Source organism: Nicotiana tomentosiformis, chromosome 11 (genome assembly GCF_000390325.3).
Source record: "Nicotiana tomentosiformis chromosome 11, ASM39032v3, whole genome shotgun sequence".
Lineage (NCBI taxonomy): Eukaryota > Viridiplantae > Streptophyta > Magnoliopsida > Solanales > Solanaceae > Nicotiana > Nicotiana tomentosiformis.
The window spans coordinates 28500453-28572541 of NC_090822.1; the positions used below are offsets into that span (position 1 = coordinate 28500453).

A 72089-nucleotide genomic window follows, 5' to 3' on the forward strand; every position below is an offset into this window, starting at 1 on the left:
TTTTGGAGAGAAACTATTTTTTTCTGTTTCTCTAAAATTGCTTCTACCACTCATGTTTTTGAAAGGGTCAAAATTATGGAGTAAAATAATGTTCTCCCTGAATACCAATAAAAAGTTTAACGATTTCTTCTAATAATATATTTGGTCAAGTTTCTAAAATATGCTTATGTGATGACCCAAATTGTCATTTTTAAATTTAATAAGTAATTTTGTATTCTAAGACCTCGAAAAGCACCATTTATCATTCCTCAACTTGCGTGCGCAATCCGTAAAATTTTTCGAAAAGTTTTCATGTGAAAAAATGGATTAAAATGTGAAATAGAGCTTTAAAACTCAACTGAGTTGACTTTGGTCAACATTTTTAGCAAACGGACCCGGATCAGTATTTTGACAGTTTCGGTAGCTCTGTATCGTGATTTGGGACTTGGGCGTATGCCCGAAATTTAATTTGGAGGTCCCTAATTTAAATTATGACCATTTAACAGAACTAGCAATTTAAGGCTAAAGATTCCAAGTTTGACCACGGGGTTGACTTTATGATATAGGAGGCAGAATCCGATTCTGGAAATTTGAACAGCTCCGTTATGTCATTTATGACTTGTGTTCCAAATTTGAAGTCATTCCGGATTCATTTAATATGTTTTGGCACGAGATTTGCAAATTGAAAGTTTAAAACTCAAAGTTCGAATCGGGGTGTGAATTGTAATTTTAGTGTTGTTTGACGTGATTTTAGACCCCGAGTCAGTTCGTATTATGTTACGGGACTTGTTGGTATATTCGAGCGGGGTCCCGAGTACCCCAAGAATGAAACGGATCGAAATCGGAACAAGAATTGGACTTAAGCAAAATCTAAAATTTTGAGTTCTTGTGTAATCGCACCTGCGGAATTTGGACCGCAGGTGCGAGCTCGCAGAAGCGAGACTTCCAACGCAGATGCGGTCTTCGCAGGTGCGGCCCTTTTGCGCAGAAGCGGACGTCGCAGGTGCGACATTTTTGTCCGCGGATGCGGAACCTCGCCTGGGAGGCCCACTTCGCAAATGCGAGCTTTGTCTCGCAAATGCGAGACCGCAGGTGCGAAAATATAGCCCGCAAATGCGAAAATACTGGGCAGAATACATAAAATCGGGTCTTAGCCATTTTTACTCATTTTTAAGTTTTAAGTCTCAGATTTGAGCGATTTCAAGGGGGATTTTCATGACTTTGAATTGGATTTGAAGCTTTCGGAGGCAAATTTAAAAGGAAAAGCTATGGTTGAATAATTGATTGAAATTTGCAAAGCGAGGTAAGTGTCGTGGTTAACCTTGACTTGAGGGGATAGAACCCTAAAATTATTTGTTATGTGAATTGCATGTGAACGACGTATAGGTGAGGTGACGAATGTCTATACGTCGTCAAATTAATTGTTTGCATGTTTACTTGAAAATCATAAATTATTTTTAATCATAAATTAATTATTATAATGATTGTTTCTCTCTTATTCTTTGTCAAAATATTAATTTTTGAATTCCTGCATTAATTGCTACATGTTATTTGATTTATGTGTTTTAATTGTTATTTGACATTTAACATATTAAATATTAAACTGCCTATTTTCTCCCTGATTTTTATAATAAATTGCTAATTATCATTGTTTGTTTCATAATTAAATTATAATTGTTGTATGCTTGTTGTCTTACGATTTTATATTAATTGTTGCGTTTATTGGAGAATTTCTTCTATAAGAATTGATTGGTAAATGAATATGTTGGAGGAGCGGGTTGCACGCCGCAACAGACTTGATTAAAATGAATACATTGTGAGAGCGGGTTGCACGCTACAACAGAATTGAATGTGAATATATTGTGAGAGCGGGTTGCACGCTGCAACTGAATTAATGGAATTGATAATTGGTTATGACTGCTGAGTTGGCTTCAATTATTATAAATGAGTTACTTGATTTAGTTCTATTATTGTTGTTGTATCTAATATTGCGTACAGGTAATGTAAGTGACCCGCCTTAATCTCGTCACTACTTCGTCGAGGTTAGGCTCAGCACTTACTAGTACATGGGGTCGATTGTACTGATACTACACTCTGCACTTCTTGTGCAGATTTTGGAGTTGGTCTCAGCGGCGTGCCATAGTTTTACTCGGATTGCAGCTACTCGGAGGATACTTGAGGTATAACTGCATGGCATCCGCAGTTCTGAAGTCCCCGTCTATTTCACTTTAGCTGTGTGTTTATTTCCAGACAGCTTTACTTTATTCAGACTTTTATTTGTATTTATTCTAGAAGCTCGTGCACTTGTGACACCAATTCTAGGATAGTATTTAGACACCATTGTTTGATGGATTATTTCACTATATTTCAAACTTTGCTTCCGCATTTGTTTCCTTGTTATTAATACATTTAAAAATTGTTTTAAAATGGATAATATTATTCTAACGTTGGCTTGCATAGCAAGTGATGCTAGGCGCCATCACGGTCCGAATGTGAGAATTTCGGGTCGTGAAAATTGGTATGAGAGCACTAGGTTACATAGGTCTCACGAGTCACAAGCAAGCTTAGTAGAGTTTGAAGGATCGGTACGGAGACGTCTGTACTTATCTCTCAGAGGCTATGAAGTTTAGGAACAATATCATTTCTTTCTTATTCTGTTGTGCGGTTTTATTCTATCATCGATGATTGAACCATTCTACTCTTATTCTCTCACAGATGGTGAGAACATGTAATACCTCTACCAATGGATAGGGAGCAGAACCCCCGGTGGCAACTATGGCCAGGGGTAGAAGTCGAGGTCGAGGTCGTGCTAGAGGCCGAGGTAGAGCTCAGTCCAGAGCTCGAGCAGCTGCACCTGTTGTAGAACCTCAGGTGTATCTTCAGGAGGAGGTTCCAGTTCAGAATGTACCAGTTGGACCAGTTTCGGTCCCGGAAGGATTCATAGCCACTCCAGTACTTCAGGACGCTCTAGTCCGTTTGGTAAGTCTCATGGAGGGCGTGGCCCAGAATGGTACATTTCCAGTGGCACCAGCCATCTCACAGGCTGGGGGAGGAGAACAAACTCCCACTACTCCCGCTCCGGAGCAGATGGCTCCCCAGAATCAAGCTCCAGCAGCCCTGCCAGTTGGGGTAGTTCATCCAGTTGTTGCGGCACGACCGGTGATAGGCCCACCATGTCTTTTGAGACCTTATTGAGACTCGATAAGTTTACCACGCTCTTTCCAATTCACTTCAGTGGTACACCTTCTGAGGACCCACGGGATTATCTTGAACGCTGCCATGAGGTGCTGCAAAACACGGGTATAGTTGAGACCAATGGGGTTGATTTTGCTGTATTTCAGATGACGGGTTCCGCCAAGCGGTGGTGGAGAGATTATACATTGACCCGACCAGTCGGATCGCCTGCACTTACATGGGAGCAGTTCTCTCAGCTATTTCTGGAAAAATTCCTTCCTATCACACTGAGAGAGGAATTCCGCAAGCAATTTGAGCGTCTACAGCAGGGCAGTATAACGGTTACTCAGTATGAGTCCCGTTTTGTGGATTTGGCTGTCATGCTCTCCTTTTACTACCTACGGAGGGAGAGAGAGTGAGGAGGTTCATTGAGGGACTCACTCACCCTATCAGACTTCAGATGGCCAAGGAGACCGGAAGTGAGATTTCTTTTCAGGCGGTTGCTAATGTCACAAGGAGGATCGAGATGGTTCTTCCACAGAAAAGAGGGCAGAGGTCCGATAAGAGGCCTCGTCAGTTCGGTGGTTACAGTGGTGCCTCGTCTGGAGGAAGGGCTAATTTTGGTAGGGGTCATCCTCCCATACCGTTTCATTCAGCACTTCATGTATCTCCTGGTGCTTCAGGGAGTCACAGTCCTATTATGCCTTACTCTGGGCAGCTAGTATTCAGTGCACATTCAGCTCCTATCAGTGCACCACCACTCCAGAGTTACTACAGTGGTTATCCGGCCCATCTGGGTCAGCTTCAACTTCAGCAGCCACGGCATTAGGATGGGTGTTATGAGTGTGGGAGCATTGGTCACATCAGGTGGTATTGCCCTAGATTGGCGAGTAACAGATCTCGGCAGGATTCTCGTGCCATCATACCGGCACCGGTTGCTTCACTGCCTGCTCAACCAGCTAGAGGCAGGGGTCAAGCAGCTAGAGGTGGAGGTCATTCCATTAGAGGTGGAGGTCAGACTGTTAGAGGAGGAGGCCAGCCAGTCGGAGGCCGTCCTAGGGACGCAGTTCAGAGTGGTGGGGCCCAGCCCTGATTTTATGCTTTTCCAGCTAGGCCTGAGTCCGAGTCATCTGATGTTGTGATCACAGGTATTATTCCAGTTTTCCATAGAGATGCTTCAGTTCTATTTGATCCAGGATCTATTTATTCCTATGTGTCCTCCTATTTTGCTTCATATTTGGTTGTGCCTTGTGATTCTCTGAGTGCTTCTATGTGTGTATCTACATCGGTGGGAGACTCTATTGTTGTAGATCATGTCTATCGTTCGTGTGTGGTTACTATTGGTAATCTTGAGACTAGTGTGGATCTTCTACTTCTTGATATGGTAGATTTTGATGTCATCTTGGGTATGGATTGACTGTCTCCTTATCATGCTATATTGGACTGTCATGCCAAGACAGTGATCCTAGCTATGCCGGGGTTACCTCGGTTAGAGTGGAAAGGAACTCCTGGCCATTCTGCCAGCAGGGTTATTTCTTATATGAAAGCTCGGCGTATGGTAGATAAAGGGTGTCTAGCCTATTTGGCTTATATTCGCGATCCCGGTGCGGATGTCCTTTTATGGACTCGGTACCAGTTGTTCGTGAATTTTCAGAAGTATTTCCTACAGATCTGCCGGGTATGCCACCCGACAGAGATATTGACTTTTGTATTGATTTGGCTCCGGACACTCAGCCCATTTCTATTCCATCATACCGTATGGCCCCGCCAGAGTTGAAAGAATTGAAAGAGCAGTTACAAGACTTGCTTGATCAGGGATTCATTAGACCCAGTGTCTCGCCCTGGGGTGCACCAGTATTATTTGTAAGGAAGAAAGATGGCTCGATGCGGATGTGTATAGACTATCGGCAGTTGAACAAGGCCACTATCAAAAACCAATATCCGCTGCCAAGAATTGATGACTTATTTGTTCAGCTTCAGGGTGCCAAGGTATTTTCAAAGATTGATTTGAGATCTGGTTATCATCAGTTGAAGATTAGGGCGTCTGATGTCCCTAAGACATCTTTTCGAACTCGGTATGGGCATTACGAGTTCCTAGTAATGTTATTTGGGTTGACAAATGCTCCAGCAGCATTTATGGATTTGATGAATCGAGTGTTCAAGCCTTATTTGGATTCTTTTGTGGTTGTATTCGTTGATGATATCTTGATTTACTCCAGCAGTCGAGAGGAGCATGAGTAGCATCTTCGAAGTGTGCTTCACACCTTGAATAATAATCAGTTATATGCCAAATTTTCAAAATGCGAGTTTTGGTTAGACTCAGTTGCATTTTTGGGGCATGTTGTATCGGCAGAAGGCATAAAGGTGGATCCTAAGAAGATTGAGGTTGTTCAGAATTGGCCTAGACCTACTTCGGTTACAGAGATCCGGAGTTTCCTGGGTTTAGCTGGTTATTATCGTCGGTTCGTGGAAGAGTTTTCATCTATAGCAAGCCCATTGACCAGAATAACCAATAAGGGTGTCCCATTCAGATGGTCAGATGAGTGTGAGTTGAGCTTTCAGAAGCTCAAGACTGCTTTGACTACGGTGCCAGTATTGGTATTACCCACAGGTTCAGGATCGTATACGGTATATTGTGACACATCTCACATTGGGCTTGGTGCATTATTAATGCAATATGGCAAGGTAATTGCATATACGTCGCGTCAGTTAAAAGTTCACGAGAAGAATTATCCTGTTCATGACTTAGAATTGGCAGCCATTGTTCATGCACTGAAGATTTGGAGGCATTACCTCTACGGTGTCTCGTGTGAGGTATTTACTGATCATCGTAGCCTCCAGTATCTGTTCAAACAAAAGGATCTTAATTTGAGGCAAAAAAGATGGATGGAGTTGTTGAAAGACTATGATATCACCATTTTGTATCACCCCGGAAAGGCCAATGTGGTGGCCGATGCTTTGAGTAGAAAGGCTGTGAGTATTGGCAGTCTTGCGTATATTCCGGTTGGTGAGAGGCCATTAGTTGCAGATGTTCAGACTTTGGCTAATCAGTTTGTGAGGTTAGATATTTCAGAACCTAGTCAGGTTCTAGCTTGCATAGCCGCTCGGTCTTCTTTATATGAGTGCATCAGAGAGAGGCAGTATGATGATCCTTACTTACTTGTCCTTAAGGACACGGTGCAGCATGGTGATACCAAACATGTTTCTATGGGGGAAGATGAGGTTCTGCTAATGCAGGGTCGTATTTGTGTGCCTAATGTGGATGGAATTCGTGAATTAATTCTTGAAGAAGCACACAGTTCCAGGTATTCTATTCATCCAGGTACCGCCAAAATGTATCAAGATTTGCGGCAAAATTATTGGTGGAGGAGAATGAAAAAGGATATAGTTGCATATGTAGCTCGGTGTCTGAATTGTCAGCAAGTTAAGTACGAGCATCAAAGACCTAATGGTTTGCTTCAGAAGTTAGAAATTCCTAAGTGGAAGTGGGAGCGTTTGTTGTTGGACTCCCACGGACTCAGAGAAAATTTGATGCAGTTTGGGTCATTGTGGACAGGTTGACCAAGTCAGCACATTTCATTCCAGTGGCAGTTGCCTATTCTTCAGAGAGGTTAGCTGAAATTTACATTCGTGAGATTGCCCGCCTTCACGGTGTGCCCGTGTCTATTATTTCAGATAAAGGGTACGCAGCTTACCTCACATTTCTGGAGGGCTATACAGCGTGAGTTAGGCACGTGGGTGGAGTTGAGTACAACATTTCATCCACAGACAGACGGACAGTCAAAGCGCATTATTCAGATATTGGAAGATATGCTCTGGGCTTGTGTTATAGACTTTGGAGGTTCTTGGGATCATTCCTTGCCACTTGTGGAGTTTGCTTATAATAATAGCTACCAGTCGAGCATTGAGATGGCTCCATATAAGGCATTATAGGGAAGGCGATGTCGATCGCCAGTTGGTTGGTTTGAACCGGGAGAGGCTCGGTTTTTGGGTACCAATTTGGTACAGGATGCCTTGGATAAGGTCAAGATTATTCAGGATCGACTTCGCATAGCTCAGTCTAGGCAAAAGAGTTATGCCGACCGTAAAGTTCGTGATATTGCATTCATGGTTGGAGAACGAATATTGCTCCGAGTTTCACCTATGAAAGGTGTAATGAGGTTCGGAAAGAAGGGCAAGTTGAGCCTTAGGTATATCGGACCCTTTGAAATTCTTGAAAGGGTGGGTGAAGTAGCCTACAGGCTTGCATTACCACCTAGTTTATCAGCGGTTCATCCGGTGTTCCATGTGTCTATACTCCGAAAATATCATGGTGATTCGTCCTATGTGTTAGATTTCAGCTCAGTCCAATTGGACAAAGATTTGACTTACGAGGAGGAGTCGGTGGCTATTCTAGCCCGACAGGTCCGACAGTTGAGGTCTAAGAGTTATCCTTCAGTTCGGGTGCAATGGAGAGGTCAACCGGTAGAGGCATCTACCTGGGAGTCCGAGTCAGAGATGCGGAGTAAATATCCACACTTATTCAAAAGCTCAGGTACTTCTTTCTAACTCCGTTCGAGGAAGAACGTTTATTTTAGAGGTGGAGGATGTGATGACCCAAATTATCATCTTTAAATTTAATAAGTAATTATGTGTTCTAAGACCTCGAAAAGCACCATTTATCATTCCTCAACTTGCGTGTGCAGTCCGTAAAATTTTTCGGAAAATTTTCATGTGAAAAAATAGATTCAAATGTGAAATAGAGCTTTAAAACTCAACTGAGTTGACTTTGGTCAATATTTTTAGCAAACAAACCTGGATCAGTGTTTTGACAGTTCCAGTAGCTCCGTATCGTGATTTGGGACTTGGGAGTATGCCCGAAATTTAATTTGGAGGTCCCTAACTTAAATTATGACCATTTAACGGAACCAACAATTTAAAGCTAAAGATTCCAAGTTTGACCACGGAGTTGACTTTTTGATATAGGAGCCAGAATCCGATTCTGAAAATTTGAACAGCTTCGTTATGTCATCTATGACTTGTGTGCCAAATTTGAAGTCATTTCGGATTCATTTAATATGTTTTGGCACGAGATTTGCAAATTGAAAGTTTAAAACTCAAAGTTCGAATCGGGGTGTGAGTTGTAATTTCAGTGTTGTTTGACGTAATTTTAGACCCCGAGTCAGTTTGCATTATATTACGGGACTTGTTGGTATTTTCGAGCGGGGTCCCGAGTACCCCGAGAGTGAAACGGATCAAAATCGGAACAAGAATTGGACTTAAGCAAAATCTAAAATTTTGAGTTCTTGTGTAATCGCACCTGCGGAATTTTGACCGCAGAAGCAAGACTTCCATCACAGATGCGGTCAAAATTCCGCAGGTGCGACCCTTTTGCGCAGAAGCGGACGTCGCAGGTGCGACATTTTTGTCCGTGAATGCGGAACCTCGCCTGGCAGGCCCACTTCGCAAATGCAAGCTTTGTCTCGCAAATACGAGATCGCAGGTGCGAAAATATAGCCCGCAAATACGAAAATGCTGGGCAGAATACATAAAATCGGGTCTTAGTCATTTTTACTCATTTTTGAGTTTTAAGTCTCGGATTTGGGCGATTTCAAGGGGAATTTTCACGGCTTTGAATTGGATTTGAAGCTTTCGGAGGCAAATTTAAAAGGAAAAGTTGTGGTTGAATAATTGATTGGAATTTGCAAAGCGAGGTAAGTGTCGTGGTTAACCTTGACTTGAGGGGATAGAACCCTAAAATTATTTGTTATGTGAATTGCATGTGAACGACGTATAGGCGAGGTGACGAATGTCTATACGTCGTCAAATTAATTGTTTGCATGTTTACTTGAAAATCATAAATTATTTTTAATCATAAATTAATTATTATAATGATTGTTTTTCTCTTATTCTTTGTCAAAATATTAATTTTTGAATTCCTGCATTAATTGTTACATGCTATTTGAATTATGTGTTTTAATTGTTATTTGACATTTAGCATATTAAATATTAAACTGGCTATTTTTTCCCTGATTTCTATAATAAATTGCTAATTGTCATTGTTTGTTTCATAATTAAATTATAATTATTGTATGTTTGTTGTCTTACGATTTTATATTAATTGTTGCGTTTATTGGAAAATTTCTTCTATAAGAATTGATTGGTAAATGAATATGTTGGAGGTGCGAGTTGCACGTCGCAACAAGATTGATTATAATGAATATATTGGAGGATCGGGTTGCATGCCGCAACAGACTTATTAAAAGTCCATATTGGAGGATCGGGTTACACGCCGCAACTGACGTATTAAAAGTCAATATTGGAGGATCGAGTTGCACGCCGCAACAGACTTATTAAAAGTCCATATTAGAGGATCAGGTTGCACGCCGCAACAGACTTGATTACAATGAATATATTGTGAGAGCGGGTTGCACGCTGCAACAGAATTGAATGTGAATATATTGTGAGAGCGGGTTGCACGCTGCAACAGAATTGAATGTAAATATATTGTGAGAGCGGGTTGCACGCTGCAACTGAATTGATGGAAATGATAATTGGTTATGACTGCTGAGTTGGTTTCAATTATTATAAATGAGTTACTTGATTTATTTCTATTATTGTTGTTGTATCTAATATTGCGTACAGGTAATGTAAGTGACCCGCCTTAATCTCGTCACTACTTCGTCGAGGTTAGGCTCAGCACTTACCAGTACATGGGGTCGGTTGTTCTAATACTACACTCTGCACTTCTTGTGCAGATTTTGGAGTTGGTTCCAGCGGCGTGCCATAGTTTTGCTCGGATTTCAGCTACTCGGAGGAGACTTGAGGTATAACTACATGGCGTCCGCAGTTCTGAAGTCCCCGTCTATTTCACTTTAGTTGTGTGTTTATTTCCAGACAGTTTTACTTTATTCAGACCTTTATTTGTATTTATTCTAGAAGCTCGTGCACTTGTGACACCAATTCTGGGATGGTATTTAGACACCGTTGTTTGATGGATTATTTCACTATATTTCAAACATTGCTTCCGCATTTATTTCCTTGTTATTAATACATTTAAAAATTGTTTTAAAATGGATAATATTATTCTAACGTTGACTTGCCTAGCAAGTGAAATGTTAGGCGCCATCACGGTCCGAAGGTGGGAATTTCGGGTCGTGACAGCTTATTTTGAAAAACGTTTTTTCCAAAAGTACTTTTGATAAGTAGTTTAGGTTTGACTCATTAATTTGAAAAGCACTTTTGAGCAACAATTAGTGTTTGGCCAAACTTTTAAAAAAGTGTTTTTAAGTGTATTTTTCTCAAAAATATTTTTCAAAAAAGTATTTTTTGAGAGAAACTATTTTTTCTGTTTCTCTAAAACTGCTTATGCCTCTACTCAAAAACACTTTCTTTACTTCATAAAACTTGGCCAAGCACCTTAATTTTGATAAAAAAAAATAATTTTGACTAAAAAGAATACTTTTGGCCACAAAAGAAACTTGGCCAAACTTGCTATATAAGTGTGGTTGAACAACACCAGATGAATTGCGCCTTGGGTAGTTTTAATTTTGACAAGCTCCCGAGTCCGGATGAATCAAAATTCCAGGTCATATTCTAATATACTTTTTCTTGTCCCATTTTATGAGCTATACATTTAAGTTTTAGCAAGTCCAAAAAGAATATTATACTTCTTTATCTAACCTTATTAAGATGATTTATCATCACACAAATGACTGGCTTATTTTAAATCACAAGGTTAAAGATCTTCCTTTCTTTCTTAAATTTCGTTCCGAGACAAATACTTTCACATAAATTAGGACGGAGGGAATAACATATAGAGTCTGTCTAATGAGATGGTTGGATTGTTTAAATTTTAAAATATAAAAAGGAAAGGAAAAGGAAAAAGAGCTGATTAGTAGAAAGGGAAGTTTTCACAAGTACACCAATGGGAAGCATAAATTGCAAACAGAAAACATGAAAATAACAAAAATGTACCATATGTTGGGCATTAGTAGGAGTAGATCAATCGAAGAAGGTTATAAAGCATAACTGGGACAGTCAAAATGTAAAATACACCGCCAGCATAATAACTGCAAGCTAATTCATGGGAACTCCTAGGCATGAAATATAGACATACAGCATACTGAAAACAGAAAGCAGCATTATCCTTCTTTTCCCTTTAACTTTTTAGGGGATTCATATAACAGGATCTCCAAAATGGATTACGAAACTATAACAAACGCAAGTAAAGATCTTGCACTTGATAACTACTACATTACTTGCTCCATCCTTTCGATCTCTACAGCTAAATACTGTTACGTGCAATTTACTGTGACAAGCCGACAATCTCATCTGCTGCTGGATCAATCAACCATAGGCACATTAGTAGTGTTGTGGGCGTTTCATTTTGAGGAGATGAGAAATACCAGCCACAACATGCAGTCGGCTGCTGGGAACACCCGTCTTAGCAAGTGCCCTCCCGTATTTGTCCAGTAGAACAAAGCAAGGGACATACTTTATGTCATAATGGAGAAGCTGAATTTGCAAACAGAAAGAAGTCAATCAAGCTGGGAAGTTAATCATTTCCAGCATGAAGTATATTGATTACTCCAAAGGCAATACGCAAACTGACTGGACCAATCAAATAGCAGAAACAATTCTTCTTTGATTTAATTACTTCATCTAGACTTCCCCTCCTTTTTAAACTTTTTAAAAGTGTAGTTTAACTTAGCTATCACCAGAGAGTGTACTTTTAATTATATAAGTCAACTTAGCAGTCGCCACAGAGTAACCAATCTCAACACAATAGAAGGTGCTAAGGATTCTGCAATGCTTTTAGGCTCCACTGAGAATGAAAGCTATGAGTTGTTACACTGAAAAAACTTCAAAAGACACAGATCTACCAAATTTAAAGTATAAACAAAGTAAGCTAATCTGTAAAAAGACTTTCCGTCTATTACCTAGCAAATTGAAGGATGAGAATTTAACTTCAATCCTTTGCTGATAATATATTGCAGTTTTACATCACAATACTGAAAGATATGTTGTCTAAACAATTTATTAGACCAATGCTATGCCCAGAATGCAGTCTCCGTCTATCCCAATCAACTGATTCATGAATGTAACTTAACATAGTTATGATATTTTGATACATGGTAGAAGAATCCAATACTCAGTACCGAGTGCATTCAACACATGTCTAGTTTTGAATTAACAATTTTCAAGATTATCAAGTATCAGTACAAAAATAATCTTCAATAAAGAAAGAAGAAAAGAACCATATCAACAACCAAACAACAAAGGATGAGGCCCCTCTCAATTCTTGGAGTATGCAAAATCTAATACACATCCATCCAACAACTAAATATTACTAAACAGCCTTGCGAAAAATGTGAGAATATACAATGTATAGAGTATTAAGAGTACCTCAGGCAACCATTGATCATTCTCTGCATCAGCCATAACAATGTTGAGCCACTCAGAGTTCCTATTCTCAACCTCGTTAACGAAATTAAACAAAGAATTGCAGAGCCGGCACTTGGGGGAGTAAAATTCAATTACAGTACCCTCCTTTCCACTGGCCAAGGCAGACGCTAATGCACTCTGCTCGGCCTCTGCTTGGTCTGCAGGAGTCAATTTCTTCATCAACTTCAAGGTAGTGTTTTGGCCGACTCCACCATTCGACTGGAAATGTAATTCGGGTGATAAAGGTTGGGGTTTTGATATATTTTGGATGAAATTAAACACTCCAGAGCCAATATTCTTGAATGGTTTGAATAGCCAGGGTGTTTCAAACGTACATGGCAGAGGGGTTTTAGGGTTTTGGTTATGGACATCCCATGGCCATTTTAAGCAAAAGGGAGAGTACTTGGATGTAGAATCCATATATTCCAAGAATTACACGTATTCACATCACAATAACAAGCTAACTTTCTTCATTTGCAAGGCATTGCAGCAGGAACAAGCACCTACTTTGTGCTGCAACAACAGGATAAGCAGCATGAACACACATAATCTGAAAAAATAATAAGACAGGTTATACCTACTAACTTGACAAATGACATATTAGTCGTTATACCGTTTGTTGTAGCAAGATAATTTAAAGGTCAAAATTATGAAATTTGACCTCAAAATGACCTACTTAGGGGCCATTTCGCTGATGGTTTGGAATAAGTAATCCTAGCATAAAATCCCACATACGATAATGTCGTGTAAGAAAAAAATCATCACCACATAACTAATACAGCGTTTTGTTTGGCGGTATTAGATAATACATACATTAAGTTATGCGGAAATCTATGTCCTATTTTATGCTTGATAGAACGTGGAATATGAATTCATGTATTAGTAAAGCGGTGATTAAACAATTTAAAGATAAAAATGACCTTTTAAAGTAATTAATTCATGTATAACAATCTCCTTGTTATTAATCACTGCATAATAGTTCTTTCATTACTAATCCAACAAAAAGACTATGCATTATAATCACTGTATAACGAGTATGTGAACCAACTCTGATGTGACTATGCTTTTCTTGAGCCAAGGGCCTACCGGAAACAGTCTTTCTACCTTCACAAAGTAGGGGTAAGGTCTGCATACACACTACCCTCCCCAGACAACAATTGTGGGATTACACTGGGTTTGTTGTTGTTGTATAATGAGTATGTGAACCAGACGACCCCTAATTCAATGTCTTTGCTACAAAGCTTAATCCAATGTCGGCTCAAGGGTAAGGCATCCCAAGCAATTGTTTTAGGCCCCCAAAGTTTAGGGGCCCTATTTTTTACTAGTAGTACATTTTAAGAATTATTATCTTTTTAAAAAATTAAATATTTTAAAGTAAAAAATAATTTTTTAATAGAAAAAAAAGAAGAAGAAAACTTTGATTTGTTACTGATGTCGACCATAGAGATTTGAATAATCTGAAGCGTGAAAAGTATCTATAATTTTTGTTTAGTGGAAAATTTTGAAATCACTAGGTGATAAGAATCTGAGAAAAGTCACTCTGATGGATAGTTTAGACTTATTTTTCGAATTAAAGCATTAAAGGAAATACTATAAGAAGAAAATAATACTCTAATCGATATAATCAATCAGCTAACAAGACTTGAAAAAGTAAGACTTGATTCTTTTTCAAATACCTATATTCCTTATCGAATAATGCTCCTATAACAGTTGCATTTGTGGGAAGAAGTTTATTAAATTTTAATATAACACAATCTTACCTAGGATCAACAATATCTCAAAAGACATTTAAATAGATTAGCTATATTATCAAGCGAAAAAGAATTATTAGAATACCTTGATTATAAACAAAATATTAATAATTTTGTGTCTAAAAAGTAAGGAAATAGTGGAAGAGAAGTAATGCATACAAACATGGAGAGGCCGTAACGATTAGTCGAGTAATTTATCAGGTATCATCTACTCTCCAATCGTTTGTGAAATTCAAAAAACCAGGATTGTAGAATGTGCCACATAAATGACCTGACCTGCTGCTAATGTTGGAGCAATATACACCAAGATTAAAGGTGACCAACGTCTTGTGGGAATTTCCTACACAAGGCTGGGTGAAAGTTAATACAGATGGGGCATCAAGGGAAAATTCGGGAAAGAGTTCTTTTAGTTTTGTGTTGAGAGATGAATATGGTGATGTCCTACATGCACAAGGAAAGGAGATACGTGAGGGTACTAACACTGAAGCTGAAGCTGTGGCTATTTTAGAAGCATTGAAGTAGTGTGTGCAACGTGTTGTTGAAGAATGTGGTGGAGGGAATTTGGTATGTGCCATGGATAATTGCAACACATGTAGAGGAGATCAAAGACATTATTGGAAGACACAACATAAGGATATTGCATATTATGAGAGAGGGAAATAAACTGGCAGACTACTTAGCCAACTACGCACTGGATAGAGGTAATTTTGAGGCTGACTGTTTCTTACATTTGGAGATACAAGGACGAAGATTGGTGAATGATGATAAATTACAATGTCCTTATTTGAGAGTGAAGGTTGCGAGGAAATAAAAGGAATGGATGATAGGCATACAACGAGAAGAGGAAGCAGCCATGATCATCATCCTCAAATCTGCCCAGAGGAGAGGATAATGACTCTGTTCATTGTTCACTAACACTTTTTGCTTTTTTGCACGAAACATTACAGTATCCATGCCTTATCTTTTGTATACAATTAAACTGGTGGTATAAGTACTAGGTACTGATTCCATTGGAGGGGAACCAAGGATAGGCACAAGCTTACAAGCAAGGATGATTACAAAGAGGCTAGGGGCTGGAGTACTTACTGTTACCTTCAACTTTCGAAGGTTAGATTGTAAATTTAACCACCCTAGTACTCAATCCAACAGGCTGCAGTTCAACTCCATTTATGCGAAGATAAAAACTGTCACTACAAAGAGAAGAACTGCCCAGATTTTCTCAATAAGGATTCAATGGAGATCTCGCGCAATTTTGTTTGAAAAGGCTGTTTTTGGGTCAGTGGAATCGATGTGTGTTGCGTGTGGTTTAGCAGTATTAATTGGGGATGCATGGATTCTACAAGAAAAAGCAAACATTTTGGATTACAATATCTACTGGACGGATGGCTGGACCCAAACCTGTGATCAAGGAATTCATCTGTGCAAGCCACAACACAAAAATGGCACTAGAGAACTGGAAATAAATGTTATCACTGGAGCAGATTGGTGAGTTACATGAAAGCAAAGAACTATGATACGCATAACAAATCTGGATTGAAGAGAAAATTGCGGACAATGGACTACATTTTTTGTTACTGCAATGGACATGACACATGCATAGCTGGGATTATTCTCGACATCATCTTATTATGGCTAGTTTTTATTAGTAGCTCGTCCATAGTTCAATATGTAATATCATGCTTGAGAACGCTACTCAACTATGGCAATAGGAGCTATGTAGTTTCAATGTTTATGTTGCTACACTACGTAAAATCCATGTCACTTGTAATTTTCTTTCTATATATATATAAACAACACCTAGGCACCATGCCTAGTTGATTAAAAAAAAAAAGAATATTTGTGTGTTTGAAAAATAAAATAAAAATGGCTTTAGGCCACCAACAATATTGAGCCGTCCCTGACTTAATCATTTGATAATATTTCTATCCTAATTCATTAAGTACACAGTTTAACCATTTTACACTATTTCTATACTAATTTATACATATTATCTGATATATTATCTCCGAAACCAAATACACTTTTCTGTAAACGAAGAGGGTAGAAAACAAAGCATTAGAAAAAGGGAATTAAGGTTCTTTTTTTTTTTTTTGGGACTTATGAGACATAGAGGGAAAGCGAGAGAACTTACATCTGTTATCGCCGGTAAGGATTTGACCGGAGGAGCTCGCCGCTGAGGGTGGAATTTGATATTTGGTCTCGAAACTTGGGTCCGCATATGGGCCAGTTCTAGAGGAATTTTGGGCCTCTAAGTGAAACCGATTGAGCTTAAGTCCTTTTATGCAAGGTGTATTTACATAAATAGCCGGTCAAATTTAATATTTATTTTTCTAGCCAGTATAAATAAATTATACAATAAGTATATACAATTATATACATACTACATATAGATTATACATATATTTTTAATTCTTCTCTATGGAATTCGGATCCAAATTGACAATTTTGAATTGGGAATTTTTCTCATATATATATTATATTTCAAACTTAATTATCTGGATTCTCTAAACTTTGTTATTTACCAAAGGTAACAGTATATTCTTTAGAATTTATATACATTCTAGGGACTCAATTAAGCGCCTTTAATTCAGGGATTAGCGCCTTAAATTAAAAATTTTAATTACACCCTTTTTTATTTCTCTTTCGCTGTATTTTTCATTCCGGATTCGTCGGAGGAGATCGAATAAACAAAAGAAAGGACGCCTGAGTAATTTTCTGCCCAGACACAGAGTCCTCGGAACATTTCTACGATAAGATTTGAAGGTTTTTTAACCGTCCTACTCTATTTTTTGTCGATGCTCAAGAAGAAAAGAAGATCACTTGAGGTTTCTCATAATCGGAGCTTGAAATCGTTGGCTCCGATTTGAGTTTGATGAAATTGGTTGAATTAGGCACTGAATTTGCTGATTTAGAACTCAACGTTGAAAGTTTGGTTTGAAAGTGAAAGAATCCGGCTTCAAAATCAAATAGATTGGAGAGAAATTAGCTTCAAAATCGAAAGACATCAGCTTTACGCCGGCAACCCTTTTTCTGCCTCTCTTCTTCACTCTTGTGGGGAAAACTAATTCGCTCGCCCTCATCACCACTGGCAGTGAGTTACCAGTACAACTATCATATAAATTTTGATACAAATTTAATTTATCTATAACAACATATAAATTTAAATATAAATTTCATATAACTATTAATACATTAAACAATTTATTTACAACATTCATACAAAAAAATACAACTATAATAAAATACAATTTCATACAACTATAATACATATTTGATACATATCTACAACTATTTATAACACAGAGCATGTATAACTTAAATACAAATTTCATACACTATTGTTTACCCGAAAAACGGATAGAGTTGAATTTATACGCGATTCTAAGGGTACGTGTTATAACTTGGTACAAATCAGAAAAGTAAGTAGAAATATATCGAATATTGACCGGTAAAGAATGAAATACGAACCAATATTGAACTAGAAAACGATTTTATGAACTAGCAAGGTGAATCAATGTAAAAAGCTTACAAGAAGATAATCTCTCCTTTATATCTCTATCAATCGTGATATCTGAATATAAGAGTGTATATATGCCTTAATCTGCCCACTTTACAGAAATAATAGTTATCTCTCTTATAGTGGAGGAATTCTACTTTATATATAATTAAAAATACATAGTGGAGATCCCATGATAGAATAATTTTTCCCTAATTCCCCCCGAGATTGTCTTTCTTTAATGCAACTGTAACGACTCTTGTCCCTTGGCTCGATCCTGATCGGACTTGGCTCGATCTTGATCAGACTTGGTATTGGTTGGTTTCCAGATTTAGAGCCCGATATTGACTTGAGCTCGATATTGACCCGGGGCCTGGTATTGACTTAGGCTCGATATTGACCCGGGGTCCCGGTATTGACTTGGGCTCGATATTGACCAGGGGCCCGGTATTAACTTGGGCTCGGTATTGGTCGGTCTTTGGCTCTCAAGCTCGATAGCGCCACTTCGTATCATAGTTCGCTTTGGATTCGAGCTCGGTATTTGATCGGTCCTAGGAATTTGAGCTCGGTAACCTGGCTTCGGATCTCATACCCGATATTATGAATATGATATTCGGTCCATTATGTTCCAATCTTGACTAATCATACGAAGGTTGAAACCGGTTTTGACCGTATACAGATAGTCCCCTCGTTTCTCGGGAAGAATGTGGAGAGAAACGACATGATTTTCAAGCGGTATGACTCGATACAAACTGACGTTTTCACTGAGCCCAACCATGACGTGCATGATAGATGTCCCGTAGGTTCAGTTTACCGAGGCATTAAATGCGTGTTAGACGATGGTCGGCCATTGTTGACATTGAACAGTCATTGCTAACCCTATAAATAACCCCTCTTTTTACCACTTCTTACTTTTACATCTTCAAATCTTCTAAGTTCCCTTTCGCATCTTCTGAGTTTTTCATCTGTGAATTTTGTGATTTTACTGCAAAATCCCTCTTTAGAACACCAAATCTTATCATCTTCCTCTATCTTCAATCTTTAAATCCCAATGGCGAAAACGTCAAAAACCGTTCCTCAAAAAGAAAAAGCTTTTTCTTTGCGGCCCGTCGGCGACAAAACACCGGTGGATCCACGACCTGAGGAGTGTGTTCCTGGGGGGGGGGGGGTGTTCTTACCTCCGATTTTAAGATCGACAAAGCTTCGCCGGTCCCCGGTCGATGCGAGCCAGTATCGAGGTATATGTGCTCGATAATTGAGGGCCATCTTAAACAGTTAAGGAAAGATTGCAACTCGGAGGACAAAGAAGTGATAATCCTGGCTCCCGAAGAAGATATTACTATTCATGTGAAAGGGTTTCTAAGTATGTACACTTACCCTTTCACGTTGGGTCCCCTCGATCCTGTTGTCATCAATTTTTGCCGCCAATACCAAGTAACTCTAGGCCACATTCACCCTTCTTTTTGGCGGATCGTTATTCTAATCCGATTCTTCATGAACAAAGTCGAGGGGATGCCTTTCACCCTCGACCATCTCATTAGGTTGTACAACCCCGCCTCTATCGAGGTGGGTTAATAAAACTCCAGTGTGGGATACCAAAGTGATGTTCTCGAGCATAGACGAGGACAAAGACCGGGGCTGGATGGGTAGGTTCGTTCGAGTGAAAACTTCGGACCTAATCCCGGCCTAGAAGATGCCATTTCCCGAGGAATGGAACATGAAGCATAAGTATAACTCTATTGTTAGCTCCTATTGTTTTGCTCCTTCGTTTCTTTCTCACCGATATCCTTTTTGTGATGCAGCGGTTGCTTGGATGCCCAGTGCAGTTCTTAAACTTTTAGAGCTGGGTAAGGGACCTGGCTTCGACCTCTACATATGTCGAGCGCTCATGGCGCGATTTATCAAAGGGCCGATGGGAGGCCAAAAATCATGGTAAGCCTTTTTCCCATGTATTCGATGATTCGAACAAAATGTCTTTCCTATACTTAACCAATTTTCTTGTGTGTAGGCCTGGGCAAAGATGCAATCATGAGGCCCTCGTCTGGAAAGGAAGAGACTTTAGCCCCGGTTCCAAAACCGGCGAAGGATAACAAGAGAAAAAGGGCCTATACTACCGAGGATCCAAAGCTTAAGACGAGGACGACTCGTAAGCCAAGGAAGAATATCATCTATTTGACCGAAGAATATGTTCGGTGTCTAAGGGATAAAGACGAAGAAGAAGAAAATGACAAGACCATACTGGTGGCCCGAGTGGAGAAACCCATCGATGCCCCAAAGGCAGCTGGGTCGATGGCAGTTGATGAGGCTCCATCTCGAACTGAGGGGATATCGGAGAAGGACTTGGACAAATTCCCCGAGTCGTTGGAGATCGAGGATGCCTCCCACCGAAGTGATCAATCGGTGGGTATATCAGAAGGGGCCGACCCTGAAGGTCTTCGAACTGAGGAGAACGCCCCAAGCGACTCGCTCGGGGCAATAGTAATCGGAGACTCGCCTACTCTCCCCGCTTTTCCCGAAGAGGCAATTCGGGAAGCCCGAGCTTTGGGGACCCTCGAGGTAGCCGGGGTCCATGAGGGTGAGGACCCCTTTCGTGATTTATTTACCGCTACCGAGGATGCTGCCGGCCCGAGTGACACGTTGGGTCTTTTCTTAGAGGTTCAACGAGCCCTGAATCGGGTAAGTCTCGATTCCCTTTGTTGATGTCTCATTTTACTCTTTTTATGTCTTTTCTCTTTTTATACCTGAATCGGGTAGCTGAACCGACGTGAGGCCGACTTCCGAGTGCTTTCGGAGAAGAGAAATGCCCTCAAACTTCTTAATGGGCAGAAAAAGGAAGAGATCAAAGATCTTCGAGCCGAGTTGGCCAAGGCATACGAAGATCAAACCGACCTGACCGAGCAGGTAATGATAATCTTAAAAACTCATGGGCTCAATTCGGGAACAGTGGCTAATATTTCGATCTCACAGTTGCAGCAGAAGCTTAAGGTGATCGGGCTGCTTCGCGAGGAGGTCGATATGATTAGGGCGGAGACCTTTGGGTGGAAAGAAGGCATGGACCGCCTCGCTGCAGAAAAAGAGACTGCTCGAGCCCAATTATCATTGGCTGAAAGTCAACTTCAAGGCATGAAGGAGAATAGCTTGGTTAAAGCAAGAAAAATAGAGGAGCTTGAGGATCGGTTGGCTTCCGAACTTGCCAAGGCCAAATTTGAGGCCGAAAAGGAAAAGGCCGAGGTGGATGCATTCGTGGCTGTCTATTGGGCCGATTTTGAAGCCGCTCAAGTACAAAGGCTATCGAGACCGCTCAAACTCGAGCATATTGGGTTGCTGAACTCGCCAAATGCCAATCTCGGAGGGAAACCCTCGAGGAGATCCATGCTCGAGGTTTTGATCTTAACAAAGAGATAAAAAAGGCTAAACAACTTGAAGCCGATGGCATAGCCTTGGCTTCCAATGATGATGATGATGATTATGATGATAGGAGAAAGAGTGGGTCCTAGAGCAAGGAGAAGCCCGATGGAGAAGAGACTGCCCCCGAAGATAACCAGGAAACTTAGGGTTTTTCCCATTTCGATTGTTTGTGTAGGGTCCTGATCGGACGTTGTAAATACTCTTATATATATAAAAAGATCTTTTCCTTTCCCGACTTGTCTCTATTTTATTCTCTGCCTTGTGAATATTTTGTTTCATTCATGCCTTATGAAAGTTTTCATAAGTTCGAGGCCTTTAGGCAATTTGATCGAAGTCGTACCTTGTGACCTTTATAACCGAGTGAGCGTTTGTTCGAACTTGAAATAAAAAATAGCCCTTAGGCTTAAAGGTCGAGTGAGCGTTTGCTAGGATTTGTAGTAAAGTCGAGTGAGCATTTACTCGGACTTGAAATAAGGTTAGCCCTTAGGCTTAGTAGTCGAGTGAGTGTTTGCTCGAACTCGAAGTGATGTAGCCCGTAGGCTTTATGGTCGAGTGAGTGATTGATCGTACTCGAAGTGGTGTAGCCCGTAGGCTTAGTTGTCGAGTTAGTGATTGCTCGAACTCGAAATAAGATTAGCCCTTAGGCTTAGTAGTCGAGTGAGTGTTTGCTCAAACTCGAAGTGTTGTAGCCCATAGGCTTTATGGTCGAGTGAGTGATTGCTAGGACTCAAAGTGGTGTAGCCCGTAGGCTTAGTGATCAAGTGATTGATTGCTCGAACTCGAAGTGTTGTAGCCCGTAGGCTTAGTGGTCGAGTGTGTGATTACTCGAACTCGAAATAAGATTAGCCCTTAGGCTTAGTAGTCGAGTGAGTGTTTGCTCGAACTCAAAGTAAGATTAGCCCTTAGGCTTAGTAGTCGAGTGAGTGTTTGCTCGAACTCGAAGTGTTGTAGCCCGTAGGCTTATGGTCGAGTGAGTGATTGCTCGAACTCGAAGTGATCTAGCCCGTAGGCTTAGTGGTCGAGTGTGTGATTACTCGAACTCGAAATAAGATTAGCCCTTAGGCTTGGTAGTCGAGTGAGTGTTTGCACGAACTCGAAGTGTTGTAGCACGTAGGATTTTATGGTCGAGTGAGTGATTGCTCGAACTCGAAATAAGATTAGCCCTTAGGCTTAGTAGTCGAGTGAGTGTTTGCTCGAACTTGAAGTAAGATTAGCCCTTAGGCTTAGTAGTCGAGTGATTGATTGCTCGAACTCGAAGTGATGTAGCCCGTAGGCTTAGTGGTTGAGTGTGTGATTACTCGAACTCGAAATAAGATTAGCCCTTAGGCTTGGTAGTCGAGTGAGTGTTTGCACGAACTCGAAGTGCTGTAGCCCGTAGGATTTTATGGTCGAGTGAGTGATTGCTTTAACTTGAAGTGATGTAGCCCATAGGCTTAGTAGTCGAGTGAGTGTTTGCTAGAATTCGAAGTGTTGTAGCCCGTAGGCTTTATGGTCGAGTAAGTGATTGCTCGAACTCGAAGTGATGTAGCCCTTAAGCTTAGTAATCGAGTGAGTGATTGTTCGAACTCGAAATAATATTAGCCCTTAGGCTTAGTAGTCGAGTGAGTGTTTGCTCGAACTTGAAGTGTTGTAGCCCGTAGGCTTTATGGTCTAGTGAGTGATTGCTCTAACTTGAAGTGATGTAGCCCATAGGCTTAGTAGTCGAGTGAGTGATTGCTTGAACTCGAAATAAGATTAGCCCTTAGGCTTATATGGGGCTTGATCTCGTTGACTTTTCGGTTGGTAGTCCCCGATTTATGGGGTAATAGTTAGCCCTTGAACCTGTTTGCATAATAGATCACTAAATAGAGGATGGATTCTGAGATATGAGATATCGATAAAGGAGAAATTTCTCTTTTATGTCATTATACATGTGTTCATGTTTTGTGTCAAGGATCGGGAAAACTACACGAGCATAGTTCGTTTTGACCATTTGGATCTTACAATTTTTCCTATCGAAACCATGTTGTCATGAAGTAACTTCCTTGCATCGAACTTGACGAGTCATGAAGTAACTTCCTTGCATTGAACTTGACGATCAAACTTGATATATTCGATGATGCCCCCTAGTATTTGGGGTTGATTGTAAAGAGGCCTTGGATTCTATTGAATTGTTCTAAGTTAGCACGATTAATGGTTGCCTCATTAAAAACCTTACCGAAAAACCCATTTGGGATAAATCCGGGCTAATGGAAAAAAAGTGCAACGCGTGCTTTCAAGCCTAAAGGCTTTGAATAATCCATCCTTGTTCCTGGTCGAACTCCTGTAAGGGTTAGTTTCGAAATATAAATGAACATGGGAGGGTCGTACCTTAGAAGTAGTATCGTTTTAGGTGCGACACATTCCAATTGCTCGGTAGTTGTTTGCCGTTTATCACACCAAGCTTGTAGGATCCTTTACCGATGATTTCGAGAACCTGATACGGTCCTTCCCAGTTAGGACCCAATTTTCCTTCATTTGGATTTCGGGTGTTGAGGGTGACTTTCCTTAGCACTAAGTCCCCGATTTTAAAATATCGAAGATTGGTTCTTCGATTATAATACCTTTCGATTCGCTGTTTTTGGGCGGCTAATCGAACGAGAGCTGCTTCTCATTTTTCGTCCAATAATTTTAGGCTCGTGTTCATTGTCTCGTTATTCAACTCATTTGTCGCATATCGAAATCTAACGCTAGGTTCTCCGACCTCAACCTGGATAAGACTTCGGTGCCATAAACCAACGAGAATGGTGTTGCTCCGGTACTGGATTTTGATGTCGTGCGGTATGCCTATAGTACTTTGGGTAGTATTTCTCTCCATTTTCCTTTAGCGTTGGTTAATCTTTTCTTAAGATTTTGGATGATGGTTTTGTTGGTCGATTCGGCCTGTCCGTTCCCACTGGGATGATACAGTGTTGATAGGATCCTTTTGATTTTGTGGTCTTCGAGAAATTTCATCACTCTGCTTCTGATGAATTGCTTTCCATTATCATATACAATCTCGGATGGCATACCGAACTGACATATAATATGGTCCCAAATGAAGTCTATCACTTCCTTTTCTCTGACTTTCTCGAAAGCCTGTGCTTCAACCCATTTAGAGAAATATTCAGTCATAAACAAAATAAACTGAGCCTTACCTGGGGCCGAAGGGAGGGGGCCGACGATGTCCATTCCTCATTTCATGAAATGCCAAGGAGATAGGACCGAGTGGAGAAGCTCCCCGGGTCTCACGACCCAAAATCTGACATGTCGTGATGGCGCCTATCTCGAAACTAGGCAAGTCGATAACATCAATAATCCCCAATTTCCTTTAAGTTTGAAAAAAAACATAATAATTTGACTTTAATAAAAGGCCTCACAATTTTCGATACAAACACTCCCAAAACCTGGTGTCACTGAGTACGTGAGCATCTAATTATGAATACAAGTCTGAAAAATAAGGTATGTAACAGTCTGATGCCAAATACAGTAAATAAGGAGATAGGGAGGGAGAGGCAAGGTCTGCAAAACACGGCAGCTATCTTAGAATCTCCGAAAAATCAGTTGTGCGAAAGAATCAACACCCGCTATGTCCGGGAACACCTGGATCTGCACACGAAGTGCAGAGTGTAGTATGAGTACAACCAACTCAGCAAGTAACAATAAGAAATAAAGAGTTGAAGATAGTGACGAGCAACACAATTATAGTTCACTTTAAGTAATTCCAACAAATAATAGACATGCTTTCAAATCTGGCAGTTTAAATCAAATCAATTTTATACAGTTCAAATTCATGTAATCCGGATATAAATCCTTTAGAGATTTCACAATAATGACAGATAGCAACCAAGTGCAACAACAAATGCAAAGCAAGTGCAGCCTCTCAGGCAACAATTACTCAACTCATCACAACAGCTCAACCACTCGGCTCTCAGCCCTCAACACTCACACTCAATGGGTACCTGCACTCACTAGGGGTGTACAGACTCCGGAGGGGCTCCTACAGCCCAAGCGCTATAATCTACACGGATAACTCACGTGCCATAATATAAATATCTAGATCTGCACAACCAACTCACGTGTTGCATGGCCAACTCACATGCTATAGTATAATATAAGGATCCGCACGAACAACTCACGTGTTGCACGTCCAACTCACGTGCTATAGTATAATATCTCACAATCAGGCCCTCGGCCTCGCTCATTCATAAAGCTCTCCAGATTCTCGAGCTCTCAACAATCATGAAATCAGCTAAACAACAATGATATGATACATCAATAATAAATAATAGAGACTGAGATAAAATAATCAAGTAAATTGTGAGTGAGTACAAAACAACAATTTAAGCAGATAATTCAACATGTACACGACCTATGTGGGTCCCAGCAATACCAACATATATCCTAAACATGGTTTCTAACATGACTTATAGTCAAATTTCCACAACACATAGAGGTCACATAACTATCAACAAATTATTCAACTTTACAGTTTCTACGGGACGGACCAAGTCACAATCCCCTCGGTGCATGCCCACACGCCCGTCACCTAGCATGTGCGTCACCTCCAAAATAGTCACATGACATAAAAATTCGGGGTTTCATACCTTGAGGTCCATATTTAAAACTGTTACTTACCTCAAACCGTGTAATTCTTTATTCCGCTATGCCCTTGCCCCGAGAATTGGTCTCCGAAAGCCTCGTATCTAGCCATAATTAATTTGATTCAGTCAATACCAAAAGGAAATACTATTTTTCCAATAAAAATCCGAAATTCACTCAAAAATCGTCCGTGGGGCCAACATATCGAAACCTGATAAAAGTTACAAAATATGAACGCCCATCCAATCACGAGTCAAACCATACAAATTTCACCAAATTCTGACATCAACTCGACCCTCAACTCTTCAATTAAATATTTTGAAGATTTCTAACTTTTTCAACCCAATCTTTACCCATTTGAACTCAATAATTTTTCCATAAACCTTATTGGTATGTGTATGTATAAATAATACTCTAACACTCAAGAATCATACTTTAAATTACCCATCTTTACTCCAAACCCGAAATTGAAGAATTGGGGAAGGAAATACTTACCTCTTTGAAGCCCTAGCAAGATCTTTGTGAAACCTTCAAACCCTGAACAAAAATTGATGGATAAATGACTAAGTCTTCACTTTCTTTCTCTAAAATACTCCCACCTCTCTCTAAAATGTCACATTTTGGCTAAATAATGAGCTTCAAGGGCTATAAATCGAAGTTGGGTCGGGTCAAAAGTTAGAAAGAATGGAAGCTCCGATGTAGTTATGCGATCGCATAAAAGGTATGTGGTCCGCATACCGCCTGCATAATTTGGCCTCCAAAACTGGGCGTGACTGACCCGGTCTGCGGTCATTATGCGGCCCGCATACCTGTTCTGCGTTGCATTAATGCAACGCAGAACAGGTCTGCAGTCGCATAATGCACTGCAGATTTTCCTCAAATCTTGCCCCTTTTTTATCCACTCTGCGACCATTATGTGGTCCACAGAGTGATTCTGCGACTGCATAATGGTAGCAAAAATGACCCTTTTTTTTCAAACAAAATTTTCCTTCACATATCGGTGCATTGTTCAATGCAAAAAGTCCGAACCACGGCGAGCAAGCTCGCCGCGAGAAATTTTTATAATCTTTGTACTAATTGATCTACCTCGGCACCACAAAACCTTAATTTTCTTTGCAAAATTTCTCCGGGGTCGTTACACATAAGTCAATATCCGGTCAACCTTTTGAACTTAAATTCTAAACCTTAGAACTAAGTATTCCAAATCATTTCAAAACCTCACTGACCCGAACAAATTACCCCGGCAAGCTAAATAATAATCGTAAATCACAATTTGAGCAGTAAATGGGGGAACGTGATTGAAATAGTCAAAACGACCGGCCGAGTCGTTACACCAGGTTGATGAATCATGGGCGCATGTCTTTGACATTTGTCATATTTTCGAACAAACTACCTTGCATCTTTGTCCATATTGATCCAATAATATCCTGCTCTGATTATTTTGTGGACCAATGAATCGACACCGGAATGATTCTCACAAGTGCCCTCGTGAATCTCACGTAGAATGTAGTCGATATCTCCCTGTCCCAAACATATGACAGTGGACCATCGAACGTCCTTCTAAACAGCGTTCTATCATTGGATAGGGTGAACCGTGCAACTTTTGTGCGTAGAGCTCTTTACTCCTTTGGATCCGGTGGAAGTTTTTCGTTCTTGAAGTACTCTATATATTTGTTTCTCCAATCCCAGGTTAGACTTGTGGAGTTGATCTCGGCATGACCTTCTTCGATTACCGATTTCATGAGTTGCACGATTGTCCCCGAGTTGAGTTCGTCATCCTCGACCGACAAACCTAAGCTCGCAAGAGCGTTGGCCTCACTGTTCTGCTCTCAAAGTATATGTTGCAAGGTCCATTATTTGAATCGATGTAGAGTCACTTGTAATTTATCCAAGTACCTCTGAATTCGATCTTCTCGAACTTCAAAAGTCCCATTGACTTGATTTACCACGAGGAGGGAATCACATTTAGCCTCTACGACCTCGGCCCCCAAACTTCTGGCTAGTTCGAGACCTGCAATCATGGCCTCATACTCGGCCTCATTGTTAGTCAATTTTGTAGTTTTAATAGACTGTCTAACTACATTACCTGTGGGCGATTTCAGTATGATGCCCAGTACAGACCCCTTTGTGTTTGAGGCACCGTCCGTAAAGAGGGTCCAGACTCCCGAAGAGGTACCCGATTTTATCAGTAATTCTTTTTTCAATCTCGGGTACGAAGGCCGGTGTACAGTTAGCCACGAAGTCCGCTAAGATTTGAGATTTTATAGCGGTTCGAGGTCGATACTCGATATCGTACCCGCCGATCTCTATGGCCCATTTGGCCAATCGACCTGAAAGCTCAGGTTTGTGTATAATATTTCGTAGAGGATAAGTTGTTACAACATGTATCGGATGGCACTGGAAATATGGTTTTAGTTTCCTAGAGGCGCTTATTAAAGCAAGCGCTAATGTTTCTACGTGTGGATATCTAGTTTCGGCCTCACCTAAAGTTCGACTGACATAATAAATAGGGAATTACGTACCTCATTCTTCTCAAATTAGGACTCCACTTACCGCTATCTCCAAGACAACTAGATACAGATAAAGTTGTTCGTCTGCCTTCGGGATATGAAGAAATGGAGGTCTCGATAAATACCATTTTAGCTCTTCCAAAGCCTACTGACATTCCGGAGTCCATTCAAAATTGCTTTTATTTTTAAGCAGAGAGAAAAGCCGGTGACTCCTATCCGAGGATCTCGAAATGAATTGTCCCAGGGCGGTTATCCGTCCTGTTAGCCTTTGTACGACCTTTACATTATCTACCACTGTGATGTCCTCGATTGCTTTGATTTTATCAGGGTTAATCTCGATTCCTCGATTGGACACCATGAAACCGAGAAACTTGCCCGAGCCCACCCCGAATGCACATTTTTCGGGATTAAGCTTCATGTTGTATTCCCTTAGTATGTCAAAAGTTTATTGCAAATGCTTAAGTGGTCCTCTGCTCGTAGGAATTTAACTAACATGTCATCAATATAAACCTCAATTGATTTTCCTATTTGCTTTTCGAACATTCGGTTTACTAGGCGTTGATAAGTTGCACCAAAACATTTTAGACCGAATGGCATTACATTATAATAATAAGTCCCATACTTAGTGATAAACGAGGTCTTTTCCTGATCCTCCGGGTTCATCTGCATTTGGTTGTACCCGGAATACACATCGATAAAACTGAGAGTCTCGTGGCCGACCGTGGCATCGATCATACGATCGATATTCGGCAAAGGAAAAGACTCCTTAGGGCATGCTTTATTCAGGTCTTTATAATCTATACACATTCTATGTTTGTTCCCCTTTTTAGGGACTACCACCAAATTTGGTAGCCATTCGGGATATATTACTTCCTGAATAGAGCCTATTTTAAGAAGTTTGGTTACCTCGTCTTTGATGCAGGCATGTTTGACCTTGAACTGGGGTCTTCTTTTTTGTTTTACCAGGTGGCACTTTGGGTCCAAGATTAGCTTATGAGTGGTGATTCCTGGTGGGATCCCTGTCATGCCAAGATGGGACCAAGCGAAACAGTCTATGTTAGCTATAAGAAATAAGCTTTCTCCTGAGCTCGGGATCTAACCCCGTGCCCAGGTATACCATTCGTTCGGGCAGATATTCGATTAGTATGACTTGCTCCAGTTCTTCGATTGTTGATTGGGTGGCGTCGGAATCATCGGGAACCATGAAATATCGAGGGATCCTACGTTCATCATCTTCGTCAGTCTTCTGATAATTGCTATTTGGTATTCTGTTCCTCCTTTGAATCCATTCCTTTTGCTGATGATAATGATGACACCGGAATCGCTTCGTCGACGGCAAACATTTATTTTGCGTTCGGTTGCTCCCCGTAGACCGTTTTGATTCCCTCCGATGTTGGGAACTTCAAAACGTAGTGGAGGGTCGAGGGTACAACTCTCATATTGTGGATCCATGACCTTCCGAACAGGGCGTTGTATCTCATATCGCCTTCGATCAAGTGGAACTTCATTTCTTGGATGGTTCTGGCCACATTAACTGGAAAGATTATTTCTCCCTTAGTAGTTTCATATGCCATATTGAATCTGTTTAGTACCAAAGTTATGGGCACGTTCTGGTTCCGTAGACTGAGTTGTTCTATGACCCTCGATCGAATGATGTTGGCCAAACTACCTGGATCAATTAACACACGTTTAACTTGAGTTTTATTCATAAGTACAGATATTACCAGTGCATTGTTATGTGGTTGCATGATTCCTTCCGCGTCTTCGTTATTAAAGGACAAGGTTCCTTCAGGGGTATAATCCTGAGTCCGGGATCACTTTTCTCTTACAACTGTCATCTTAGTGCGTTTAAGCACCGACCCCTAGGGGTATCGATCCCACCAATGATCATGTGGATAATGTGTTGTGGCTCTTCTTGTTTGTTTTGTCTATTGAAATTCCTATTTTTGAAATGGTTTTTGGCCTTGTCACTTAAAAATTCTCGAAGGTGCCCTTTGTTAAACAACCAAGCTACCTCCTCTCTTAGTTGCCTGCAATCTTCTGTTCTATGACCATGAGTTCCATGATATTCGCACATTTGATTGGGATTCCTCTGGGCAGGATCGGTCTGCATAGGTCGAGGCCATTTAGTATATTTGATGCGTCCGATAGCCGATACTATAGCGGATGCATCGATGCTGAAGTTATACTCCGATAACCGAGGTGCTTCCCTAGGTCCGATATGCCTGTCGAACCCATTCCTGTTCATGAGCCCCCGAGACCCTTGGCCTCGATCATTTCTATTTTTGCCTCGTACGGGGTAACATAAACATTCACTACCCCTACGATCTCCGTTATACGGCCGGTATCGATCCTTGTTTGACCTTGGTTCTCGGTCGATATCCCTTTTAAAATCGGACTTAGAACCCAACTGGTCGTCTTCGACTCTTATTTTGGATTGATACCGATTGTGCACATCGGCCCAAGTAATAGCTGGTTACTCGATCATGTTATGCTTCAGCCGCCGTGAAGCCATCGAGTTTCGTTCGTTTAGACCTTGAGTGAAAGCTTGAACAGCCCAATGCTTTTGAAATTTCTACCGGACATCAGCTGCTACTCTCATACATTGTGAATGCACCAAACATGTCAAAATCTCCTCGAGCTGCTAGCTTCTCAAAAGAATGGAAGCGAAATTTGGAGATAGCGCGAAGCTATCTTGTCAAAGGCATGCTGATCAAAATCGTCGCTTTGTTGAATACCAGGTAGGAGACAAAGTGATGGTCAAAATCCCAAAGCGGTACTTGCTTGCAGGGGTCCATGACCCTCGCCTATTGCAAAAATACATTGGACCCTTGTCCATTGAAAGGCGCATTGGGAAAGTTTCATATCAGGTGGATACCCTACCTTGGTGGAAAATCCATCCCGTCTTCCATGTCAGTCTTCTGAAACCTTTTCGGGAAGACATGGAGGACCCTTCATGGAGCCAACTCACAATACCCAGTATTCGAGGCCCCAATTCAACCGGGAAAAGGCGTGCTGAAGCTATTCTTGATGATTGAGTGATTCACGCCTCAAGGAAAGATTACCAAGAATTCTTGGTGAAATGGTAAGGTTGTGATGGAGTGGAGAATACATGGAAGAGGGGAACAAACCTCAAAGCCTACAAGAGTCTAATTGATGACTATCTTTCAAGTAAGGCACCGAGGGCATTGCCAACATAGGTGGGTGAGAATGTCATGGGCGACTTTCCAACCATGCGCCATGACCCCTTGGACGCGCCCTATGGCGTCCTAGCAAGCCTCCCAATGCCTAGCGCCATGGACGACCCCGTGGTCTTGGCGGCGCCAAGTGAAAAGCGCGCATGTGCCTCTGTCGCCCCACTGATAGCCCTCGCAAGTGCCCAGCTATAGGCAAATGCCAACAGCGCCGCGCGCGCAGACCGTGATGCCAAAGACAAGGTTGCTGACAACGGACCTATTTCTACCTTGTAGAAAACTAAATCCTTTTTATTGTAAATACAGTGTAGTTTTATTTCATGTACTTTCATTATGTTCCTTGAGCATAGTTAGGTCAAGTCCTCTAACTTTGGTTTATTATTTTTAAGCATTATTAGGGGGATCAAGCAATCAAACTTTCTAGCAAGCAAGTAATTCTCTGTACTTGTGTCTCTCCCCCTCGACACCATGTTGCTTTTTTGTAATAGCTTTCATTAATGCAATCAAGCTTTATTTCATTCTCAATTCTCTTTTTTGTTCTCTCAATTGCTTTTGATATTGGTTTTCCCGTACGACACTGTCTAGCATACAGAGGGAACCTCAGTTGGAGAATAGTAACTAGATGGACATCGGTTGCTTAGCCTTATGTCGCCCTTCCAAGGAATCTCATGAAGGCGCCGTGCAATAAATTTTTCGTAGATACGAAAAGGAGGAGAATCAATCAATCCCGGATAAAGCGAGATTAGGTTTAAATCTCCGATCAGTTATAGATTCTCAGTGAAACGGACAAAGAATACAGTTAATGGTTATAACAAACAAAGGTGATAGTAGGGGAACGATTAAAGTAAATTTGCTATTTAAACCCCTCTTTCCTTTTAATTGGATGCCATCTAAAAATTATTCTTTCATGCCATAAATCATTGCATTGTATTTATTCCAACTCAAGATTAAAGTGATACGAGAAAGAAGCTATTTTGATCAATAAGAATTCTTTTCCCCTTTACCCTGCTATTTTATTACCTTGCACATCTTTTATATTATATCTTATTGTCTGCATTTGAGAAAGTTTGTAAATCGGTCATTGGTGCCCTCAAATACAAATTTAAATGATTTGACCTATCAGTCTTATTTTAGGTTAAACAGTAACAATCGCTCATTTTCTGTTAAATTTGTTTTGTTTCAACAAATTATATGTGATTTACATTTGCAAAGTTTAATAAAAATTATGTCTGGAGTTAACCTCACTAACCAGCAGGTAGATCAACTTAATACTACCAATCAACATGTAAGTCAAAGGTGCGGCTGCAGGAGACACGCCACATGATCGCAAAATCATACACCGTTGAACTCTCCACGTACTCGAGAGAGTTTACCAATGAGATCTAATAGCAGGGAAGAGGGCAACCAAGATTACAAGGTGAATTGAAAAGTTTCATCACTCAGCAAAAGCAATGGAATAGTCAGATTTGTCACGGCCCAATAACCATCAACCAGTGATGGCGCCTAACTCACGTATTAGGAAAGCCAAACACAGCAAAAACGAAACATGATAACAAAAATAACAAAAATAATACAAATCTAAAGCTAACTAGCATAAATAACTGCGTAAATACATAAATCCCCCATGAACTAGTAATACAGAGTTATGAGCTCTAAAATAGAAGTATAAGTCTAGAATATAATTAAGGTAAAATACTATCTGAATGAAAGGAACGGTACAAAAATAAAAGAGGCGCCAAAGACTGCAATCGAAATAAAGTTCTACCTCGTCTCTTTGCAAATCCTCAACAACAAAACAAAGCTACTCATAGCTATGTCCAACATATGAATCTACACAATTAAGTGTAGAGTATAATATGAGTACAACCGACTCCATGTACTCAGCAAGTATCATAACTAAAGTTGGTGAAGTAATAGAGGTAAGAATTATTAATGATACTCGCTAATAACCCGCTCAGTTCATCAATCTCACAAGTATACATCAATAACACCATCAAGTCATAATTCAGATAAAGCCCCCTCGGTACACAAAGATAATGTAACATGCTCTGTTTCAATTAACGATCTAGTATATAGAGAAGATATGCAATATAAAACATGTATACATTCCTGATCTAACATATAGAGAAGATATGCAAATAAAACATGTATACATTCAAGGAAATGCATGTAGATAAAAAAATGAAATAACCAAATCAAACATTAGCTAGTTTTCCTCATACCGCACACCTTCAAGAGAAAAATATGAAAGGGTGACCCTAGGGGGATAGGTCCTTATTTACACGATGCATGGACAACTAATGCTCCATATATAACCACCAAATGGATGACTCACGTGCTAACACAGCTCAGATCCATACGGACAACTCACGTGCTATCAATCCAGTTCATATCACTCAGAAAATATATACAAGAATACATGTACATGAACAATGGATATCAATTTACATACTCATAGACTGATATAGGTGACATGCTAAAGTGTAGGCATGTGCGAAGTGTGCTACATCAGTTCTAGTCAGGAGGTTATGCCACAAGAATAGCAACTAACATGTTTGAACAGGAGATCAACCAACAAATAATCTCTAACATGATTCAAATAGCTCACAAAGGGAGTAAAACATAAGAAGTATGATAACATGAAGCTTAGAAATCAATTCAAGGCATATAATAATCTAAACACTATCCCGAGTATGGAAAATACCCCGATGTAGGCACATGGGATCAATCCCCTCACATGTGTGTCACCCATAGCGTGTAGCCAACACTAATAACTCAAGCAACTAGTGACTCAATCAAGTTTAGGTAAGATACTTACCTCAAGAAAGCCAAATCAATACTCTAAAAATTTCTTCTGCGTGAATCAACCTCCGGACGACTCGAATCTAGCCAAATGACTTAATATCATCAATTAAATCCATAAGGAAATAAACCCAAACAATAAAGCTAAGATCTTGATACAAATATGCAAAGTCAACCCAAAATGTCAACCTTGGGCTCGTACCTCGGAACCTGATAAAACTCACAAATCTCGAACACTCATTCAAATACGAATCCAAATATGTGTGTTTCATCCAAATCCAACCTCAAATCGACCTCTAAATCACCAATTTTCACTCTCCAAAATCATGGCCAAAATCCACCCAAATCCCACCTTTAAATTACATAATCTAGGTGTAATAATCTATGGAAAATCATTATCTAATCATCAAAATTAAGTAGAGTGTACTTACCCCTTCAATTATAGTGAAAATTCCTCCAAATATCGCCGCTAGATGAGCTCCACAACTCAAAATAATGAAAAATAACCAAACCCTTAAAATAATATAATTTGTCCAGCGAATCCGCATTTGCGGACAAATTACCCCATCTATGGCTCTGCTTCTGCGGAGAAAATTTTGCATCTCCATTCTCACTTAAATACCCGACCAACCGCATCTGCGGTCCCCCCATAGCGCATGTGCATCTGCTTCTGCGGAAAGAAATGGACTTCTGCGCAAACGCATCAGCGCTGAACCAACCGCTTCTGCGGTCCCAACCTTATCCAGTCTTCCTTCGCTTATGCAGCCCCACGTCCACTTCTGTGGACCCCTTGAAGGTGCGAAAACACCATAACAGGTCTTCTAAAAGAGATGAAGATGATTTGAAACTCATCTGAACCCCTCGGGACCCCGTCAAATCATACCAACCAATCCAAAAACATAACACGGACCTACCCAAGGCCAGCAATCATATAAAATAATATCAAAACCATGAATCGTACCTCAATTCAAGCGTAAGGAACTAATCAACTTTCAACTTTCCAAAACTCATACCGAATCATATCTAATCCATTGGAAATGAACTCAAATTTTGCATACAAGTCTCAAATGACAAAACAGACCTATTCCAACTATTGGAACAAACCTATTCCAACTATTGGAACTATAATCCGAACCCAATATCATCAAAGTCAATTCCCGATCAAACCTATGAACCTTCCAACCTTCAACTTCAAACATTCATCAAATAGAACCAAATAGGAAACTCCAATTCCACACCCAGACCTACGGCTAAGTCCAAAATCACCTTATGAACCTATTAAAACTACCAAAACACCATTTCGGGGGTCGTCTACACAAAACTAAAACTCATGTTAACCTTCACAACTTAAGCTTTCATCCTTGGAACTAAGTGTCCCAATTCAATCCAAAACTTCTCCGAAACCAACCCAACCGCCCCCGTAAGTCACATAACCACAAATATGCAAATCATAAAATAGGGAAAACATGGCTAAAATACTCAAACGATCCTAGAATCATAACAAAAGTACCGAAAATATAAGGATATCTGCTCCGCATATCATGCTCGGTCTCCCAAGTCTCCTCTTTTACCGATTGACCCCTCCACTAAACCTTCATCGAAGAAATATTCTTCGACCTCATCTTGCGAACCTATCTATCCAATATGGCCACTAGCTTCAAATCCTTGTCCAATTGCACCGAGCTGAATTCTAACACAAGTGACGGATCCTCATAGTACTTTCGGATCATAAAAAAATTAAACATTGGATGAACTCTCGATAAACTAGGTGGCAAGGCAAGTCTATAAGACACCTCACCAACCCTCTCCAAGACCTCATTGGACCAATATAACGAGGGTTCAACTTTCCCTTCTTCCTGAATCTCAACACATCCTTCATGTGTGACACTCTAAGTAGAACCTTCTCACCCACCATATATGCCATATCACGAGCCTTCTTATTGTTGGTTCCCCAAGTACACGCAAGTATACATGACCGTCAAGTAATAATGTGACTCAAAAGTCGGATGTCGAACCCACAGAAACTTAGATTAACCGTTAACTAAGCAAACTAAAATCAACTTACTGTCCAAGATGTTCAAAAGTTTAACTTTTCTATTATAACTACTATTGCGAAATTCAAACACATAACCAATGGAGATATAGATTCTAGGGTTGTGATCAGTTTATCAAGCCTATTGAATTCGTAATTACACTTGTTAATCCAAATTATCTATGATTTCTAGTTGACCGGATCGTTTATATAAATAGCATATTCCCACAATACTATCCGTCTATCCATAATATATCAACCCTATATTCCTATAGTCTTGAATCTATCATGAATGAATATAATACGGTATTCAACTAAGCATGACTATTAGGTATATTTCTATCCTAACCGCGAAACCTTTTCCCGAGCCACGAGTTCAGAAACAAGCTCTCTCCAATTCTACTCTAATCTAAGCACGACTTTTCCAAGCATAGCATAGATAGTAAATAGAACTCAACTGCTAGCCAAACAATTAAGCAATTATGCACATAATTAAAGAAACAGCCAAATATGATAACTCTAATTAACGGTATTATAATTAATAAACTTCAATATTCATGACAACCACAACCCTAGAACGTGAAGTTTAGCTCCACATAAATATGGTAGCAAAACAATAAATCATCAAGAAAAAGTAAAGATTATTAAGTTTGATCGAAGAAAGATGGAATCTGATGAATTCCGGCCTCCACGGCGGCTCTGTGATCTCCCTTCGTCTAATCCCCTCTAAAAGCATGTTTTTCTTGATGTATTTATAGCGGCTAGGGTTTGTTGGGGCGAATTGGGCTTCTCCTAATTCGGCTAGGAGAAGCTGAAATTTTCTGCTCCGGTCCCGGTCTCGCTATGTGACCCTCGCTTCGCTGTCTGGAACTTTTCTGGTCTCTTCTGCTCAAGTCCCGGTCTCGCAAAGTGACCATCGCTTCGCTGTCCGAGACCTGGGCACCAAACTTATACTTCATCTATATTCTTCCTTTGTTTGTACTTAACTTTGCATGAAAACTTTTTAAATCACTTCCAATTGACTCCTACACATATAAATACCATTATTAAGCTCGAGTCATAAGTATTCACACGAAAATTAACAAAATCGCGGTATAATGCAAGGTAGATTATATGCAAAAACATGGAGTTTAGCCAAACATCACCACCCCATACTTAAGCTCTTGCTCATCCTCGAGCAACCAATAATTTACACTATCCTTGAGCACTTTATTTTTACACAATTGAGGCACACTACACCAATGGCCATGGTTTATAGCAACAATTAAACTTTAGCATGTGCAATCACTTACACTTCCCTTAACTTATGCCATTCTTCACTAAGATTCACAATAAAGACAACATGCTCCTAACAATCCTAGCCTCAAAAACCAACTCAATGTCATAATGCACTCATGGCTTGAACACCCAACATCATAGAGAGAAGTCTAATAACGTTACCTATCCCTTGTGAAACCATGTGTTCTTACAACAAGAACAAGAGAATAAGTTGAATCCATACATTCAAATCAAATGCTCAAATATATTTTAAGGACTCATATATATCAAATAAAATCTCACTCTCACAAAAGAAGTCACATGCATGCAGTTGGCACCATAGGCTTGCCCTTAAAGTAAATCTACTAATGTAGGCTCACTCAGTCTAAAATTAATTAGGACTTTTTTTATGGTTGTAATGTGGGCTAAGGGACTGGAAGGATATATTTAGGAATAATGGCTAACCCTCCTAAGCACTTTAACACATCACATAATCAACTGTAAGCGCAAATTCTTCAATTGCAATTTTAATTTCACAACTAAAATCATCCCTAACAATGTTTCCTTTTTCTTAAAGCACTACTTTAATTTATTCCCACTAGCAAGAACAAAATATCAATTTATTCATCTAAATTTTTTTTCTTTTTCTCTTTTGCAATTTCCACTAGTGGTATATTATTTTACAAAACAAGGGCACCTTACTTCCTTTCACTGGTTCCACTCAAAAGTCACTCAAATTCCCCACTTACTTCTTTTAGCGTTCATCTCACAATTAAAGTGCTTTAAGAGGTAAAAGGATCAAAACAACGTCAATTAAGAATAAAAAGGGTATAGCCTTGTAATGTGGGTGCCAAATATTAGTCTATAGGCTGAAAATAGTTAACTAGGGATATATTTTATTTGTGATAGAAATAACGCTCGAAAAGATCAAAGAAAGACAAATTATTTTTCAAACCGAGCCTCACCTAAACATTCGCTTCGACTCACATACGAGGCAAGTTTTAGACACAAGTACAATGACATGGACTACACAAAATCTCACCACACATGGTATATGACTCTCTAAGGACGGTCTTGTTCCGACTCTCAAACTAATGCAAGTATTCACGGAGCCACAAGATATTAAGCATTAAGTACAAAGTGAACATAAGTCAAGAATATGAGACATAGGCGTCACAAAACATGCTATCCAAATAACCAAGGCATCATAAGCACTTTTAGCACATAGGAAAGATACTACGCATGCCATATCCTAAATATGCTACTATCAAACAAGTCAAGGGCACCTAGTAATCTCATCTTTCTTCCTCCATTTATTCCCTAATTTCTAATTTACTCTAAAAATAAAAAATAAAAAACTACTACCCGGTTCAAACTACATCCCATGGAAAAGAACTGAGGGCATAAATAAAAATCACAGGGGATTATTACTACCTAAAGAAAGCTAAAAGACATATTTTTGGATTTTTGTTTAGACTTTAATCCCTCAAGAAAATTGTCTAGGAGATCCATCGTCGGAAAAGTTCAATTTTTCTACCTTTTTTGATTTTTTTATTTATTTTTCTTATTTTCCACATTTTAAAAAAATAAATTTAGCTACTAAAATACTACACAATTACGAAAACAAAATTAAGAAGCTAAAATCAAAATAAGAAGTTAACATTTTCTAACATACTACTTCTAATTATCTAGAGGAATTCTCCCACCCATACTTAAAGGAGTGCAGTGTCCCCAATGCACAAATAAAGCAAAATAATAACGAGGGTGGACAAGAAACTCCCTGAAAAGCCAAAGGCCGAAGCAATAGCGACTCACGGGTGCTCAGACCTCCCCCAGGCATGGTCCTTTGTGTGGTCACCCCACACGTAGTTCTCACCATCTAGATCGCTTTTGCGCTCTTCCAATGGCTTTGCCTCCTATGCGTATAATCCTACAAAATAAAAATAGACACTACAATAATAATAAGATAAAAATAAAAATAAAAAAAAGCAGTAAAGCTGGGTTGGCTCCCAAAAAGTGCCTGATTTTACATCGCGGCACGACTTGTAGCACTTTTTATCTCTAGCTTAAACTTATGAATTGAGCCCTCAATAGGGAATCCAGTTTGTAGCTATGCTCCTTCGATGGGGCTACAAAGAAAACCAGGCTAAGCAATAAAATTTTTGCTCTACACCTCTTGACCTTTAGACGAGGAATATAAAATTTGTATTTTGGCACAACAAATTCAAGAATATAGGCACCCTGTTCCTCGTCCATTGGCTCCTCCAAAGGCTCGGATGACATGATTTTCATGTCATCATCCAAACACAATGTTGAAAAATGTATGGAATGAGGACTAATACGCCCTAACTCTAGAATTGTATTACTCTTTACATCCTCATATGTACACACACTAGAGTTTTTAAATATAATATTATCTACTTCCTCACATGACTCTAGAATACTCCTCTCAGCATTGGCATCCTCAAGGAAAATATGGTCTAATGCTTGGTATTCTCGTTTTAGCTCCTTAATTTGGTCTAGAAGATTTTTTTCAGTTTCACACAACTCATCATTAAATTGTTGGGCGTTGAATGCATCAACCTTTGCACTCAAATCTGCATCCAAGTTGTGCAAAGTCAGGCCAAACTTGTCAATTTCTTGTGCAAGCTCAACTCTCTCTCCTTCGACCAATCATTCACCTACTTTGTTAGTAGATGACGTCGTTCCACATATTCTCTTAATCGTGAATATTCATCCTAATACCAATCCTTACTCCTATATTCAAATTCAGACCTCCCAGAGTTCAGGTCATGACAAGCCCAAAAAGACGGGCCATAAAAGTCTTCCGTCAACCAAGTGTCTTCATCAATAACCTTATCTCAGGATATTTCATCCCTAGATGTCATGTTGAGAGAACTATGAACACACTAAGACAAAGATCAAATTGTTATAAAAATAAAAATAAAAATAAAAATAAAAATAAAATTTACAAAAAGAAAAAAAATAAACAAAACCTATAAATATAAAAGTAAATGTCTAATCTAGAAAAATAACTAAATAGGAAAATTAAAAACTTGAATAGAAATCAATTAAAATCTTAACTTAGAGAAACAATCAAGAACTAAGTCTCCGGCAACGGCGCCAAAAACTTGTTGGTTCCCCAAGTACGCGCAAGTATACGTGGCCGTCAAGTAATAAAGTGACTCAAAAGTTGGATGTCGAACCCACAAAGACTTCGATTAACCGTTAACTAAGCAAACTAAAATCAACTTACTGTCCAAGATGGTCAAAAGTTTAACTTTTCTATTACAACTACTATTGTGAAATTCAAACACGTAACCAAGGGAGATATAGATTCCAGGGTTGTGGTCGGTTTATCAATCGTATTGAATTCGTAATTACACCTATTATTCCAAATTATCTATGATTGCTAGTTGACCGGATCGTTTATATAAATAGCATATTCCCATAATACTATCCGTCTATCCATAATATATCAATCATATATTCCTATGGTCTTGAATCTATCATGAATGAATATAATATGATATTCAACTAAGCAAGACTGTTAGGTATATTCCTATCATAACCGCAAAATATTTCCCCGAGCCATGGGTTCAGAAACAAGATCTCTCCAATTCTACTCTAATAAGCACGACTTTCCCAACCATAGCATAGATAGTAAATAGAACTCAACTACTGGCCAAACAATTAAGCAATTATGCACAGAATTAAAGAAACAACCAAAGATGATAACTCAAATTAATGGTAATATAATTAATAAACTTCAATATTCATTACAACCACAACTCTAAAATGTGAAGTTTAGCCCACATAGACATGGTAGTAAAATAACAAATCATCAAGAAAAAATAAAGAATACTAAGTTTGATGGAAGAAATATGAAATCTGATGAATTCCGGCCTCCACGGAGGCTCCGTGCTCTCCCTTCGTCTAAAGTTTCTCCCTTCGTCTAACCCTCCCTAAAAGCATGTTTTCTTGATGTATTTATAGTGTCTAGGGTTTGTTGGGGTGAATTGAGCTTCTCTTAATTCGGCTAGGAGAAGCTGAAATTTTTCGCTCCGGTCCCGATCTCGTGAAGTGACACTCGCTTTGCTGTCTGGGACCTGGGCACCAAACTTATACTTCATCTAGATTCTTCATTTTTTTGCAATTCACTTTGTATGAAAACTTTCCAAATCACTTCCAATTGACTCTACACATATAAATAATATTTTTAAGCTCGAGTCAAAAATATTCACACTAAAAGTAATAAAATCGAGGTATAATGCAAGGTAAATTACATGCAAAAACATGAATTTTTAGCCAAACATCACTTATCAGTATAACTCTTATGCTTGGATTGTGCTGTACGAAGCCATTCATGAATCAACTTTACCTTCTCAAATGTATCTCGAACTAGATCAGTGCCTAACAACATATCCTTCCTAGGCTCAAACCAACCAACCAGAGAACGACATCACCTCCTATATAAGGCCTTATAAGAATCCATATGGATACTCGACTGATAGTTGTTGTTGTTGCAGTCGAACTCTACTAAAGGTAGAATTTGATCCCACTGACCTCCGAACTTGATGACACAAGATCGTAACATATCCTCCAAGATCTGAATAGTACGCTCGTACTGCCCGTTCGTCTGGGGATGGAATGTTGTACTCGGTTCGACTTGTGTGCCCAACTCACGCTGCATTGCTCTCCAAATTGACAACGCATGGGTTGTTCCTTACAATCATTATCTGTTGTGCAAATATAATTGCCATATAAATGTCAAAGTATGCTCACAAATATATCTGTAAAGGACATGATAAAATTTTATTTGATTTATGCAAAGATAACACAAATATAGAAATAGATGAGATAAATAATTATCAATCTGCTAGTTGGGTGTCACCGCCCGAAGCTATGTGGCGCCTATTTGCTTTTTTTATCAGTGAAATGACTCCAAGTGTTAATCACCTCCAATTACATCTTGAGGGACAACAATTTATTTCTTTTAAAAAAACTAACACAATAGACAATATTGTGAAAAAACCTAAGATTAAGAAGACAATGTTGACAAAAATCTTCTTGATGAATGAAATAAATAATGATGCTAAAGAGCTAAAGTTGGTGTATAAAGATTTCCCACAATATCTCGCATGGTCATCTATGTACAAAATGTGGACTCGACGACAACAAGGTAATATTATCGGATGAGTTGTAACGTGTCATCCAACATAAGGAGAAAAACCTTACCTTAGATTATTACTAATGAATGTGAGAGGACCAAAATTGTACGAAGATCTTCTAACAGTAAATAGGATATGAAGTGATGCATTTAGAGAATCTGCAGAAAAAAAAGGATTATTGTATTGTGATAATAGCTTGGTTGATTGTATGTCAGAGGCTACCTGTTATCAAATGCCCTATAGTTTAAGACGCTTATTTGCTAGAATATTAGTATATTGTAGCCCTGCCAATATCAGGGAATTGTGGGAACAATTTGAAGATTCAATGTCTGAACTTTAAGAGTTTAGCAAATATAGCCGCAAAAGATATTCACCTTGCTATCCTAAACCACATCAATGATATATACATTCTATGGTTGTGATACTAACGAGTTCAACCTTGTTTCAGAAACTATCAAATCTTCAAAATTGGCAAATGAAGCGAATGGCGTATATTTCGAAAGAAACATCATTGTTAGCAATGAAGAATTATTTTTACATAAAAAATTAAATATTGAACAAAATAAGGCATACAACACAATTCTTGATAGAGTATTTGGCAACAATAGCCTTCTTTATTGATGGTCTTGGAGGAAGCTGTAACGACCCGACCGGTGGTTTTGTATATTTTAGCATTGTTCCTCTATTTATTGCCTCTTATATATTCATTTATGGTTATGTGACTTACCGAAGTGGTTGGATTGATTCCGGGAAATTTTCGGAGTGAATCGGGAGACTTAGTCCCAAAGTTGGAAGCTTAAGTTAAAATAGTTGACCGAAGTTTGACTTTTATGTAGACGACTCCAGAATGGAGTTTTAATTGTTCTGATAGCTTTGTAGGGTAATTTTGGACTTAGGCGTATGTACGGATATTGATTTAGAGGTCCATAGGTCGTTTTGGCTTGAATGGGCGAAAGTTGGAAAGTTGAAGGTTTGGAAAGTTGAGAAGTTTGACCGAGAGTTAACTTTATTAATATCGGGTTCAGATTTTATTTTTGGAAGTTGGAATAAGTCCGTTGTGTCATTTATAACTTATGTGCAAAATTTGAGATCATTTGGAGTTGGTTTGATATGTTTCGGCATTAGTTTTAGAAGTTAGAAGTTCATTAGGCTTGAATCGATGTGTGATTCATATTTTTTTGTGTTATTTGATATAATTTGAGGCTTCGAGCGAGTTCATATCGTATTTTAGGATTTGTTGGTATGTTCAGATGGGGTCCCGGGGCTCCGAGTATGTTTCGGATTGAGTTCGGACCATTTATGCATGTGTTGAGATTGCTGGTGTTCAGAGCTTCTGGTTTTTTTCTTCACTATCACGAAGAATAGGTCGCGATCGCATAGGGTCTTTACTGGTAGATGATTTTTGCTCTTCGCATTCTCTAAGGATTAGCTGGTTCGCGTAAGGTTTGGTGATTGTGCATCGCGAACGCGTGTGAGGGACCGCGTTCGCATAGAAGGAAGGATGGGATGTGAGATGGCGTGCATTATTCATCACGTTCATGTGGAGCAGTCCGCGATCGCGAATCCTGGGGATGTTTTTCCATCACGTTCACGTCTATAGTCACGTGATCGCGTAGGGGCTTTTGTGAGCTGGTGGAGTTTGATTTCCGCGATCATGTAGAGTAATCACGGGGCATCAGATATTAAAATCTCAAATTGAGGGTTAGAGTATTATTATCATATTTTGAGTTGTAGAGCTCGGTTTTGGATGATTTCGGAGAGGATTTTTACGTCTTGGATCGGGGTAAGTATTTTTGACTCAGATTTATTAATAAATCATGATTCCATATTAGTTTTATCATTTATTTAGTGAATTAAAGTGAAGAAAATTGGATAATTTTGGTATAGTTGGACTCATTAATGAATGGGTGTTTGGATTTTATAAGTTTGGTCGGGTTTCGATACGTGGGCCCGGGGTTGACCTTTAGAGTTGACTTTTTGATTTTCTTTAAAGATTGTAACTTTATTATACGGAATAGTTTCCTATGGTTTATATTTATTGTATTAAGTTATTTTGACTAGATTCAGATCATCCGGTGTTGGATATTCGTAGAAAAGGCTTATTAGAGAATTGATTTGTCTTGTTTGAGATAAGTATCTTGCCTAATTTTATGTGGGGGAATTACTCCTTTGGATTTGGGTTGATTGTGCTATTTGTGATATGTGAAAGTCATGTAGGTGACATGTGGGTACACAGTCTATATGTAGTAATTGACCAGTTTAGGCTATTTAGACTCTTTTTATGCCTTTAATCGAATTGTCATAACATGTTTATATCTTTCGTTGTTAATCTACCCTTACATGCGTTAATCATCTATCCTTCCATGCTTTATTTGACATTGTTAACACTTGTTTCATTTCTTACTTGTTATTTGCCTTTACATGCTTAGTTGAAGTTATTGTTTCCTTGTTGCCTTGTTAATTATTTAATTGTTGACTTACCTTACTTGAAGTTGTTATTTCTTGGAATATCTTCTTTTTGAGTCTTTGGTGTTGAAGTTGCAAAAATTGTTATCACATTGCGACGAAGTCGTTATGTTGTTGAGATATCTTTCATGTTGAGCCTTTGACTTTTATTTCGTTATTGTCGAGATTCTTGTGTACATTGTGGTTGGGCCATGGCCTATTTATTATAAAAATATTGGTATTGTTGATTCTTTTGGCAAAGTTATGGAATATGGGCACTTGTGGTACGAGATAATATCATATTGTGATATTGATAAGCATGTGGTGGTATAAGGATAAGGGTTGATACGCATGCGGTGAGATAAAGTAGGTTTGATACGAGTGATGCTAGTAGGAAAACTACTTGAAGCCACACGGTGTAATAAGGTGGGCTAAAACGCGGGTAGTTATTTCGAAAAAACTAATTTTAAAAATTAAATGTAAGGCTCCCGCGGTGATATAAGAAAAGATTGTGATTGTGAAATGAGATTACGAGGCGGTACCTCGGTTGTGATTCTTGTTGTTATCTCTCATTTACCTCACTTGTATTTGTTCGCATTATTTTCTTGATGTTCTTATTATGGGTTCCTTCCTTGTTGCCTTTATTGCTTTAAATTCAGTCGTAGCTTATCTTGTTGTATTTCTTTATTGCCTCATTTCCCTCGTTTTCATTATTAGACTGCACTATACTTGTTCAACTTCTTTTTCTTATCCTAGTATGTGTCTTGACCTGGTCTCATCACTACTCTACCAAGGTTAGGCTTTATATTTATTGGGTACCGTTGTGGTATACTCATACTACTCTTCTGCATATTTTTGTGCAGATCCAGGTATCTCGATCCAAGATAGGCACCAATGAGTAGAGCATTCAGTTCAAAGACTTCAAGGTATACCTGCCCGGCGTTCGTAGGCCTCAGAGTCACTCTCTGTCCTTTGTTTCTACTGCTTACTCTTATTTAGACAGTGATGTATTAGAGATTTTATAGTATATTTATGTAGAGCTTATAACTCAGTCTCACCAGATTTTTGGAGTTATTATCAACGGTATTGTCGAGTTCTATTATGATAGTTAGATGGTTAAGATTTTAAATTCTATTGTTAATTCCGCTATTTCTCCATGCATGTTAGGCTTACCTAGTCTTAAAGACTAGGTGCCATCATAATATCCTACGGTGGGGAAATTGGGGTCGTGACAGAAGTGATAAGACATTCTTATATTGAGCGTTATTAGCAACTGTGAGTTTCAAAGGATTTATAGCTTTAGCAACGACAACCTATGGCATTGCAACTTTGATCCTTCGAGGAGGACATGCATCTCATTCACCTTTTAAAATCCCGATTAATGTCGATGAAAAATTTCCTTGCAATATCAGCAAGTAGAGTTCACTGGCATCTTTGATTCGCAATGCAAAATTGATTGTGTGAGATGAAGTATCAATGGCAAAAAAGAACATGATTGGAGCATTATTCTCTTTTCTAAAAGATCTTAGGGACACAAATATGCTTTTTGGTGAAAAAGTTGTTATTTTTAAGTAGATTTTAGAAAAACTCTTCCTGTTGTTCAAAGTGGTAAAAAAGAAGACTTTATTCGGCAAAGCATACTGAACTTTGAAATATGAATCAACTTAAAAAACTACTATTATCAGAGAATATGCATGCAACAATCGATCATTCTTTCTGTGAATATTTGATGCGAATTGGAAAAGGAAAAGAACAAACAAATATGGATGAGAAAATAAAAATTTCAAGATCTTTCATTGTTCCTTATATTACTGAAAAAGAAACGTTGGATCTCTTATTCAGAATTATATATCCTGATTTGCATACTTCTTTTCATGATTCTACTTTTTTAACTTCTGTTTCGACGACCAACTATTACTTTGTTGATGAATTAAATGATAGGCCTATAGCCCAATTTTCTAAAGATGCTAGGACATTTATTGCAACTGATGAAACTGTTGAACCGAGTGATCACAGTCAGTTTAAATTTTTTTACACTCATTGAACCCAATTGGTTTACCTCCTCACAAATTAACCCTGAAAGAAAATTGTCATGTTATGTTGCTGCGAAACTTAAATCCTTGTGAAGGTTTGTGCAACAGTACGCTGACTCATATGCTGTGATTTTAAGAGTCATATTATAAGTGCTAAAATTACGAGTGGTGATTTTAATAATACACATATATTTATTCCTAGAATACCATTGTTATCTTTAGACGATGAGAAGTTACCTATCCCATTTAAAAGAACACAATTTTCACTACGCCTGTGTTTCGCTATGACGATAAATAAAGTGCAAGGACAAACAATAGATTATGTTGGAATTTATTTGCGTGATCCAATATTTTCTCATGGAAAATTATATGTTGCTTTATCGAGAGCGAAGATTTCAAATTGTATAAAGATATTAATCCGACCACCTACAACAGATAACGATGATGACCAGTCTACATATAACATAGTGTATGATGAAATCATTCGAAAAGCCCTTCTATAACTTTGTGCCTATATTGTTTATGTTCTTTGCATGACTATATATTTTTCTTAGTGAATGCTTCTTTTCATTTACTAGGTCTTATAAAAAGGAAACAACATCTAATGTTCTGTTGCGCTCTAAATAACTTTTTGCAACTTGCTATGCAGAAGACTTAACTTGTTTACTTGCAAATCCTGGCTAAGTTATTATCCTTCTGGTATAGTTTTTTAATGTGAAATATATGGATAAAACTATTGACATTGTGAAATTTTTCGAATGCACAATCAGTGAAAGCACTAGTGTCTGCAAATCTCAATATACAAAGGCATGTTACATATTTCTATGATTTTAGTTCAACTCTGTTAAGTTGACTTACCTGATGCATGCCTCAAGAAAAAAAAATATTTTTAACTCCACCTCTGTTCAAGTTATACTATGATACAACCGGTCCAAAGCTCGAACAAAGGAGGTGGGTTTATTGTTTATTAGCAATAACACATGTATTTTTATTTCTCGATTCGACTATGCTCCCTGTGAACTGATGATGTTAGTATCAATGGACTTTTTGTCATTTATTGAAAAACTGTTTTCAAATATGTTGTATGCTTTCCTCAGTCTTACTTATCTTTCAGGACATCATAACCAAAAAAGATGTAGAGATTTACTATTGCAAAGGAATTGCAAGACTTTAAAAGATAGGATTTGGATCATGAAATATCGGCAAAGAGGGTAATTACATTTAAGACAGAATTACTTGAGTTAAAACTTGTCTAATATACGTTTAACTTGTTTCTAGCGAGACAACAAAGACTATTGCAGTAAATTAGTGGAAATGGAGACAACTGATCGGGTGAGTTCAAATTCCTTACGAGTAACTCATGATGGTACTAGCTATAATTTTCCAAACCAAATTTTAAGCTCTATTGTTCAAAACTTCAAATTTAAAGAGATAATACGATGTTATATACTTTTGATGTCAAGTAACTGCTGTTTTGTAAATCCAAATAGAAATACTCTTTTGTCATATAGTTAAAGTGCTCAAAGAAATTTCTATGTTTGCATTCAGCTGGAACTGTTTATAGCTAGAGTTGTTATAACTCCATTGGCTTGAGCCCTGATGTATGTTAAAATGGTGTATTTGACAAGAAAAATACAGGAATCTCACACCTAAAATTCGAACTTTCCACCCAAAAATAAAATACAATTGGGACTTGATCACGCAGCACCAATGTAGCATGACTTACATAAATGAAATAGTGAAAAAGAAAAGAGCTTAACTTGCACTTCATAGCGTTAAAAACTTGATATTCATGGGCTTGGAGGGATTTTGTTTGTGGATAGAAAAGTGTAAACCGTATCAACCACCACAATTGCGTCTCCATTGATCTGGACTTGATGTGTTATGGATCCTTGGTAGACAAATCCAGCCTTCTCCAATACCCTATGAGAAGCCTTGTTCTCCAAAAGAACAAATGCTTGAAGCTTTACTATTTCAGGAATGTGATTGAACACTTGAGGTATTGCCATTTTGAGTGCCTTTGTCGCAATCCCCTTCCCCCAAAACTCAAATGCAATAGCATATCTATCACGACCCAATTTCGCCTCTGTTTGGGTATCGTGATGACACCTAGTCTTAAGGACTAGGTAAACCTAACAATAATTAAAATAACAACATTATTTAAATAGAATCTCTTACAATTCCCAAAATCGGTAGTACAAGTCATAAGCTCTACAGAGTGTTTGCTAGAAAACTTCTAAATACAACTGTCCAGAAATAATAATAAACAGTGCAAAATGAAAACTTGAAGGTGACTCCGAAGCCTGCAAACGCAGCGGCAGGTTTACCTTGAGTCTCCGCAGCAACAGTTCACACAGCTAGCTAACAAACAATTACCTGGATCTGCACAAAATAATGTGCAGAAGAGTAGCATGAGCACACCACAGCGGTGCCTAGTAAGTATCAAGACTAACTTCGGTGGAGTAGTGACGAGGAACAGTCAAGACACTCACTGGTCTAATAAACTAAACATGTACAAATATATGAACAGCAGAAGTATGATGTCTACATAAAGACTATGCAATATGGGTCACAGTACAGTAATGGCAATAAGGAAGGAAACAACCACTGTCAGCGAAATATCATGAAAATGACACAGAAAAATGAATGAAACCCAACCTAAATTCGGAATCACAAATACAACAAGGACAAGTAATAAATCAGCAACTACAACCGCTTTTACATCAGGTTTTAGCCAAAAACTCCACGAGGTACCAAACCTCGGATAATTCACAACTCACGGGTATCAATACCTAAACCCTAACACTTAGCATCCTGTGCCCTCATAACACCTCATAACCGCACTGACGACTCACCTGCCAATAGAGCCATTCTCACATAGAAGGCAAGTAAACAAGGGTGAGCATCTATGCTCAACAATATCAAGAATACCTCTTATCCGATAAGAGTGCTTAACTACGTGTATGCTTGTGCAAGTGTCCTACCATAGTCCATATCCGCAAATAAGCATAAGGAAAAAGAACAGACAACACGTAGAATATTTTCTCACAGCTTTCACAAGATAAAGCTCACACAGGTATGTATACCACTTCACAAATATCAACAACAAGAATGCCCCCAGGTCACAAATCATCACAAATAAATCCTTGACACAGCCCACCTTGTCTCGCCACGTGTGCAACAGTAACATAATTGCCTGTCTTGTCTCGATACACGTGGATAACAATGTTCTCATCTTGTCTCGCCATATGCGCAACCAACATATATATATATATATATATATATATATATATATATATCTATCCCGCCTTGTCACGCCGCATGTGCAAATATCAATGGTAACAATAGCACGACAGAAATCTCGTGCAACCCCATAATAACAACCGCACGACAGAAACCTCATGCATCACAATAATAACAACCGCATGGTAGAAACCTCGTGCATCACCACAACAAGTACATCAACAACAACGACAATAATACAAAGTACGATAAGTAAATCAACTTAAGAACTTTAATTCACAAAGAAACGGTAGAACCAATTCACAAGGAACAACCACAGTAAAGAATGTTAGGCGTAAAGAAAACAGCTCAACAAAGGGAAAACTAAGGTGTAGCAACGATCCCACAATATACAATTCAACAACAGGGAAGCTAACACGAATCAAATAATGCCAAATAAAACAAGTCGACTAAGATATAGGATATGTAAACTTCAAGGTTGAGAAAATTACGAAGGATATTCAACAATTCAATTAAGGATAAGCAGCGAAAAAATAATCATAACCTCAATTAAGACCGAACAATTATAGGATGAAATAATATAAATTTCAAATAAAGATAAGCAGTTATGAAAAGATAGCATGGCTATAAAAGAGATAACAATTTCAATTAAGGCACATATGAATCAAGTAACAATAATAGTGGATCATGAAGCAATTGATTCTAATTAAGCAGGTAGATGCGAATCTAGTAATTAAGATATATAATCATAACCAGAACAACTGCATATTCAATCAATACAAGGACCTAAGAACCCTAAAAGGCCAACTTTCCACAACTAAGTCCGTGCACGCACTCGTCACCTCGTGTACACGGACTACAATCAACATAGAAGACTCAAATCCTAAGGGGAAGTCCCCCACACAAGGTTAGGCAAGATACTTACCTCGAACCAAGCTCAATCAGTCCGTAAGAATGCCCTTTCCTTGATTATCAGACTCCGAATGGCCCAAATTTAGCCAAACGCAAATTGCATATCATGAATACAACCATAATAGACTCATCTAATTAGTGAAATCAATATTTTAACAAAAATTCCGAAATTCGCCCTAAAACGTCGACCTGGCCCATGTCTCGGAATCGGGTAAAAGTCACAAAATACGAACACCCATTCACTCACGAGTCTAACCATACTAAAATCATCAAATTCCGATACCATTTCGTCCCTCAAATCGTGATTTTTTCATTTTGAAAAGTTTCTTCAAAAACCACCCTTTTCCTCAACTCAAAACACAAATTAATTGATAAAAATAAAGATAGAATCATGGAAATGAATAAAGTCTAGTTGAAGAACACTTACCCAATCGATTTGCTTGAAAATCCCGTAAGGAAGCTCACAAAACCGAAGTCTAAAACTCAAAATATGAAGAAAATGGCCAAACCCTCGACTTAATGTTTCTGCCAGGATTTTCGTATCTTCGGACTAGGACCCATTTGCGAGAAAGAGTCCGCATTTGCGAACTCAGCTAGCCGGGCCTGGAACAGCATCTGCGGATTTACAGCCGCACCAGCGGCACCACAGAAGCGAAAGGGGAAAACGCAGAAGCGAGCTTCTTCGCAGATGCGATTGAGGGACCACAGAAGCGGCCTTCGCACCTGCATGCAAGCTTCCGCAGAAGTGAGCAAGCTCCCAGGACTCAAGGATCGCAGAAGCGACCAGGCTCACGCAGAAGCAGAGCCGCACCTGCACTGCAAGCATAGCAGGTGCAAAAACACCAGAACCAGACCTGTTCAAAACCATGAAAAACATTTGAAACTCGTCCGAAACACACCCGAGGCCCCCAAAATCTCGTCCAAGCATACCAACAAGTTCCATACCCTAATACGGACTCGCTCGAGGTCTCAAATCACATCAAACAACGTCGAAACTATGAATCGCACCATGAATCGAACTTATAAATTTTCAATCTTCCAACTTCTAAAACCCGTACCGAAACCAATCAAATCAACCCGGAATGACTTCAAATTTTGCAGGCTAGTCCCAAATAACATAACAGAGCTGTTCCATCTCTCGGAATTGCATTCCGACTCCGATTTCAAAAAGTCCACTTGCGGTCCAAATCTCCAAAAATTCGACTTTCGCCATTTCAAGCCTAAATCAGCTATAGACCTCGGATTTACAGTACGGACACGCTCCTAAGTCTAAAATCACCCAACGGAGCTAATGGAACCGATGGAACTCCATTCCGGAGTCGTCTTCACATAGTTCTGACTACGGTCAAAATCCTAAGACTTAAGCTTCCATTTTAGGGACTAAGTGTCCCAAATAACTCTGAAGCATCCGGTAACCGAAATCAACCACGCACGCAAGTCAATACACATAATATGAAGCTGCTCAGGGCCTTACGCTGCCGGGCGGGACTTAAATTCTCAAAACGACCGGCCGGGCCATTACATCCTTCCCTTTTTAAATAAACGTTCGTCCTCGAACGTGCTAAGAATCACCTTGAAGTCTTGAAATCACTGAAAGTACATACCCAACATACACCCGTGGTGGACCTTACGTCACCCCAATCCACATAAGCCTGACAACACCATCCCAACTATAATTTATCCTTTCTATCAACACCGATAATCCTTAGAGTCAAATTCTCACCTTCTATTTATCTTCAAAAGACCCGATTCTAAATCCATAACCGGTATCCGTCTCAACCAGTTGTAACAACTCATGCCTATATCCATAAGGTATGACCACACAACAAGACACACCATATATAGGCCCATAATAACATTTTTTATCATATTAGCTGCCCGAAATCAAAACCAGCACCGACAATTAGACCCATATCCGTTAGCAACCCGTTTCAAACCTCCACAACGCTTACAATGATGCAAGAAACACGAAGACCTCATAACTATACACCCGAATCAACACGTCACAACTAACACCACCGGGCACACACCCCGCAAGTCAAAACTCAAGAAGCACATAACGAAATTGACTAAATATGTAAAGAGAAACACATAAGATAAATATCAAACAAGCCCGACAGGCACAACTTTCTAACAATACCCTACTACGAATCAATTCAAAAGGAAAAATCAAAGTACATGAACAAATCATAAGGGTCTCATCCTGGTATCACCCTCCACCGCGGCACGCAGCCCGACTCAAACATATCAAAATCACATGGAGTCACGAGGGTCTCGCCCTCAACTCTGAATCACAAGTCGAATACACATCATACCAATGGACATCTTTCACTAACTCAATTCTGCCAATAAAATCTTAACACTTGCTAAATTTTCACCCCGGTAGAGTATCAAATCACAAATTATAACCAATTTACTCAAGAATCACATCAAACCTACCATAATGGACAACGTGAATTCACTTATAGTCTCGTAACTTTCAATAATGAATAGAAACAAACGATAGATACGACTATCACTCATAGAAACTCCCAACGGGGTAAACATCTAAATATAATACTAAGTCATAAACTCACCCATAGGTAGGACAACAAGTATGGAAACTCGCCACGATAAGCAGGACCGAATCAAAATATGAATGGTTCCCCTCTGTAACAAATCAAAAGCATACATGTATGACATCATCTGGCGCAGTAGCCTCAAGCCTACTATATGAAACACATCAACGGGCCGGGCCTTCCCCTCTTGGGCGCCCTCTACTCGCCTGAATACTCCGCTGTGACACACCTATCCGGAGTCTAGGACAATCTCTCACCCTGTGGCTGGTATCTCCACACTCGAAGCAACCTCTGTGCTGACGTGGTTGTGGGAACTGTGCGGTACAGGTACTCTAAGACCCATCAGCACTTGAAATACTATGAGAAGCCTGAAGTGCAAACTGAACTGGCTGACCCATAAAACCTCTACCATGTCGTACCCTGCCTCCAAAATAAGGACCAGTAGATCTCTCTGGTCTACGAGGCCTCCTCACCTGATCTCGCCTGTACTCTCTCTCATGGCCCCGCCTGTCCTCTTCCTCCTGATCCCACATGCCCTCTACACGACGAGCGATCCCTACCACCTGCTAAAATGAAACATTTGACTCTAACTCCCGAGCCATACTGAACTGAATATCATGCCTCAGTCCCTCAATGAATCTGCGGACACGCTCTCTAACTGTGGCGACCAAAGCAGGCGCATGCCTGGTCAAATCACTGAATCTCACAACATACTTTGACACTGACATAGTGCCTTGGCGCAGCTGCTCAAACTCTGCACGCCATGTATCTCGAAGGGACTGAGGTACAAACTCTCTCAGGAACATATCTGAAAATTGAACCCACGTAAGTGAAGCTAACTCGACTGGGCTACCAGACTCATATGCCTGCCACCACTGGAAAGCCGCTCCCCTGAGCTGGAACGTAGTAAAAGCAACCCCGCTCATCTCCACAATACCCATAGTACGAAGAATGCGGTGACACTCTTCTAGAAAACCTTGTGCACTCTCTGAAGCCAAACCACTAAATGTAGGAGGCTCATATTTCTTGAACCTTGCAAGTCTAAGCTGCTCTTCCTCAGATGTTGCTGCCTTGACCACGGGCTGAACTGGAACCATAGGCTGTGTCGCCATGTCACCTGGAACCTGACCAACATGAACTCACTGCTCTGGGGTGTAGGCTGTGGGATTTTGGGTTCCTCCCCCGGTCTGTGAAGTAGCTGGTGCAACCGAAATCAACCCCGCCTGAGCCAATGTACCAAACATACTCAAGAACTGTGCTAAGGTCTCCTGAAGTCCGGGGGTAATGACAGGCGCCTCCGGTACCTGCTCCCTAACTGGAACTACTGGCGGCTCCTCAACTGCTGCTCTGGTAGGTGCTCTGGCTGCGACACTTACTCCTCGTCGGCCTCGGCCTCTGCCTCTAGCGATACTTGCTCCGGGATCAGCATCGTCTATAACTGTAGCTCGTGTCCTCACCATCTGTGAGAGAATGGAATGACAAAAGTTCAAACTCCAAGATCAATAAGCTCGCACGATAGGAATGAAAGAAGTGAGATTGTCTTAATAGTTCTGTAGCCTCTCGAAGATAAGTAGAGACGTCTCCGTACCGATCCGCAAGACTCTACTAAACTCTCTTATGACTCGTAGCACCTATGAACCTAGAGCTCTGATACCAACTTGTCACGACTCAATTTCCCCTCCGTTTGGGTATCGTGATGGCACCTAGTCTTAAGAACTAGGTAAGCCTAACAATAATTAAAATAACAACATTATTTAAATAGAATCTCTTACAATTTCCAAAATCGGTAGTACAAGTCACAAGCTCTACAGAGTGTTTGCTAAAAAACTTCTAAATACAACTGTCCAGAAATAAGATTAAATAGTGCAAAATGAAAACTTGAAGGTGACTCCGAAGCCTGCGAACGCAGCGGCAAGATTACCTTGAGTCTCCGCAACAACAGTCCACACAACTAGCTAACGAACAATTACCTAGATCTGCACAAAACAATGCGCAGAAGAGTAGCATGAGCACACCTCATCGGTGCCCAGTAAGTATCAAGACTAACCTCGGTAGAGTAGTGACGAGGAACAGTCAAGACACTCACAGGTTTAATAAACTAATCATGTACTAATATATGAGCAGCAGAAGTATGATGTCTACATAAAGACTATGCAATATGGGTCACAGTACAGTAATGGCAATAAGGAAGGGAACAACCAGTGTCAGCGAAATATCATGAAAATGACACAGAAAAATGAATGGAACCCAACCTAAATTCGGAATCACAAATACAACAAGGACAAGTAATAAATCAGCAACTACAACCGCTTTTACATCAGGTTTTAGCCAACAACTCCACGAGGTACCAAACCTCGGACAATTCACAACTCACGGGTATCAATACCTGAACCCTAACACTTGGCATCCTGTGCCCTCATAACACCTCATAACCGCACTGACGACTCACCTGCTAATAGAGCCATTCTCACATAGAAGGCAAGTAAACAAGGGTGAGCATCTATTCTCAAGAATATCAAGAACACCTCTTATCCGATAAGAGTGCTTAACTACGTGTATGCTTGTGCAAGTGTCCTACCATAGTCCATATCTGCAAATAAGCATAAGGAAAAAGAACGAACAACACGTAGAATATTTTCTCACAGCTTTCACAAGATAAAGCTCACACAGGTACGTATACCACTTCACAAATATCAACAACAAGAATACCCCCATGCCATAAATCATCACAAATAAATCCCTGACACAGCCCACCTTGTCTCGCCACACGTGCATAACAATGTTCCCACCTTGTCTCGCCACATGCGCAACCCATATGTATATATATATATATATATACACACACACACACACACACACATATCCCGCCTTGTCACGCCGCATGTGCAAATATCAATGATAACAATAGCACGACAGAAACCTCGTGCAACCCCATAATAACAACCGCACGACAGAAACCTCGTGCATCACAATAATAACAACTGCATGGTAAAACCTCGTGCATCACCACAACAAGTACATCAACAACAATGACGATAATACAAAGTACGATAAGTAAATCAACTCAAGAACTTTAATTCACAAAGAAACGGTAGAACCAATTCACAAGGAACAACCACAGTAAAGAATACTAGGCGTAAAGAAAACAGCTCAACAAAGGGAAAACTAAGGTGTAGCAACGATCCCACAATATACAATTCACAACAGGGAAGCTAACACGAATCAAATAATGCCAAATAAAACAAATCGACTAAGATATAGGATATCTAAACTTCAAGGTTGAGAAAATTACGAAGGATATTCAACAATTCAATTAAGGATAAGCAGCGAAAAAATAATCATAACCTCAATTAAGACCGAACAATTATAGGATGAAATAATATAAATTCCAAATAAAGATAAGCAGTTATGAAAAGATAGCATAGCTATAAAAGAAATAACAGTTTCAATTAAGGCACATATGAATCAAGTAACAATAATAGTAGATCATGAAGCAATTGATTCTAATTAAGCAGGTAAATGTGAATCTAGTAATTAAGATATATAATCATATCAAGAACAACTGCATATTCAATGAATACAAGGACCTAAGAACCCTAAAAGGCCAACTTTCCACAACTAAGTCCGTGCACGCACACGGACTACAATCAACATAGAAGACTCAAATCCTAAGGGGAAGTCCCCCACACAAGGTTAGGCACGATACTTACCTCGAACCAAGCTCAATCATTCCGTAAGAATGCCCTTTCCTCGATTATCAGACTCTGAATGGCCCAAATCTAGCCAAACGCAAATTGCATATCATGAATACAACCATAATAGACTCATCTAATTAGTGAAATCAATATTTTAACAAAAATTTCGAAATCCGCCTTAATAAGTCGACCCGGGCCCACGTCTCGGAATCGGGTAAAAGTCATAAAATACGAACACCTATTCATTCAAGAGTCTAACCATACTAAAACCATCAAATTCCGATACCATTTCGTCCCTCAAATCGTGATTTTTTCATTTTGAAAATTTTCTTCAAAAACCACCCTTTTCCTCAACTCAAAACACAAATTAAATGATAAAAATAAAGATAGAATCATGGAAATGAATAACTTTTAGTTGAAGAACACTTACCCAATCAATTTGCTTGAAAAACCCGTAAGGAAGCTCCCGAAACCGAAGTCTAAAACTCATAATATGAAGAAAATGGCCAAACCCTCGACTTAATGTTTCTGCCAGGATTTCCGCATCTGCGGACTAGGAGACACACCTGCGCACTCGCATTTGCGAGAAAGAGTCCGCATCTACAAACTCAGCTGGCCGGGCCTGGAACCGCATCTGCGGATTTACAACCGCACCAGCGGCACCGCAGAAGCGAAAGGGGGAAACGCAGAAGCGAGCTTCTTCGCAGATGCGATCGAGGGACCGCAGAAGCGGCCTTCGTACCTGCGTGCAAGCTTCCGCAGAAGAGAGAAAGCTCCCATGCCTCAAGGATCGCATAAGAGACCAGGCTCACGTAGAAGCGGAGCTGCACCTGCGCTCCAAGCGTCGCAGGTGCGAAAACACCAGAACCAGACCTGTTCAAAACCATGAAAAACATCTGAAACTCGTCCGAAACACACCCGAGGCACCCGGGACCTCGTCCAAGCATACTAACAAGTTGCATACCCTAATATGGACTCGCTCGAGGTCTCAAATCACATCAAACAACATCGAAACTATGAATCGCACCATGAATCGAAGTTATAAATTTTCAAATCTTCCAACTTCTAAAACCTGTGTCGAAACCTATCAAATTAACCCGGAATGACATCAAATTTTGCAGGCAAGTCCCAAATAACATAACGGAGCTGTTCTAAATCTTGGAATTGCATTCCGACCACGATATCACAAAGTCCACTTCCGATCCAAATCTCCAAAAATTGGCCTCTATCCATTTCAAGCCTAAATCAGCTATAGACCTCGGATTTACAGTCCAGACGCGCTCTTAAGTCCAAAATCACCCAATGGAGCTAATGGAATCGACGGAACTCCATTCCGGAGTCATCTTTACATAATTTCGACTACGGTCGAAATTCTAAGACTTAAGCTTCCGTTTTGGAGACTAAGTGTCCCAAATCACTCTGAAACATCCGGTAACCGAAATCAACCACGCACGCAAGTCAATACACATAATATGAAGTTGCTCAGGGCCTTATTCCGCCAGACGGGACTTAAATTCTCAAAACGACCGGCCGGGTCGTTACAATATCCTATATCTGCAGCAACTTCATTTGTCTCGTCATCAGCACCTCTTCCTGAATGGATCACCCATAGGAATCTGATCGATCGATCATCGATGCATATCTATACACGCCAAGGGTAAGGTATACACACTTCCTTAATGAAGATCAAGTCTTCTTCTTTTAAGGTCAAAGTCTTCCATCGGGTGGTCCGAGTTACTTGATCATCACTATCCCATATCATCACATCATCAACATCCGTCACGCTGAATGGACGCAAACTAATTCTTGAAGACTCCATTGACATGATACGACAATGATAATAATCTTAGTGTAATCTCACAAGTGGTGTCTGGGGAGGGCAATGTGTAGGCACCACAAGACCCTACATTGTGAAAGTAGAGAGGTTGTTTCTGATAGACTCCCGGCTCAAGGAAAGAAGAAAAAGAGGCAAGTAGCTAGCAACACTCCATTGACATGATGTTTCAACTATACATTCCTAATTAACAAGCTTAATTTTGAGCTTTAACTAGGCATATATAAATGGAGAGATCCTTGTTTTCGGGACAAAGTCTTTTATTAAACAATAAAGTTTCCCAGTTGTACTGGGTTGTGTTGTATTAACCAAAAGAGAATAGAGGGGGACTAGGCCTTACCTCAAGTTACAACACGAGAAGGTGATACCATCACCACTAAAAATCCAGAAAGATTAACAAAAATTACAGAATCCTTCTGGCATGAACTAATATATACATTTACTGACATAAAAGTTGGCCTTGGCATACTTAGTTCTAATACTAGGCCTTTGCATTTTATCAAGATGATATGCTCCTCTGGTATTTCTGGGGAGTTGCTGATATGAATTAATAATCAAATTGTGGCCTGTTGTTGAAGCCAACTTGGCTAAACAGTCTGCTACTTGGTTACCTTCCATGTAACAATGAGTAACATGCATCCCAGACAACTCTTTGAGAGCTAAAATATTGTCGATAACTTGTTTGAGCTTCAAATTGTTGGCATGATTGTCTTGCAACATGTTGACTATTACCATGGAGGTGAGTTCCAAAGCGAAATTAGTAAAGCCATGGTGGCTATACCGTTTTACTCCAAACTCAGCTGTCGTAGCTTCTGCCATATTATTGCTCTTACACTTGATAGAAATAGAAAAGTCCATGATAAGATCTCCCTGGCTATCCCTGACTATACCACCAATCACAGCTTTACCAATTTCTTTCAAAAAACTACCATCAGTGTTAACTTTGATGGTTCCCTCTTGAGGTTTGTTCTAGACAACTTGACTCCAACTTTGAATTGGTTTTAATATTTCAATAGTATTACAGAGAACAAGCCATTGGGTGATAGAATTCAAGCTAGGACATAGATTGAGAAGTGAAACTTTAATGTTCCAGATGCTTTGATACACCATTCTACTGTGTTGGAACTTCGTTTGGTTACCATATCTACAAGAGCATCTTTGCTTCCATAGTTCTTAACAAATAAATGTAGGAATGATTTGTAGGATTATTTTATGGATGGCATTTAAGGATTTCATATCCCACCAAATTTTTAGGACTCCAATTATAAGTTGAACAGAGTGTTGAAGTCCAAAAGGGTTGCCCAAGGCATTCCAATTGGGTAGTTACTATTTCTGCGTTAACTTGCCGATTTGAGTGGTGATAGCACACCTTGCACCTGCCTACTCTATGGCATGTTATTTATACCAGTCCAGGAGTATGAGAATCATAATTTATTTATCATACACATGTGTACTTATTTGATTGCTCCTGTATGATATGCTTGGACTGGAGGCTTGTGACCATGCCAGGCGGATTATATTATTGGCACGTGAGTTATACTGATATTATTGGCACGTGAGTTGGTTACTGTTATTAAATTCACGTGCCTTGGCTCTACTATATATAATGAGCTTATAGCATTGCAGTTGTGGTGGTGCTTGTTGAACTCGCAATATGGTTCTCTTCTTTTAGACATTTTCCTTTTTTGGTACACGGATTGCGCATTTTGTGGCTTGAGTTATATCGGTGGGGCGTGTCTGTGAAATAGTTGTGTTTGATAATATAAGGCCATCAGACCTAGAATGGGTATATTAGGTTTGATTACGGTATATTCGGGAGGATAATATTGAAAGTCGACTTAAAAAGTGATTATGGTTCTTGTTGGGGCGAGAGAGCTCCATGACTTGTTGACATGATGAGTGGTTATGAGATTTTGCATGTTTCTTTCATTATCAACAGTGTACGAAGGTTTTGGAATGAAGTTTTGTTTGGTATGTGGTTTAATACTAGTACCGGGTTAGTTTTGAGTAGTTACTGTGATCGTAAAATGGTGCTGCGAGTATGCGGGTTGTGTAGTATGTTATTGGACTATACTTGGGGTTATGGTTATGACTTGTTATAGCTTATCTAGACTAATACAGTGTGTAATTGTGAGACTCGGGTCTTGTAAGAAATTTTGGATGCTGAAAATTGGGTTATAAGTTTTTGGGCTAAGGTTAAATTAGTGACTTTCAGTTATGTTGTGTTGTCAGGCCTACATAGAATAGAGTGATGTGGGATCACCCCCGGGTACGTACGTGGTAAGATGTAATAGTGATTTGATGTCTTGGAAATAACCCTTGGCACATTCGAGGACGAACGTATGTTTAAGTGAGGGAGAATGTAATGACCCGACTTGTCATTTTGAGAATTAGCATTCCGTTCGGTGGCTTAAGGTATCGAGTACCTTTGAAATGTGTATTATGACTTGCGAGGGTGGTCAAGTTTGATTTTCGGATGATTCATGATTTAATTAAAAGAACATTCTTGTTTTGGAAGTTTAAGTTGAAATAATTGACCGGATGGTGAATTATGTGTAAATAACCCCGAAATAGAATTTTGATGGTTCTAATAGATCTGTATAGTGATTTCAAACTTAGAAGTGTGTCCGAATACTTATTTTGAGGTCTGTAGCTAAATTAGGCTTGAAATGGCGAAAATAGAAAATTTAAGTTTGGAAATTTGACCGGGGAGTTGAATTTTTGATATTGTGGTCGAAATCCAATTCTGAAATTTCTTTTAGGTCCGTTATGTCATTTATGACTTGTATGCAAAATTTGAGATCAATCGAACTTGATTTGATAGGTTTCGACATCAAATGTAGAAGTTAAAATTTCTTAGTTTCATTAGGCTTGAATTGGGGTGCGATTCATGGTTTTATTGTTGTTTGATGTAATTTGAGGCCTCGGCTAAGTCCGTAATATATTTTGAGACTTGTTGGTATGTTTGGACGGGGTCCTGAGGGGCTCGGGTGAGTTTCGGAGTGGTTTTAAACCATTTTTAGGCCATTTTTAACTACTGTTTTTTTTGTTTTTGCTACCGCAGTGTGCATTGCAGAAATTTCTTCTCCATAGGACTGACTTTGGAAGCTTATATCTCATAATCTACAAGGAATTTGGCGACGATCCTGAAATGAAAGTTGTATCCCTTTGTATCTAGTTTTCAAGAAATTTAAACCGTTTGGCAGTTGGAGTTGGATACAAGAAGTTATGATTGATACACTACAGACTGTCGGGGAAGAGTTTTGGAAGAGTTTGATTTTTTAGCATAAGCATGTAATGAAGCAAAGGTTCATTTTTAGTTCTAGAGATCGAAATTTGATTTGGAGACTTCCTGGAGTTTGATAATGAATTATAGGAATGATCTGGAAAGTTTGGTATAATTTTATCAAGTCACGATTGGGTTTTTAGCGCGAAACATGAGTTAATTGTTTAACGAGCAAAATTGGTATCGCATTAAGCAAATGAGCTCCGAATTGAGTTTCGATTGAAGGACTAGGTTTGTATTATTATTATTATTATTATTATTATTTGTGACTCATAAGAACAAGTATCGTCGAATTCCGAGTTCGTATGATGGAGTTAGAGCCTTTTTAGTGAAAATAAATATTGTTGGTGCAACAGGTTTTGGTGCGCATCTTTAGCGACCAGATTTGGCACTTTTAGCGATGTGAATTGGGCTTTTAGCGACCAGAATAGTGTTTTTATTGAGCAGTTATATTTTTTTGTTCATTTCAATATTTTTGGACGAAAGAACACGGGATGGGAAGATTTTTGAGCAAGAAATTATAGAAAATCTTGAGGTAAGTCACTTGTGATCATTTCTACTCCATAATATTGAATTATCATCGAATAATCTGATTAGATTACATGATTTTGAGGTGTAAATCGGGTATTTGGACCTAGGGATTTGAAACTAAGATTTGAGGATTTGGAGGCCGAGTTGATGTCGGAATTTGGTAAAATTGGTATGGTTAGACTCGTGGTTAAATGAGCCTTTGGATTTTGTAACTTTTGTTGGGTTCCGAAATGTGGGCCCCACAGACGATTTTTGATTTAAATTTCGGATTTTGTTGGAAAATTAATATTTTCTTATGGAATTAATTCCAATAATTTGCATTGACTGAATCGAATTAATTGTGGCTAGATACGAGGCTTTCAGAGATGAATTCACGAGGCAAGGGCATTACGGAGTAAGAAATTACACGGTTTGAAGTAAGTAACATTTCTAAACTTGGTTCGGAAAGTATGAATCCCTAAATATTGTGTTATATCAATTGTTGGAGGTGACGCACGTGCTAGGTGACGAGCGTGTGGGCGTGCACCATAGAAATTGTGACTTAAATAAATTTTGTACAGTTAAAAAATTAAAGAACCATGTTATTATCCGTGTATTCTCCACGTGTTAGAGAAATTGAGATGAGGCTCTTATTAAAGATCATGTTTAGGTTATGTGTCGATATTTTGGGCCCCATGGGGTCGTATTGCTGTTGAATTAATTGTTTTAAAAATGTACATTTCACACTCAGTCATATTCATCCATTGTGAGGATATTTATGGGATCGAGCTGCGCGCCGTAGTAGGCCATATTGGCTTTATATATTTTATTATTATATGGATCGGGGCTGCCCGCCTTCAACAGGCCTTATAGGCTTTATTATTATATGGATCGAGGCTGCCCCTGCAGCAGGCCATATAAGCTTATTTATTATACGGATCGGGACTGCTCGCCTGCAGTAGGCCATATCGGCTTTATATTACACTTGAGCTGAAGGAGCCCCTGCAGAGTCTGTACACACCCCCCAGTGAGCGTAGATGATTATATATTCGGGATGGACTTCCCAGGGCATGGACTTGCCTTACTTATTTATATTGTGATGAATTTACCTGGACATGGATCTTGTCCGTATCATTTACATTTGGGAATGAATTACCCAGGGCTGGATTGGCCTTATACGGTACTGAGTGACTTACTGTTATTCGATGTGTGTGTGTGTGTGTGTATATATATATATATATATATATATATATATATATATATATATATATATATATATATATATACGGGATGAAATATCCCTGGGATGAATTGGCCATAAACAGTATCGAGTGACCGAATGATTAGTGATCACTAGTACATGAGGTCTTCCCACTGAGATGTCATATTCCTCATATCATGAATTATTGATATATTTTGCTTATATTGAGTTTAACTGTTGAACTTGAAAGCATGCCTATACTTATGTACCTTTATTTATGTACTGGACTGTATCTGCGGAGCTCGTCACTACTTTCAGCCCAGAGGTTAGTCTTGTTACTTATTGAGTTGGTTGTACTCATACTACACTCTTCAACTTGTGTGCAGATCCAGGTGCTTCCGGACACGGCGACTTTTAGATCTCAGAGTGCTATCCGTTGGAGACTATCAAGGTAGCTACCTGGCGTCCGCTGACCTTGACTATCTCTTTCTCTCACTTATTACTGTTCTATACTGTCAGACAGTATTTTTATCAGTCAGACTTTGTATTCATATTAGATGCTCACGTACTCAGTGACATCGGGTTTTGGGAGTGTTTATTTTTTTTTATATTTGCGAGATTTCTTCCGCTAAATTTAAATATTATGTTTTCAAATTTAGAAGATATGGTGGTTTATTGAGATTGTCGGCTTGTCTAGTATTGAGATTGGCGCCATCACGACATGTGAGATTTTGGGTCGTGACAATATATCAAAGAAAACAAAGTAAAAACTGAATTTTTCTGTCTTTTTAGGAATGAAGAGATTAGTGTTATAGCTCAAAATTTTATTTTATTTTGATAAAATCTCAAAGTGACTACTATCGGATTAATATTTTATAAAATATACTGAGAGTTATTATTATTATTAATAATAATAATAATAATAATAATAATAATAATAATAATAATAATTTTGAATATATTTTGTCTTCTATTTTTCATCCATATTACTTCAAGGGTGCATTTTTACCAATTTGATTCTCAATGCTATATTATAACACATTTTTCTCTATTTTTTAATTCCTTTTAATTTTAATGCTCTTCTTATCAAAACAAATTTATGTATCTTATGAGTTCTGCTAGTTTAAAAATAATTTCACTTATACGATGAATTTGAAAACTAAATAAATTGGGTTCTTTTGCTAATTAGTTAATTTAAAGACTTAATTATCTATTTTCAACATTAAATAAAATAGTTTACATTTTCTTGATTAAAATTCTTCATATTATCTTATCCGTAGTTTTCAATATTTAACTATAATTATTATTTTATCCTATAAGAATTATATTTTCAAGGAGTAAAATATTTGATATGATATTTTCTTCCGTTAATATCTAATATTTCACTTTTGAATCATTGTGTTTATAGAATCATAAGTGATATTGACTTTCTCAACCACTTTTCTTCCTCTTTCTCTCTCTCTTTGTTTTGTATTCCTAAATATTCGATTAGTAATTTATTCTAATTATCAATCAGTGTCATTTTCAAATATAATAATAATAATAATAACTCTAATAATAATAATAATAACTATTATTTTTATTATTATTATAATAATAATAACAATAATAGTTATTATTGTGGGACTAGCCAGGTAGAGTTTTTGTCTAAGATAGCTAGTGGCAATATTGTGTCTTACTATTTCGTTTTTCAGTGCAGGTCCTTTTTACTAACTATCGCTTTTACTTTGCATCTTTCTTCTGGATTTCATGGTGATCCTATTTTTCCTATGATTGATGTGATGATACTAATATTGTCTCCGTTTGTCCTTTTGTCTTTTTATTTTTTTGAGCCGAGGGTCTTTCGGAAACAGCCTCTCTACTCCTTCGGGGTAGGGGTAAGGTCTGCATACACACTACCCTCCCCAGACCCCATTAGTAGGATTTTACTGGATTGTTGTTGTTGTTGTTGTTGTTGTTGTTGTTATTATTATTATCAAAATAAAAAGTAGGAAGAATTAAACAAGAAAATACATGCAAAAACCTTCTGCCAGCTCAAGTTATTTTATGACTATAAGTTTTTTGATTTCTTTATGTGTCTTGGGTAAATTAACTTCCGAAATATTAGGAACTTTTATATAATTCAAATTAAATAAGAAAAGATTTAATAACTAAAATTTTAATTGATTTGAGAGTTCTAAATATTATAGTAAAAATTAAATGAACTTCCCTAAATAAAAGGAAAATAGTTAAAATGACTATATTGTCTAATATGAACTCTATTTTAAAGGAGTAAAAAAGACAAATGACATTTCGCTAAGGGCCTTCGTGCTTTTAATATAATATAGATAACTAAGAAATCAATCTGTTATTGATAAGTGGAGAACTACAGGAATGGAGAACCATCAACATAAAATAACTACAAACCATAAAATCAATAATACATATAAAAAAACGAATTTTATTTCATGATAAGCGAAATCAAATTAAATAACATTTCTACCAACAAAAGCTACGTGGAAAATCTTTAGAAACTAAATAACTACCCTTGAAGCTAAAACTATTATTTATTTTTATCAAATTAATAACCTAAGACATAAATCCTAAAGGTAAAAACCTAAAGAAAAATATGTGATAAATTAGTTATTGATCCAACACCAGCTTCTCTTCATATCTTCAATTAATTCTTCTCTCCTTTGTCTCCTTTAGGTGGAGATGGAAATGGTGGATGCATGAATGGCCATGGATGACGGTGAAACCACGGATGAGGAAACTTCCATGGATGGCCATGGGCAAGCCTCCAAATGCTCCAAATCTATTTACAATCAGTACAATACCATTAATATACGCTAATGGAATGAATTCCACAAAGAAAAGCTATAAAATTAGACCAAAACCCGAAATTGGCTCAAACCCGGCCCCTGGACTCACGTCTCGAAATCCGATAAAATTTACAAAACTAGAAAGCCCATTCACTCACGAGTCTAACCATATCAAATGCATCAAAATCCTACATCGTTTGGTCCTTCAAATCCTTAAATTACTTCTCCAAATATTCCAAGCCCTAACCCCTCATTTTCACTAATTACAATGATTAAACAACAGAAAATCACCATATATACAAGTATTAGGGCTCAAGTAACTTATCTCAATGAAAACCCCCTTGATACCCTCTTCGAATCTCTCCCAAAAGCTCCAAAACCGAATAGAAATGGTAAAGAATGCACCAAAATTCGCGAAGTGTGCAATATGTACCATCTGCCCAGGCTTCTCGCACCTGCGGCCTTTTACTGGCACCCGCGCGATCGCACCTGTGGTCCAAGGAACCGCACCTGCGCAACTCACTTATCCGCCCAGACTCCGAATCTATGGAAAACCCATCACACCTGCGCATGGTGCGCCGCATCTGCGAAGCCATCCTTCCTCCTTCCTTCCGCATCTGCGCCCCAGGTCTCGCACCTGCGGGCTCGCAGATGCGATACCCTTCTCGCACCTGTGCATCCTACCTAGCCCAGTATTTTTCGCACCTGCGAACTCCCCACGCGCACCAGCGGCCTCGCACTTGCGACTCCTCCTGCCGCAGGTTCGGAAATAACAGTAGCAGCAGCTTCAGCTGTGTTTTCCAACTTTGACAAATCCGTTAACCACCCGGAATTACCCCGAGGCACTCGGGACCTTAACTAAAAATATCAACAAGTCATATATCAACACACCAACTTAGTCGAACCTTCGAATCACTCAAAACAACATCAAATCATCAAATTACTCTCGTATTCAAGCCTAAGAACTTCTAAATTTTCAAATTCGGCAACCGATGCCGAAACCAACCAAACCACGTCCGAATGACCTCATATTTTTCACACACACCACAAATGATACTATGAACCTACTCCAACTTTCGAAATTCCATTCCGACCCCGATATCAAATTTTTCACTACCGACCGAAATCGACAAATTTCCAGTTTCGCCAATTCAAGCCTAATTCTACTACGGACCTCCAAATCATATTTCGGATGCACTACTAAGTCCAAAATTACCTAACGGAGCTAACCGAACCATCAGAATTCAAATCCAAGATTGTTTACACATAGGTCAACATCCAGTTGACTTTTCCAACTTAAGTTTCTACTTAAGAGACTAAGTGTCTCAATTCACTCTGAAATCACTCCGGTCTCGAACCAACTAACCCGATATAACATAATATAGCTGAATAACACAAAAAGAAGTATAAATGGGGAAAACAGGGCTATAACTCTCGAAACGACCGGCCGGGTCGTTACAGTTTCGGCTCCAAATCACAAAATCTTCGACTTTCTAAAAACCTTAAATCGAGGTATTCCGGCTTATTTTTTTGTTAAAACTTGTATAAAAATGCATATTAGTTATTATTTATGTGCTCTATGTTATTTTGTGATTGTTTTGCGATTTAACTAATTTGTTATTTTTTATCCGGACTATAATTTTAGTGTGCTAAAAAAATTCGTAAAATAGAGAAATTATTATTAGTTGTTAAAAAAATATTATTAATTGGTTACTTTTTACCATTGTATATATATTTTCGTGATTGTTTTGTGATTAAATTAATTTGTTGTTTTTATCCGGTTTAGATTATTTATTTGTTAAAAGACTAGTAAACTAGATAAATGCTTACTTTAGTTCCCTGTAGTGGTATCTTGTGGCCTAATGTAGTGCTCATATTTGTAATGTAGTGACCTTTTAGCATAGTAAAACGTAGTTCCCTTTAGCGTAGTATCCTTGTAGTTATAGAAATTAATCATTTAAGTATCTTTTATTCCCAAATATACGTCAAAAAGCCGACAGTTCAAACACAAACTATCTCCAATTATAGTCAACAAACGTAAGAACATAAGAATTCAGGATACATTGGTGCTAATGGGCCTCAAATATTGTGTCCAGAACCAATATGTGAATATTTAATAATTAAATCTTGTATAGTTATGAAAATTAATTATTTAATTTTAGTATAGTAAAAAATAAGTCAGTAACAAACAAACAAACATATAAAATAATAAAACTAACATATTAAGCAATAAAACTAACATATTAAACAATAAAACTAACATATACAATAATAAACTAACATATAAAATAACAGACTTGTTGAGTGAAAAATTGAAAAATATTTCTCATCATGAACATAAGAATTCAGGATACATTGGTGCTACTAGGCCTCAAATATTGTGTCCGAAACCAAAATATGAATATTTAACAATTAAACCATGTATAGTAAAAAATAGGTGAATAACTAACAAACATATAAAATAATAAAACTAACATATTAAAGTAACATATAAAATATAAAATTATAATATTGAAAATGTATCAACCTAATTAACAATATAGTAAAATTATCGAATAAAATGCAATATGCAAGGTATTGCAATATATTTAAGCAATGGAAAAGAAAAATAATGTAATTAATTTTTTTCAATTTACAGTAGTCGTCATGGAGGTTCCGCCTTTGCATCCCGGACCTGCCTCCCTAGAGCTACTATTGCTACAGGCCGAGCATAGGTCTTCCTACATATGGGAGGGGCAGTTATTGGCCCAGACTTTACGTTCTAGGAGAGTATACGAAATGTGGGACTTTCATAAGACCCGCCAGCTCCATCCCCGTATAGTCAGATGCCTGCAGGATACGAGTTTCTATAGGATCATTGAGATTGGACGACTGCAGCTGGATTGATCGTTGATCACGACTTTGATAGAGCGGTGGCGACCAGAGACGCACACATTCCATTTGCCCATTGGCGAGGCCACTATCACGTTGTAGGACGTGGAGGTTCTATATGGGCTGCCGTTTGATGGACTTCCTGTTGCTTTGCCACATGCCATGAGAGATTATATGGGAGATCAGTACCTGGAGACGTTGCAGTGGCTCACCGGTTTCCGGCCAGAGGATGAGGGTGTAGTGGTTGGGGATAGTCTTCTTGCGTTGACGCCCGTCCGACTGCATTTGGAGGCCATGCATGATGACATTACTCATGATACACCGAATCTTCATATTAACCGGTACACGAGGTTGCTGCTGCTGCTTATGTTTGGAGGCGTATTGTTCCCGAACACTTTAGGAAACCTAGTCAGCTTGAGATTTCTTCATCACATTGAGCGGCTAGATGATTTACATCAGTACAACTGTGGTGTTGCTGTTCTTGGTTACTTGTACAGGTAGATGTGCCGAGCGTGCATGGGGACCCAACGAAACGTTGAAGGATTTATGCCGCTGCTGCAGGTGAAAACATAGTCAAATACTCTCTTCATTATAACATACATCATAAAAATATACCTTAAATTTTACGTCCAAATTGTATATTAGGTTTGGTCCTGGGAGCGGTTCCTGTAATTTCATCCACCTCTACCACCCATAGCTCAGGATTCACCACCTCCACAGTTCCTCCATTTGGCTAGGAGATGGGTTAATAGGCAGGGATACGGACGCAAGTACGAGGCTCGACATAATCTCCCCTATTGCAGGGATTTGTTGGATTTGATGGAGGACGCGCAGGTAGTTCTATACTTAAGTATACTTGGCCTGGATTTATATGTGTTGCGTATAATCACGGTTCCTGTTTTTACGTAATAGTTCGTTTAGAGGCCATACAACGACGAGCTAATAGCTGGTTTGCCCGATTATTGCTCCACCGGGCGACTTGATATGGAGCTCGTCCGTCCCGTTGATGTGTCTCGATATTGTCGAGCATCATGCCACCGAGCAATTCCTTTGCTAGTTTGGTCAACCACAGCTTGTACCTCCACCGCCCGCTTGGATTATGACACATTACTAGCGGGATGATCGTTCGAGGGTTGACCAGGCATATGAGGCATGGCTAGAGTTGCAGATCGGGACTTGGGACCTGGAGCGTGACCTGATTCTGCCACCCCCTCCACATGATCTTATGGATGGTGAGCATGCGTATATGGGCTGGTACCGCAGCATTACCCGACTTTTCGTCAGGAATCCTGTTCATCGAGCTGACAGTTGGTTTGTTCCATACGCCGGGAGGCATGAGGTGCTTGTATGTTATTTGGTATACTTAGTTATAATGTTAACATTACCATTTTGTAATTAATATTTCACATGTTGTACAGGTTATTGGCCTACATCTGTTCCACCAATTGGGACTGCAGATGCAACAGCATACCAGCGAGGGCGCGACTGCTTTGCATGACTATGGCCGGCAGGTTATAGATTTGGCTGCCCGGACATTGCAGCGAGCCCGAGATGGTGAGCGCTTAGGACACGAGGATGATTATATGGCTCCAGAGCAGTACCATTATTGGCCAGTAGTGCAACCTGAACGTGGTCGACGTGGCAGGGGTGTCCCACGAGGTTGTGGGGGTCGGCGAGGAGGTGGTCCCCAGTAAGGGGGCATTGAGGCACCTGTTGAGGATGTTCGAGTTGATCAGCCGGGTGACCACCCTGAGCCACAGTCAGCTCCTAGTGATATCCCATCATTTAGCCTGGGGCTTACTCCAGGGACTTTGCAGGTGACCCCGTCAGCTCCATTGTTGATTGCGGGATACAGCCTTTACCTCACATAACTAGGATGCGTATTTTCCTGACCCTCCAGA

General features: G+C 39.1%; 1 protein-coding gene across 2 annotated transcripts; it reads right to left on the minus strand.

Moving 5' to 3' along the window:
• Nucleotides 1-11129: 11129 nt before the first annotated feature.
• LOC104091816 (thioredoxin-like protein HCF164, chloroplastic) lies at nucleotides 11130-16592 on the minus strand. Of its 2 annotated transcripts, none has more exons than XM_009597241.4 (3): nucleotides 16462-16592; nucleotides 12541-13092; nucleotides 11130-11649 (listed from the first exon to the last, which is right to left on the minus strand). In XM_009597241.4, exons 2-3 carry the CDS (start codon nucleotides 12997-12999, stop codon nucleotides 11497-11499), a joined length of 612 nt encoding a protein of 203 aa, XP_009595536.1. In that variant the 5' UTR covers nucleotides 13000-13092; nucleotides 16462-16592; the 3' UTR covers nucleotides 11130-11496. The 2 variants fall into 2 exon arrangements, with proteins under 2 accessions (XP_009595536.1, XP_009595543.1); XM_009597248.4 differs by lacking the exon at nucleotides 16462-16592 and adding an exon at nucleotides 14494-15225.
• Nucleotides 16593-72089: the final 55497 nt, after the last annotated feature.

Bases quoted from the DNA above. Each gene is read 5' to 3' on its own strand.
- LOC104091816 (XM_009597241.4), bottom strand. From the start codon at position 12,999: ATGGATTCTACATCCAAGTACTCTCCCTTTTGCTTAAAATGGCCATGG. The intron at 11,650-12,540 runs GTACTCTTAATA...TTGCAAATTCAG, and splicing joins ATGATCAATGGTTGCCTGAG to CTTCTCCATTATGACATAAA.